This window comes from Phyllobates terribilis, unplaced genomic scaffold (assembly GCF_046119375.1).
Source record: "Phyllobates terribilis strain yellow unplaced genomic scaffold, ASM4611937v1 Scaffold_12__6_contigs__length_324123572, whole genome shotgun sequence".
Lineage (NCBI taxonomy): Eukaryota > Metazoa > Chordata > Amphibia > Anura > Dendrobatidae > Phyllobates > Phyllobates terribilis.
In genome coordinates this window covers 242865233-242937321 of record NW_027362772.1, presented here as the reverse complement: position 1 = coordinate 242937321, position 72089 = coordinate 242865233, and the positions used below count along the sequence as shown (strand labels likewise).

The following is a 72089-nucleotide window of genomic DNA, read 5'->3' as shown; positions in this document are numbered from 1 at the left end:
AGACTGTCACACAAGGTGTGGGAAAGACTAAGTGCAACACAAAGGGAAGAGGGTAAGGGAGCCCAGACACTAGGGGAAGGGGGAGTGGAGACCTCCTAGGCTTATCTGATATCACCCTGTCTCCCTTATCGTCCTATATTGGTTCCTCACCAATCGCCGTACAGGAACCTAAACCCTGTATTTCCCTAGAGCTTGGCCCTGGATAGGGAAGTGGGGATGAGAACTAGTCAGTGCTCACTAACAACTTAAGACAACAAGGGAGACAAACACGGGGGAAAGTAACTTAGCTTGAGCTGACTTCAGAGAGATTACACCACACTTCGTCCTAGCACTAGAGAGGAAGCAAACAGACTGCAATAGCTCCAAACCTTCACAAGGGAACATGTTAATATCATCGGCACCTCCCTGTAGCAAGCAGAAAGTATTTAAACACCCAGGCTTGGGTGTTAATTAGAAAGAGGGAGGTAGCTGCTGGGTCCTAGAGTGAGACAGATCAAAGAAGGTGTCTGTAATGCCAAACGAAGAGATCTTCTGCAACCAACTGCAGGGTGACTGTCTGTCACATCTGACCCCTAACGTATTGGACAGCTGTGTGCGTGTGTCTCTCTCTACTGAATTATGGGGGAACCAGTCTCAGGTCACATTGCATTTCAGGATTCAGTTGTATTTTTCTACACATGCCTTAGATACATCAGAGTGTTGTACTACAGGTGTATGAAACGCCCCCTGGGCCGTGCGGTACTCGGTAGCCAGGCCGGTCGATGCTGGGGGATGTCACAGTGGCAGTGACCCGCTCCGTGACCCAGGGCTGTCAATAAAAAGGGTTTTTATAGTTAATGTTCGTGACGCCACCTGTGGTATGTGGCTATATGGAGCCGCCGCTGCGGTGCAGGTCCTCTGGAGCTGTTGGTGATGCAGCAGAGTTGGTTCAACTCTCCACAGGTAGAGCTAAGCTCCAGGGCAGTGCAGTGATGGTTAATGAGGTAGATGCAGGCTCGGACTGGCCTGGCGGGGTGCCGGGAAATCTCCCGGTGGGCCCCGGGCCCCCTGCAGGGAAGACAGAGGAGAATTAAAAAAAAAAAATTTAAAGGAAAAAAAAAGTGGTCGCAGGCCCTTTAAGGGCGCGCGCACGCACTCTTACCACCACGATGCCCAGGACAGTAGCGCCCAGTGACGTCACAGCGCGCCCTGCACTGCAGTCTCCCGCCTTAGGAGCGCGTCTGTACTGTACAGTGTAAGGCAGCGCTAGTCATCATACTGGGGGACACTCACTTCACCGGGTCAACTAAAGCACACCATGCAACACCTTTCCGGTATTTCACAATCCAGCAGTTTATTACACTTCATAACTGCTTATAGCCGAGTCCATCTCAGTGACTCGCCGACATATTACAGATATAATGTCCAAGAGCCCTTCCAGTGACAGATATGTCCACTTGGCTCCAGATACAGCCTTCAGCAAGGTAACAATATAAATGTCCACATCAATCAGTGTTTTTACCTTTGCCGGGATTTAGCTGCTTCAGGTTTGTTCTGCCACAGCTGTGGCTTTACGGCTTCCCAGATGGGGGTCCCCAGCCCTCGTACTTTCAAAGGCTACTGGTATGTTTACACACCTCACATCCAGCCTCTGCCTTCCAGGACTCTTGTATTCCAAGCCTCTTGCCCTCCAAGGCTACTGGCATCGCTTACACATAAGGATCCAGCCTCTGCCTTTCAGGCTTCACCAGGCTAACGGTGTCCCACACATGGGAACAGGCCTCACGCCTTTCACACCTGTTTCAAAACTACCAGGGTTTATATATCTTCCAGTGCACACAGGACCTTTGCTGATGTCACAGTCATGTGATCAGACCTTCTGTGTGCACAGGACCTGTGCTGATGTCACAGTCATGTGATCAGTCACCTGAGGGGGAGGTATATGGTCAGCCAAAACACACCCTGGACCATTACAGTAATGCCGCAAGCCGCTGCATTACATATCCCCCCCCTCTGTTCAAACTTGTGGGGTTGAACACATAATATACACAATCACATTATAACCCAAAGTTCACACCGAGACCATGTACTTGACAATTGCGCTGCTCAGCCCCTGGAATATTAGTCATCAACATTAGCCCATTCCTTAGGGACCTACCATCTGTCATTGTCACTGACTTCGTCAAGTCACCTTTCCGGGTCATAACCTTGTCAGACCTCCCCCGCTCCCAGCGGTCAGTCGTAACCGTGTCAGACCTCCCCCGCTCCCAGCGGTCAGTCATAACCTTGTCAGACCTCCCCCGCTCCCAGCGGTCCATACAGCAGTGTGACTCACACGCCCTGGTATCTAAGGTCCGGTTCGACTCCGTACTGTCCCGTACTCTATTGGGTCGTTTGTATGGGCCACTCAGACCTGAGTTACTGGAGGTCTTACTACCTCTAAACCCACGCCCACTATCCTCAGGACATCTTGGAAAGTCTCTAACTTCTACTGTAGCCATTCTATTATTTGAAGGGCCCTTTCTCTGTCTGGTCTCACAATTTCTAGATGGCTGCCATCTTCTGCTGCTCAGACGATGCTGTCTTTCCACTCGCAGTCTAGCGAGATTCAACTGTTCTACCTCTCGCAGGTAGGTCACTCGGTACTCCATCAGCATGCGTATATATGCAAGACTTTCTTCCGTTCCTACAGCGGAGAATGACACCATGCCGTCTTCATCTGGTATCCAGTCCTGACGATCACGTGGACTGCTTACTTTCATCACACCAGACTTCTTTACCATCATCTGCATGGCTCGGCCATTTCTCCCAATAAGCTTTCTTACCAGAGCCTGAGGCACCCGGATGACCTCTTCATGCAGACTTTGAGCTTTTTTCATAAGCTCCAGTTGTCTAACGGCTTGTTCCGTCTTCAACCGGAGAAACCGCTTCGTGCGAATACATCGCCAGTGCATGTCACTTAGGATAGCCACCCTCTTCACTGTGACTTCCGTTGTGGACAGGACCAGCAGCTGTTTAGCTTCTGAGGTCGAGTACACCTTACAGGCTCCAACGGCCTTCTTAAACTCTTCATGCATGGACTCACTGGTGCATTCTTTTCTCAAATCCTCGGGTACATCTATGAGGCACTTGTACCGAGACGTTTCGGTCTCACCAATGGTCTCCAAACGATCATCTGGCTCAGGTTTCAGGGGCAACTGACTTTCAGCTTCTTCACCCTGTATGCTTCCCCTGAGCTGACTCACAGCTACAAATTCACGAATTTTCGTCTTGACCACTTCCATTTCATATTTATCTTCTGTTAACACTCTCTTAGCTCTCCTCAGGTCCACCTTCTCATGGTATAAGGGAGTGAGTGCAACTTGTTTGCCCTTTTCCTTCTCCAAGGAGGCCTCGTTCACTGAGTGATACTTTGCTAGGCGACCTTTGAGCTTGAAAACTTCTTCCTCTAGCTCAGCTACTCGCCTCTCAGCAGCCGATCTCTGAAGCTCTTCCTGCTTCAACCGCTCCTTTAACAGTAGAGTTCTCTCAGACCTCTCTGTCTCCAATGCGCCCACTCGGCTCTCAACAGCCAGTCTCTCAAGCTTCTCTTGCTTCAAATGGGCTTGTAGCGACTCCTTGAGCTCCTTGATCTCGGCTCCTACATCCACCGAATCATCCGAGCTCGCATTATTCGAGTAGGTATTTGTTTCATACCTCCCATCTCCAGTGGCCAACTCCTGGCCCGAGTCTGTAGCTTCTCCGATAGACTCCTCCATCTTTGTCCACTCAGCTTCCATCTTGCTGATTCTTTCCTTAAGGCACGTCTCTACCGTTTGGAGATTATCACAGAACGTCTGCAGCTCCTTCACCTGAGCTTCCAATCCTAGGGTCTTTCTGCGGAGATCATCATTTTCATCACGGGTGTCCTGCAGAGTGGTCTCAACCACTTGGTGCATGTGCTCTGCATCCGCCTTATCATCCTCTAGTTTTTCTTTAACCCTGAGGAGATCCTCATAGTCTCTTTTAATTTGTTGCAGTTCCCCACTGTGTTCACCATGTTCCTTCTTGGATTCACACAGCTCCCGGTTGAACTGTTCGCGCAGTCGTTCTAGGTTTTGTTCACGCCCAGAAACTTCATCCTGCAACGCCTCCTTCTCAAGCTTCAACTGCAAAACCTCCTCCTTGGTTTTGCGGCGGTCCTCCGTAATTTCCTGGAACATTTGCTTCCATTGGTTAATTTCCTCGTTGCTTCCCTCCAGGTCTCGCTGTAAGTTCCTCACAACCTGGTATATTTTCTGCCGTTCAGACTCCAGGCTCCGCTGGTCTGAGGACACATTCTCCAGGTTTTCCCATAGTTGCTGCACATCACTCTGACACTGCTGCCTGATAGGCTCCAGCTCTTGGTCATGACTGGCCACCTCCTCTTTCAGGGCTGTCAGGTCCTGATCCTTCTGTCTCAGTACTGTACCGGAGGTTGCTACTGGCAACGTCACCTCCTCTTCTGCCTCTAAAGGAGGATCCACACTTGAAACAAAGGCACACAGTACTACATTTTCTTTATTTTCACTTGCAGCAAAGACTACAGGAGCAACATTTTTGTGGCCCTTGCGCTGTCGACGACGAGAGGGAGACTCTCTCCCCTCGTCTAGCCCCTCCTGACTGAACTCTCTTTCTACTTTCATAGTGTTACCATCAGTTGTGGGGTCTGTGTCACTCCCCATGGTGTCGTGGACCAACAAGTCACCTCCCACCTTGACGTCAACCCCTTCTACTGGAGCTACCCCGTTATCAACGGTCAAATTGTCATTTTTAGGCAGTACCAACCCACAACCAGTAACAAATTTTGATTTTCTATACTCCACGCTCTCATGAAAATCCGCCCCTTTTGTAGACTCCGCCCCCTTTTGAACAACCACACTGGTAGGGGAATTTTTACAAAAAAAATCAGCAATAGTCTTAGGACCCAGTTCACAACATCTCTTACCACCTCCCGGGCACTCTGGGACAATACTGGCGCCCTCGGAGAGTTCACAGAATGGTTCACTGCTGCCATTCTATACGGTGCCCACAGCTCCTGCCATTTCTGCACCATGTCCTGTAGACGTTTCTCAAATACCTGCTGCGGTTTTAACCGGCACTTTAATCGCTCAATAGCTTCATTTTCTTTTGCTCCGTTCACAGCCATCGCGGAACACTATTCACACTAGGCACTTCACATCGCTCTCCCCGGAAAATTTTTGTGGCCCCGCCGAGTCACAGCAAACCAGGTTTGAGTGCGAGGACAATTTTCGTAACCCCACCGAGTTACAGCAAGATGCTTTAATCTTCGTGACCCCGCCGAGCCACAGCAAACCAGGTTTGAGTGCGAGGACAATTTTCGTAACCCCGCAGAGTTACATCAAGATGCTTTAATCTTCATGACCCCGCCAAGCCACAGTAAGATGCTTGTATCCACACTCGTCGTCCTGTGTCGCTGCCCCTAGCAACCGGGCTGCAGTTGCCCCTAGCATCCGGGCTGCAGTTGCCCGCATTCTCCAACCACATGTAAGGCAGCGCTAGTCATCATACTGGGGGACACTCGCTTCACTGGGTCAACTAAAGCACACCATGCAACACCTTTCCGGTATTTCACAATCCAGCAGTTTATTATACTTCATAACTGCTTATAGCCGAGTCCATCTCAGTTGCTCGCCGACATATTACAGATATAATGTCCAAGAGCCCTTCCAGTGACAGATATGTCCACTTGGCTCCAGATGCAACCTTCAGCAAGGTAACAATATAAATGTCCACATCAATCAGTGGTTTTAGCTTTGCCGGGATTTAGCTGCTTCAGGTTTGTTCTGCCACAACTGTGGCTTTACGGCTTCCCAGATGGGGGTCTCCAGCCCTCGTACCTTCAAAGGCTACTGGTATGTTTACACACCTCACATCCAGCCTCTGCCTTCCAGGACTCTTGTATTCCAAGCCTCTTGCCCTCCAAGGCTACTGGCATCGCTTACACTTAAGGATCCAGCCTCTGCCTTTCAGGCTTCACTAGGCTTCACCAGGCCTCACACTCTAACGGTGTCCCACATACGGGAACAGGCCTCACGGCTTTCACACCTGTTTCAAAACTACCAGGGTTTATATATCTTCCAGTGCACACAGGACCTTTGCTGATGTCACAGTCATGTGATCAGTCACCTGAGGGGGAGGTATATGGTCAGCCAATACACACCCTGGACCATTACAGTAATGCCGCAAGCCACTGCATTACAACAGGTAGTGTAATATTTGTGTGTGTTTGTATGAATTTGATGAATTTGTGTGTATATGCTGCCTGCATGTGTGTGTATATGCCTGTGTGTGTGTATATATGCCTGTGTGTGTGTATATGCCTGTGTGTGTATATGCCTGTGTGTGCGTGTGGCGCCCCTGAGGGTTCAGTCGCCACAGAAGTACTGCACCTCACCCAGAGGTGTGGTATCTCCTTCTCTCAGGTAAGGAGGGAGTGCTGCCCGGAACCCCAACACCCGCATTCAACACTACACTGCTCCAGGCCGGCTGGAAGGGCAAGATGCATTGTGTTTTCCTGCTGAGCCCTGTCCCTGGCTGGAGTGGGGGGAACCAAAGGTAGGGGGAACCAGTAGTGGGTGTGGGTGGAGGAAGTAGAGTAGGGGAGCACCATAGTAAGAGGTATATTAAGGGAAGCCATCTTAGGGTGGTAGAGCAGTCAGTGAAGAAGTGAGTGAGCAGTAAGAAGGGGAGCAGAGTCTCTTCAGGAGCTCTGCTCCACAAGTGGGGCCTAGTGATAGAGGCCCAGAAGGAAAGCAGAGGAGAAAGGCTCCGTTCTACAGAAGGGATCCCAGGGGGCACGGTGAGTGCAGGACGGCACCCATACGCCCCGAATCTGCCAGGTGTCAGAGGGATCAGGCCGCAAGAAGGGGTTACTCCAGGTCTCGGCTGGAAAAACCGGAGGCTTCTGACTTTTATGGTGCAGTTGCCACAGCCTTATCGTAGTCACCGTGAGGGTCAAGTAGGTCCGGGAACTCCAGGTTGCCCAGAGGGACTTCCTGTGTGTGGGGAAGCGCAGGGCAGGAGGGAGAAGACCCAGCGTGAGAAGTCGGTCTAGTAAGGAACATAAGGAAAGCGGGGTTCCGTCAAGCGCTCCTGATCAATCTGAGGTAGAGCTGAACCCCCGGTCTGGTGAACGCAGCGCGACGTGGGAGGCTGACACCCGTACAGTGTACCTGTGGAACTTACATAAGAACTGTGAGTAAAAACTCGGATGACTGCACTGCACTGCCTCCGTCAATTATTTCAGCTACGCCATCTCTCCCTCTGCACTACAAGTCCCAGCATCACTACCCACCATCAAACTCTACACTGCCCTGAGGCCCGCTCCACCTGTGGGGAGCTGTTCCATCTTAGCTACCCTATCAACTGCCTCAGAGGTCTGCAGCAGCGCTGGTACAAATGACCAGAAACCACAGGTGGCGTCACGATCGAACTATAAACCCCATAAAAACTGGCCCTCCTTTTAGTTGACCACCCTGGGCCACGGACCGGGCCGGCCATTGTGACATATCCTTTTCCCCCAGCATCTATCGGCCCGGACTCCGAGTACCCCATTGCCCTGGGGGCGCGACGTGCGTGTGTGTGTGTCTGTGTGTGTATATGCCTGTGTGTGTATATGCCTGTGTGTGTGTGTATATGCCTGTGTGTGTGTATATGCCTGTGTGTGTGTATATGCCTGTGTGTGTATATGCCTGTGTGTGTATATATGCCTGTGTGTGTATATGCCTGCGTGTGTGTGTATATGCCTGCGTGTGTGTGTATATGCCTTTGTGTGTGTGTATATGCCTGCCTGCATGTGTGTACAGTGTGTGTGTGTATATACCTGCATGTGTGTGTAGTGTGTATATGCCTGCATGTGTGTGTATATATACCTGCATATGTGTGCGTAGTGTGTGTATATGCCTGCATGTGTGTGTGTGTGTGTGGTGTGTTTATGCCTGCATGCATGTGTGTGTGTATATGCCTGCATGCGTGTGTGTGTAGTCTGTATATGCCTGCATGTGTTTGAGTGCATGCATGTCTACGTGTGTATATGTGTCTTCACTTGTGTGCGTGCTTCCCTGCATGTCTGCATTTTTGTGTGTGATTGTCTGAGTGTGTCTGTGCATGACTGCATGTGCGCTTCTGTGTGTGCTTGCCTGCGTATGGTCGTGTCCCCATTTCTGTGAGTGTGTATCTGTGTGTGTATATTAGGGCTCTTTCACATGTCCTGATATTTACAGGACTGGAGATATCCGTGTTCACCTGTGTGTCATCAGTGTGACACATACCGGCGCTTGGGAATCAGTGTACAGTTAGCGCTGTTCCCAAGAGCCGGGTGCTGAGCGCTGCCCTCATCATAGATCCCTGCCGGTGCTGTGATCAGCAGCAGCAGAGTCAATGATGAGAGTAGTAGTCTACTCCCGCCGTGTCCAACTGTAAAAATAGGAATAAAATAAAAAAATCCTTATACTCACCTCTCCTAAGTGTCACCCGCTGTAATCCGTGCGAGCGCTCACGCCGAGGGGAATGACTCCTGCAGCGAGCGGGCCCCGGAGCTGCGCTCAGTGATTGACAGGGCACCGCTTGTCAACTTTTGATCAGGAAAACAGCTGCGCAAAAAAACTCAGGTTTTGCTGCATTTTTTCTGCGTTTTTTTTTTACGAACCTTTACTTTCTATGGGTGAAAAAAGGCTGCAAAAACGCAGGTGCATTTTCTGCTGCAAAAAAAAGATGAAAGAAGTGACATGCTCTATTTTCCAAAAATGCAAGTGACTCACCCCCTGGGCCGTGGGGCACCCGGAACCGGGCTTTAGTGCGATGATGGGGGTAGTAGTGGCAACCCGATCCCGTGGCTCAGGGTGGTCAGACCAAATGCTTTGGCAGTCTATTTGTAGAGTCATGAATGTCCGACTACGCCACTCGTGGATTGCGGTAAGGGTTGACCGCCGCTGCTAGGCAGACCGCTGGGGCTGATGTTGGTGTGCAGCACAGGGGTAGGATAACTCCCCACGGGAAGAGTGAAGCCGCAGGGCAGCGTATGTGAATGCTGGGGGTGATAGTGCAGGCCGCAGTAATAAGAGTGCAGAGTCCTCTTCAAACAGTCCAGGGTCTTTATTGTTGGTATTACTAATGACCCAACAGGAGTACCGGGCAGGAATGGGCCTGGGTGTCTGAGAGCATTCGGGCGAGCCCCACTGGCCAGGGTGAGTGTGAAGGCCTACCGTTCTCTCTCTGCCCTTGCTGACTATCCCCCTTTTCGTGGTGTGATAGCCCACGTCCCTGAGCGAGCCGTGTACTTCGCCTGTATGGCTTGCGACTCGGGCCTTAGGTACCTTTTGCCTCTCCGTGCTGTACTGGTCCCTCTGTGTGGCGGAGCCTCCAGGCTTCTTAGGCCAAGGGACCTGAAATCCCTTGCGGGTTGGTTCTCTGCTGCCGGGCTTGCAACCCTGACAGCCTCAGACCCCAATGTCCGGTAGTGATTCTCTCAGCCAGGACCGGCTCTCGTCGCCTCTGTCCCTGTCTCGCAGCTTCTCCTCTGCCTCACGGACTCCTTGGCTACAGCTGAACTGTCCCTCATTCTCTGGGACTAGTCTCAGTCCTGAGCTAGGTCATCCAGTTCTCTCTAACCCTGCCCTCAGTTCCAGCTTTTATAGGGGCAGCCTGCTCCCCCTACTGGCCTGGGACAGGAGGTGCTGTATGCTAATTGTCCCTGACCAGGGAACCTCCCTCCTGCTCTCAGACACAGCCTTTAATATTTGTGGCACCCAGGCCTGGGGTGACACACAAGCAAGGCAGAAACTACGCAGCAAACAAAAAGCAACATGTGTGAACAGAGAATTCTGGTTTCTCATAGACTTTGCTGGTACTGCAAAACACTGCTGAAAACGTGTGTGAACATAGCGTTATTCTTTCTTTCTTGCATGATCCATGTTAAAAGCTCATTCAAACGTCCGTTTTTTTCACATATGAGAAAGACAGTCATAGATTTTATCATTGATTTTCGTCAGAGTTTCATCAGACTTTGGACCGAGTTTCATCAGTTTTTCTCACGTGAAAAACCAAAAAAAGTTTCTCCACCATCTCCTATCAGTCCGTGAAAACACTCGGATAGTGTCTGATTGCTGTTCGATTTTTTTCATGGACACATAGACTTGCATTGCAGATCTCGATCCGACACTTGGATCAGTACTATTATATTTATTTATTTATATAGCGCCATTGATTCCATGGCGCTGTACATAAGAAGGGGTTACATACAAAATACAGATATCACTTACAGTAAGTAAACTAACAATGACAGACTGGTACAGAAGGAAGAGGACCCTGGACTTGCGGGCTTACATTCGACAGGAACGGGGAAGGAGACAGTAGGTTGGGGGGTTTGCGGCAGTTCTGGTGGTGGTGAGGTGGCAGCGTGGTCATTCTAGGTTGTAAGCTTGTTTGAAGAGATGGGTTTTCAGGTTTCATCAGAAGGATCCGAATGTGGTGGCTAGTGATGAGCGAGTGTATTCATTACTATTTGCTATTCGCACTGATAGTACGGTATTTGGGTTACTCATTATATTGCGAGTATTTGTATACTCGGCTCGCTATATTCGGATGTCCCACCCTGCAGTTTTGGCGCCTCCTTTGCAGCCACTAAACATGCTGGGCTTCTTAACCAATCACAGTAATCTTGGTTGTGGCATTACTGTGATTGGCTGGCCGCCCAGCGTCATAGCGTCTATTTAAGCCCTGCCGCCGCCATTTTGTTCACATTGCGTCCGAAGCCTAACCCTAACCCTACAAGTGACTCGCCCCCTGGGCCGTGGGGCACCCGGAACCGGGTTTTAGTGCGATGATGGGGGTAGTAGTGGCGACCCGGTCCCGTGGCTCAGGGTGGTCAGACCAGTGCGGTAGAAATCTTCTATATGTCTTGCAATGTCCGACTACGCCACCCGTGGATTGCGGTCAGAGCGAACCGCCACTGCAGAACAGACCGCTGAGGCTGGTGTTGTGGGTGCAGCAGGGAATAGTACGACTCCCCACGGGAGGAGTGTAGCCTCAGGGCAGCGAGGGGTAGATGGTGGGGGTGATGGTGCAGGGAGTCCCAGTACCGTTAGTGCTGGCGAAGTAAGAAGCACAAAGACAACATGTTGCAGTCCAGGGTCTTTTACTCTCAGTTCGTATACTCCAAGCCACCTCTGTACAGGTAGTGACTGCCCAAGCCGTGCTGCGTCCACCAGGTGAGGGGCTCGGTCAACTCCCAGGCAATTCAGGAGCATGGTACAGGACCCCCTTCTGTCCTTTCTCTGGCTCGTGCCCCACCAGTGACCAAACTTCTGTCCAGCTGCCGCGGATTTATGCGGGCAAACGTGGGCCCTGTTTCCCGCTATCCTATATGGTGCCTTCCTAGCAGGTTTAGCGAGGGGTCGCACCAATATATGATCACGACCTACGGTTCTTGGCTGAGGATTATTTGCCTCCACCAACTTGGGACCCAGTACCCTTTCCTTGCCTGACCCGTCACCCATAATCTCCTGGGTCCTTAGGGTCCCTTCTTCCTTCGTGTTCCTGGGTCTTTCTCTTCGGTTCCTTTCTCTTTCTGTTCTGTTCCTTTTCCTTCTCTCCCTCTCGCCCGGCCCGTGTCCCTAGGCCTGGCTCTGGAGCAGAGCTCCTGCAGAGCCTCTGCTCCCTGTCTTCTCCTCACAGACTGAACTTCTTCTTCTCCTTCTTCTCTCAGAACTAAGATGGTGCCCACCTTATATACCTCCTCCTCCGTGTCTGAGCCCATGTGACCTGCATCCAATGAGCTCCTTCCTATGCCCAGAAACCAACCCCTATCTGCTCCCACATCACTAGGTTCCCCCCTCCCCACTCCAGCCAGGGACATAGTCAGTCGTGAATGAATACTAATGGGAGCACTGTAGAGCTGTCCCCCGGAAATGAGGAGTGTATATGTGTGCAGCTAACTGAGCCCTGGTCCATACTCCATCCTTACCCGGGAGTGGAATACCACGCCTCTGGTTGAGGTGCAGTACCCCTGTAGCGGCCGAACCCTCGGGGCGCTACACAAGCATAGGGAGAGATCGCTGAGCTGCTAGGGAGAATGTTTAGGCCTCTTGATAAAACAAAAGCCCTTTTCAGGGCTACCTGCAGTGTGTACTAGTTCAGTGTAGAGTAGGGAGGGAGAGATACTCGAGCAGGGACAATTTAAAGGAGCCGCTCACTAGCTCCATAATACCACCAAAAAATAGCTCTTTTCAGACACACAACAAAGTCAGAGTACAGGGAGGGAGAGATTGTGTATTAGGTAGGGAGAGGTTAAAGTGTTCTTCCAGTGTCCATCTTAAAACAGCTCTTGTCAGAGGCAAAGCAATATTTTTCCAGCACACAGAGTAGTAGCATTTTGTTCTGCCTTTTTTGAAAAGCACCAGTCTATTTTCCCCGCTGTTTTAGGGGTCAGAGCCTGGCTTCTGCTGTCCACATTAGTCCACTTAAAAAGGCGGTTAGTGCACTACACAAAGCAGTAGTCCAAACATTTCTTACTGCCTGCTGCCAAGCACGCACCAACCCATTTTCCCCGTTGTTTTTCGGGTAACAGCCCGACTTCTGACCACATTAGTCCACTTAAAATGCGTTTAGTGCACTACGCAAAGCAGTAGTCCAAACATTTCCTACTGCCTGCTACAAAGCACGCACCAGCCCATTTTCCCCGCTGTTTTGGGGGCGACAGCCTGCATTCTGTCCACATTAGTCCACTTAAAAAGGTGCTTAGTGCACTACGCAAGGCAGTAGTCCAAACATTTCCTACTGCCTGCTGCAAAGCACACAACAGCCCATTTTCCCCGATGTTTTTGGGGTGACAGCATGCCTTCTGTCCATATTAGTCCACTTAAAAAGGCATTTAGTGCGCTACACAAAGCAGTAGTCCAAACATTTCCTACTGCCTGCTACCAACCATGCACCAGGCCATTTTCCCCGCTGTTTTTTGGGTGACAGCCTGCCTTCTGTCAACATTAGTCCTCTTAAAAAGGCGTTTAGTGCCCTACGCAAAGCAGTAGTCCAAATATTTCCTACTGCCTGCTACCAAGCATGCACCAGGCCATTTTACCCACTATTTTGGCTGTGACAGCTAGCTTAGCTTGTGCCATCAACATCTGAAAATCTGTCAACAAAACCCAAAATGTCAAAAAAGCCTGTTGTTAAGGGACGTGGTCGTGGTGTTGTCAATGGTGCACGAGAAGGCACTCAGTCTGTGTGAGGTCATAAGAAGCTTGATGCATCCACTATGTTCCTGAAAAAATTTCCCGGTCTGGAATGTAAACGTGTGTGGAAGCCAGAAGAGCGAGAGCAGATTCTGTCTTGGATAGCAGACAAGGCCTCTACGCATTTGCCAAGCAGCAACAAATATTCCACGACCACACAGTCTACTGTCGATACACAGAAGGCTGGCCCATCCAATCCTGAAGCTGGTTCTCCTTCCTGCCGCCATTATCAGTCAGAAGAGACATATGACCCCAAGCTTGGCCACTCCTAGGATCTGTTTGGTACGTATCCTTTGGTTGGCTCTGGCCTATCACCGTGCAGCATTAAAGAGGGACAAGAGGAGGTGGCGTGTGTTGATGCTCAAGTATTTGAGGATCTACGGCCAGAAGAAAGCCACTTGGAGGAACGTCATTTACTGTCTCCAGAGGTGGAGGCTGATGATGACGAGACACAGTTGCCATCAGGTCAGCCTACAATGTCAACAGGGAAGGAGGATGACATGGAAGACGAGGTGGCCGATGATGAGTCCACTGATCCGAACTGGACCGTTGGCATGCATAGCCATGACAGCAACACAGAGGAAGATGGATATGTAGCACCAACTCAGGCACTAAGGGGTCATGGTTTGCCCAGAGTGAGAACTGGGTCAACTGTTCCCAAGAGCACCCCCGCTGTGCACCAAGTTAGTCAGCTGCTGTGTGGAATTTTTTTTCTGAAAGTCCTTCAGAGAAAAACATTGTAGTCTGTAGCATCTGCCATACCAAGTTGAGCAGAGGCCTGGGCAAACCACCACCACCAGCACCACCAGTATGCGAAACCACATGGCAGCCAAGCACCCCAGTAGGTGGGCGGAACACCAAGGTACCAAATCTGCGTCTGCGGGTCAAACCAATATCATGTTGCCTGGGCTATATCCTTCAGAATCTGCTGTTCAGGAAGCAGGCGCTCATACCTGCTGCCCACAAGCTGCGGTTGCTCACACACAACAAACATCAACCACATCCACTTCCTTGTCCCAACGAATCGTTCAATTGTCCGTGCCAGAGAACTTGGAGAGAAAGCGTAAATACCCAGCCACGCACCCAGAGGCACAAATACTAAACTTGCAGATTGCCAAATTGCTAGCTGTGGAGATGTTGCCTTTTAGGCTTGTGGGAACACAGTCATTCCGTGATCTCTTGGCCGTGGCTGCCCCACGAAACAGTGTTCCCAGCCACCATTATTTTGCCCGGTGTGCCGTCCCTGCGTAAAACAAGCACATGTTAAACAATCTGAACCGTGCTCTCACCAATGCCGTACCCAGGAAGATCCTCCTAACAACAGACACCGGGACAAGTTTTTGTGGACAGGGACGATACATTTCTGTCACGGCACACTGGGTGAACCTGGTGGAGGGTGGGACAAAGGCGCAAACTGGAACATTACACATCCTACCCAAGCCAAGAATAGTGGGCCCAAAGTCTGTCAGGGTTTCCGCCTCTTCATATTCCACTTCCTCTCTCCCCTTCTCCTGCTCCTTATCCTCTGCTGAATTACCCTTCCCATCACTGCCAAGCTGGGACCTGTGCAGCAGCTCATCAGCAAAGCGGCAACACGCTCTGCTGAAGCTGATCTGTTCAGGTCAGAAAGCACTCACTGCAGCAGAGCTGCGGCAAGCTTTAAAACAACAGACCGATCGGTGGCTCTCCCCGCGGCACCTCCAACCCGGTCGGGTCGTCTGCGATAATGGGCGTAACCTGGTGGCGGCTTTAAAGGTCGGTAAGCTGGTACATGTGCCATGCATGGCTCACGTGCTGAACCTAGTTGTTCAGAAATTTCTGAAAACTTATCATGACTTGCCGTACCTACTTGAGAAGGTGCGCCATATTAGCACCCATTTCCGCCACTTTTGCTGCTCTTACAGGGCTGCAAAAGCACTTGAACTTGCCAAGTCAACGACTCATGTGCGACCTGCCCACGCGGTGTAACTCAACCTATAATATGTTGGCGAGGATTAGTGAACAGCAGAGGGCAGTAGCTGAATACCAGTTTCAACATGCCCTTCAGACTGAGAGTCAGCCACCACATATAACAACTGTCGAGTGGGTGTGGATCGCTGACATTTATGAGGTTCTTGAGAACTTTGAGTACTGCACCAACCTTGTGAGCGGTGATCAGGTTTTTATCAGCGTAACCATCCCGCTACTGTGTCTCTTGAAACAATCACTGTATAATCTCAAAGAGGAACCTTTGAGTGCCCAGCATGTTGGTATGGAGCCAGATTTCCCAATGGATGATACTACCCAGCCCAGCCAATATTCTGAGGCAACATTGGGTGATGAGGATGAAGATGAGGAGGAAGAGGACTTGTTTTTCTGTGCTACCGAGGGGACTCGTAATGCTACAGAGGGGACACCCAACCCAAGCTTCATGTCTGTCCAGCCTGGATGGGCTGGAGAGGAGGAGGTGGAGGAAGAGGCGAGTCAGTGTGAGGAGAGGATGGGTACTGTTTCTACTGTTGGGGACACAGAAAATTTGCCTTTTTGCATCTTGGCCCACATGGCACAGTTCATGTGTAAGTGTCTGTACAAGACCCTCGCGTGATACACATTTTATCCAACAACTTATACTGGAGGTTAGCCACCTTTCTCGATCCACGGTACAAGGAGAAATTTCCTTCTCTCCTTTTGGAGTCACCAACCATGACTCAGCCCATAGGGCTAATTTTTACAAACCCTACGTAGATTGTGCAGTGGACAAACCAGGACAGTATTCCTACTCCAGCCTAACTACTATTTGTGATTGGAGGCCCTTGGGATGGTGGCTTCCTGCGTCAACCATGACTCAGCCCATAGAGCTAATTTTTACAAACTCTATGAACATTGTGCAGTGGACAAGCCAGGACAGTATTGTTACACGCATGCCGTCTAATTTCAGATAGGGGCGTGACCGGTTACATGAATTCTTTGGAATCCTGGGGCAGCCGTTACTCAGGGTGACCATAGGCTGCAGCTTCTCTCAGGCACACGATAGATTCAGTTGCTGACCAGACACATCTGACAAGAGTCCTCAGAAACGGTAGAACAGTAACATTTAACGAGGCACGGCCAGTGCAATGCAAATGTCTTTTTGAGCAACAGGCTCCAGTAATAACAGTACAGTCTCCTTTGCAGCACAGCAGTACACAGTCTATTATCCGATATCACAATACAGCACAGTTTTAATGCATACATAACCACAGGCTTTTCCTTCACAGGGACTCAATAGTACATAGCATTTTTTTATCCTGCATGGAGATGGAGGGGGGAAGGGTGTGATGAGGGAGATGATCTCTATGACAGGCTTCCTTCCAGTCCTTATCATCCTGGCCGATAATACTTCACACTGTTAGCTCGGGGAGTCTAACTGACTTTAGATCAGCTACCCTCCTGACCTGAATTCTGTTCCCTTGCCTTCTGTGACATACAGATCATAAGCAACCTTTCTCTTCGGCTCCAGCCACACAGTAAACAACTACCCCACATTCCCCCTGGGGCTCAGCTAAAACACTCCCCTTCTCCTGTGACTGTGTTAACCCCTCTAGTTGCTGGATGCTTCTGGAGCACAACACTTCCTGTCTCCTATGCTTGTGTTACTTCTAATAGTTGCTGAATGCTTTTAAAGCAACAGCACTACTTCTGCATGTCACACTCTGCAACAGCACTACTTCTGCATGTCACAGTATTCCTACTCCAGCCTAACTACTATTTGTGATTGGAGGCCCTTGGGATGGTTGCTTCCTGCATCAACCATAATTTAGCCCATTGGGCTAATTTTTGCAAACCCTATGCACATTGTGCAGTGGACAAATCTGGAATGTACAGTGATCCTACCAAACTAATATTTGTCATTGGAGGCCCTTGTCACAGGTTGTGCCACATTGTGACTGAGATAGGGGATAAATATTCAATAGAAATGTACTGTCAGTCACCCTGTTTGGCAAAAAAACATGCCTGGCTTGTGCCACATTGTGACTGAGATACGGGATACATATTCAATAGAAATTTACACTGACTGTTGATAACCGACTGATGGCCCTCTGAAAACGTGAATTGAGGGCCACAACTACTACCGTACTCCATCATAGATAATGTTTGTCAAGGGTGACCCTTGTCATGGAATCTTCCTGCACCTATGACACAGCCCCCAAGAGTAATTTTTGGAAATGTGGTGCACATTCTGCACTGGACCAAGTAGTATAGTATCAAGATGTCTTATATAATCTGGGGAATATTGACAATCAAAATCTCTGAGCCATTTGGAGACGCTTCTCCAACCCATCCTGACAGGGGGGCACCATATATCCTTTGTCCATTGACTTGCACAAGTGATATATTTGAGCTTGTCATCCAGTTGACTAGTGCATCTTTATTTTTCCGGTTCACAGACTTCAGCCAAACCTGAGGATCGCAGGCCGAACTCACTGCTACCTTCTAGTACTCCATGTCTCTTGGCCTTTTTCTCTGTAGTCTCGGCCCTTAAATGAGTTAAATAATAGAATAAGGGCCCTACAATATGAATAAGTGAGGTCACTCTCAAATGTACACAAGAGGTGACTAGCCCAAGGGATGGGGATAACTCGGTACCCGGGCCTTTGCTTGGCCTTAGGGATGTCGCGGTGGTCGGCTCCCGGGCCCGTACCCTGGGGTCACTCTTTAAAAAGGTTGGTAGATTAAATGAAAGTTTGTGACGCCACCTGTGGTATCTAGTGAGATTCACCAGCGCTGCGGCAGTCCGCTGAGGCCGATGATAAGGCAGCTCGGTGGTATAGCTCCCCACAGGTGGAGCTAGGCCTCAGGGCAGCGTATGTAGAGGGGAGTGCAGGATGAAGAGGCCAGCCGAGCCTACGGAAAGACAGGCAAACACACACAGTTCTCTTCAGTACCTTTTACTGATGGAATTCAGGCACATCCCGGAGCACTGTAGGGTGAAGGGTGCATTGCCGGATTCTCCCCCAGGGAGCGGGGATAGGGCCTCCTGATTCTTGTCTTTGTGTGGTAAGTTTCTGACCTGCCTGGAGCTAGGCCTAACTTTGTCTCTGTCCTACACTGGCTGACGTTGTGGTAGGGCCTTCTCTTGGAGTGCACGCTCCCAGCTTGCGGGGCCTATGTGTCTCCTGGGTCTGTTACGTATCAGCACTTTAGTGATCCTGGGACCTGTAGTCCTCCAGGGATTCCGGTTGTACTTTACTGGGACATAGAGATCCCGGTAACTTCAGACCCGGTGTCCGGTATTCGTTTCGGGGTGAGCCGGTATAGCTCCTCTGCCCCCACTGCTACTAACTCTCGACTCGCCTTCGGCCACACTCAGGCCCTCTCTAGGCTACTCACTAACGGCAGCTTGCCGCACTTCACCGCTCTTAACGGCGTCGGCACGCCTTGGGCTCTAACTGACTAAAGCCACTTGGGTCAGGACTGGGCCTCAGGATTGCTGGAGGCTTAGCTTACCTCACACAGCAACCTGGGTTCTGCTCTGTACACTTGCTCTTTGTGCACTCCAGCCTAGACTCTCTCTACCTAGCTCCACCTCCCCTCTTTATATCCCTAACGGGCTCCCTCTGGTGGTCTGAGGTGGGAGGTGAAGGTGTGTGTGTGCTTAGAGAGCCCTCTGGTGGATGAATCCTTTAATACACCCTCCTAGGATCTGTGGTACCAAGCACAGCTGGGCGCCACAGAGGCACCTCCAAAATTTCTAGAGGCGGGCACTTCAAATTGTATGTTACAGGGTCACACGAGGGCTCTCACAAAACTCACCTTTCCTGCCTACTGCAGGCCCTCTGAACATTTGAATTTAGGGCCGCAGTATCACATGGTGGTGGAGGAGGAGGGTCAAGCCCAACGCTACAATGGGCACATTCCCACTATTTGAGTGTCAATGATGGAGGGACCGCCCAAATGTCTAAGTAACAGCTGTCCCTCCAAAACTCTTATTACAGAGCCACCTGAGGCCTCTCAGATCAAAGATCAACATACCTACTGGTGCGTTCTAGCTGTGCTTGTAAAGTGATGGGGAATAGCGAACTAAAAATGATGTATGACAGAGGGACCTACAAAATGTATAAGTCAAGGCCCTCCCAATTGTAAAAGGCGAAAAAAAGCCATAACAGCATGTGTGAACAAACGCTAAAAGGGATATTTTTTGGCTTCTCTGGTTTATTTAGCCTTATATACAAGTGATTATGCAGGAAAAACAGTTTCTTAACATTTTTGGCCTGTTAAATGAAATCTAGGTTTGGTAGTTGTTCTTATGTGTCTGTAATAGTGGCGTAATACTGCGACAAACTTATTCCCAGAAATGTGGCGCCCTGCTGCGCATTGGTGCCACAGAACCCAGAAGGGTGCATGGATGGACTTCTCCACAAGTGGCCCTCATTACATTCACGCACCTCCACCTTCCACCACATACCATCAGAGGGAGCCCTGATAGGGATATAAAAAGGGAAGGTGGAGCCAGGCAGCTCAGTTGAGTTTGGAGTTCAGAGTCTAGAGTTAGACAGAGGGTGTCTGAGAGCGTGCCGACGCTCGGAGAGCGGTGAAGACGCAGCACGTCAGCAGCCGAGTAGTGAGAGCCCCGAGTGTGGCTGACGGCGAGGAGGAAAGGAGAGGGGAACCAAGGGGGCAGAGGAGCATAGTAAGCTCACCCCGTTATACAAACCGGACACCAGGTCCGAGCCTACACGGACCCTTTACACCCAGTAGGGATAACCGGAATCCCAGGAGGACTACAAGTCCCTGGCAAACCTGAAGCTAGACACATACAGGACCAGGAACCATGAAGGCCCCGACGTCCAGGGAAAGTGGTTACCAACCGGAGGTCCTACTTCTGAGCAGCAGGTGAAGTAAAAGCAGGACACATAATCTAGGCTCAGTTGCAGGCTGGCCAGGAGCATACACAGAGACAGACACGGATCAGGAGGCCCTATACCCGCTCACTGGGGCGAAGTCCAAAAGTGTGCCCTTCACCTGGAGTACCTTGGACCGTACCCAACAATTGCACCAGTAAAGGTAACAAAGCAAATCCCCTGTCTCTGTCCGTTACTTCGGCTGCGTCATCGCTCCCCCTGCACCACAACGCCCAGCGCAACCTGCATCGCTCCCACTGCCATGAGGCCTGCTCCACCTGTGGGGAGCCATTCCATCTCAAGCAGCCCTAACACCTGCCTCAGTGGACTGTCGCACCGCTAGTGATCCTCACCAGGCACCACAGGTGGCATCACGACAAATCCCCTACAAATAACCCCTTTTTGCACTGACCGCCCTGGGTCACGGACCGGGCCAGCCACCGTGATATCCCCCGCAAGCAGCCATAAGGCCTGGCAACCGAGTAACCCAAGGCCCTGGGGGCGCGTCAGGTAGTTGTTCTTATGAGTCTGTAATAGTGGCGTAATACTGTGACAAACTTATTCCCAGAAACCATATGTGAGTCAGAAATGCATGCAGACACATTCTCCAGGCTCTTCCCATTCTGTTCCATCACGTTCCCATCCATTTCAGCCTTTTCCTCAGGCCCCCAGAGCCCTTTGTAGGGTCCAGCAGAAAATTACTCGCATTTCCCATTGACTTACATTGTACTCGCTATTCGGAACGAATACGCAATCATTACAAAGTACTCGTTACGAGTATAGCGATTACGAATATTACGCTACTTGCTCATCACTGATCATGAGCAATCTCTGGAGGTCTATGCCCAGTATGGGGAGGCCAACACTAAATACATGATAGCTGGGGCCCTTGTGCAGATTTTGGATTGGGGCCCCGAAGCCAGGGAATGGTTTTGCTGCCAAACACCTTAACCTTTTATCTGCTTTCAGCACTTTGCCCTATTTTCTCAGACGCAGTCATACTTGGGCTTCATCTATTCTTTTCTACTATTAGTAGGCCAGAATTGTCTAATTCTCCATGGCAACCAATCAGATCTTCATTTCTTTTTTAAAAAAAAACATCTGTGGAATAGGTTGCTATGGACAATTAGGCCTGTTTTGTTATTGGACACTTTTGCTACCATAGATACGAGTCTTTTGAGAAAGACTGGTTGCTATGGATACGTAGTAGCTACAGCCTGGTATATGAAGTTGTCATGTGCGCGGCCTTAGCAACCAGTCTGTCTCAGATGTCTTGAATCTCCTCCACACATTTATTTATCCTTTGCTATATTAACAACCCCTTTAAGAGAACATAATGCAAATAAGGCCACGTTCACACATTCAGTACTTAAAGAGGTTTTTTCACCTCAGTATTGGTAAGCCAAAATTAGGAGTAGAACAATGAGAGGAAAAATATAATAGAAACACGTCACCACTTCTGCATTTTTCACCCATTCCTGATTTTGGCTTACAAATACTGAGGAAAAAAACTCACCAAATCCTAAAAGTGTGAACTTGCCCTAAATATGTATAAACTCTTGAAAATTAAAATCCATACAAAAAATGTTAATCATCTAAATAAAAATGATTTAAATAGATGTACATTAGAGTGCGGTAAAATAGTAATTGCCTCTTTCCAATTATTATTGTACATGTCGTATATATTGTATATTTTTCTTTCCATTTTTAATGCATTTAAAGAGGACCTCCTATCACTTACCATAATTTTTCTTTACTTGTTATAAATGCCGCTGTTCTCCTGAATCTGGCTGTTCTTCTTTGGTTCCTACGCCTCTCCATTCCTGAGATATGGCCCCGTCTTCCCTGTGTATAAATCTGGTCTTGATAACCAAGTGGGTGTGGTTGTCAAGAAGACTCCCACAAAGAAGAGTTGAGGACTACACCCACTTAGCTAGCAAGACTAGACTATTGTACAGGAACAGAGGGTCATATCTCAGGAATGGAGATGTGCAGGAACAAATGAAAAATATCCCCAGATACGGGAAAACAGCGTCATCTACACCAGATAGACAATGACATAATGATGTCAAGTGACAGGTCCTCGTTAAGAAACAAAGTTACCCAACACCAAGATGAGCTATAGCCCCTATCAATATGCAATTACTGCTATTCTGGCAACCCTCTTGCACATATATTATTTTGCTTGGCGGACTCCCTGTCTGGCCGGACATTTCCTCTGTAACTGGTGCAGTAGATATATAATATTACATGGCCTCCATAATACACCAATGGCTCTTACAGATTGCTTCACAAGTTGACCTCAAGCTCTATGCTCCACCCATGAGGTCCATCACCCCAACAGAGCTTCAGTGCACATGCCCGACCGCCGCTCCATGCATGCTCCTCCACGCTGCAGCAAAATCCAGATCTGTCGTGCGGGTTCCTGACAGACATATATTTATCACCTAACCTAGATGATCAATGTTTTTGGAATAATTGGCTGTTCCAACCATTGGAGAAATATTAAAGAGAACCTCTGGATATTATAACACTAACTAATAACATGCTTGTAAAGAGTATTTAATGCTGATGAAATTCTTTCCTTGCTTGTAGAATTTTTGTTTTATAGAAATCCAGCGCTTAAATGTTATGCTAATAAGTGGAGTGGGGTGGGCAACGTACTTACAGCTTTTCTAACTCTCTCCCTATTCCCCACCCACCACCAGCCTCCTGCCTACATGTGCAGTAAGGTCCCGATGACGTTGCAAGAGTTGGACTATCGATCTGCACATGAGCTGCCCCTTCTTAGGGGACGACTCTTTGCAATAATGGTGCTTGTGCAAAATCTCTGGAAGGAGAGGCAGGTCACTGAAGCATGTCAATCAGAGACATGAGACCTGTGCATTGAAACTACAATACAAAGCCAAATAAGTGACACATCCCTGGAATCAGGCTCTCGTGCCCTATATTATGGTACTCTCAGATTAAATAGCAAAAACCTGCTGTCACGGCTGTGTCAGGTTTGACAGACAGTCATTCTGGATCTGACTGTAGAAGGTCGCTGAGCTTGGCCTTGTAGACACTTTCTTGATCCTTTTATCATCCCTCCCTCTCTAGGACCCAGCAGTAATCCTCACCTTCTTCTGCTAATTAATACACCCTTTCTGGATCTTTAAATGCACTCAGTTTCTCCAGAGAGTTGCTGGTGATAGAGTAAATTCCTCTGTTCAGGTTTGAATTCTAGTAGTTGGCTAGATTCTCCTTGGTTTTCCTTTGTGGATTGTAGTCGTCATTTCTCTGGTGTCTTCTCAAAGCTAAGTGTATCTCCTTGTATGTGTCCGTTGTTTGTCTTTAGTTGCAGCTCACCCCTCCCCCTTCTTATCTAGGGCCTTGCTCTAGGGTCAGCCAGGGCTAAGGTATCCTGCTCGGAGATAGGCGGGAAACATGTTTAGGGACAATAGGGGAGTCAGGGAGTTGTTAGATCTGTTTAGGGGTCTCCACTCCACCTTTCCCTAGTTGCTGGGCTTTCCCCTTTTCCCATGATCATATGCTGGGTTCTTCCCATACCTGGCATGACACCTGCTGACAGATTTCCTTTAAGCATACTACATACAGTGCGTTTTTTTGTGTCATTTGACTTCACTTTTGGTGCATTTATTTGATTACTGACATATTTTACAAAATGCAGCATTGTCTAGGTGTGCTACTTTTTTCCATGTTTTTTTTATAGGCTTCTACATAGGATTGGAAAAAAATGGATTTTACAACTGTCTGCCTAAAGAAATCCTGCCAATAACACATAAAAAATATGCATGAAAATCTCACCGTTTCTTACAAAGCAAACAAAACTTTAAAAAAATTTATGAAGAAAACCATAGTAAGATAAATAATTTAGCAAAATAATACAATTTTGAAATACACCTCATGACAAAAACCCAAAATAAAGAACATGTAAGATATTGTGTTATTTTATACACAAACAATTCATCACTCATACAAGGTCTCAAAGGTTTTTAATGTAAGTGATAATATTATCCATAGCCAACTTTCCAGACACCACATCAGAATGATTAAATAGGATGACAACTCCGTGGAAGCCATCTTCAACATGATACCATGTGACCGGGACTCCATTGTCCTCCAGTCTTTTCTTGTATAGTATCCCATCATCGCGGAGAACATCAAACTCACATGTTAGTATGTAGGCCTGTGGTAGTTGTCGGATAACAGCATCATCGGAGAGCAATGGAGAACATGGAAGGTCAAGAGTTATCTTAACTTTCTCATAAACATCTTTATTAAAGGGCGCCATGATGTGAGGTTTGTAGCCTTTGACCTTAAATTCTTCAGAACTCAACCACTTACTTAATTTTTGTCTTATCTCAGGAGGAACATGGCTGCCTTTCATCAGTTCTTTTGACAAAGATGAATCACCACCTATGTATTTCATTGTGCAGTATAAAGCAAAGTTTTGGAGCAACAAAGGGACCATCTTGTTTTGTTGGTACGAGGGTGAATTGAAGTCCACCATCTGGAGCACTGGGTACAACATCACCTGGGCAAGGGGCTTTGGAAGATCTGATCTACCCACAAGAGCTTGGCAAACGCCAGCTGTAAGATTGCCCCCGGCACTGTCTCCACATATTATAACAGAAGAAGGATCGACTCCATGATCTTGCGCCGTCTTCAGAAAGTGAACTGTGGCCAAGACACAGTCATCAAAAGCAGCCGGACATCTGTGTTTTGGGGCCAGGCGGTACCTAAAATGAATGATTTCAAAAAGATCATTGGGTCTTTGATATGGGAAACAACAGTCAATATCTGGATAATAGGGACCACCATTTGCATTGATTAAAATCTTTACTTAGTTCCCCCAGTTTGGATATACTTTATGGTATTAATTAAAGTAATTCCCAGTGGTCTATTGGCAATGACACATTACCAAGCTACATCCTCCAGATTGAGAGATAGTGTTGTAGATACTCTCTGCCCTAAGCAATAGATGTGGGTGAAGAATCGGGTCCTTCTCTTAAAAAATGTTTTAATATGGTAAATGGGCAGGGGCTGTCCAAAGCAGACAACACTTTTGATAACATTATTTAGGAACTATAAAAGTAAATACAGAGATGATTAATTTTTGCAACCAATCATGTTGCAGACTTTGGGTCCTATTCATCATGCAGATTTTTTTGCTTGAAATGTCCTGGCCACTTTTAGAAAAGAAGACCGAGCTCAAGTTGGGCAGGCCATTGCTAAGAGCACCTGACAAATTTTGTCATAATTTCCACCACAAAAGTGTTGTAAATTTCTACAGAAATGTACTTCAGAGTGGCCTTTCTGGCGATGACGTACGGCACTTGAAAAATGGACCAAATTCATTAAAGAGTGATCCAAAACCAAAGTTGAATTTAATCCTGAATTTCTATATTTGTAATCTAATAATCTGATCACTTTTCTAACATACTTTAATTAAAAATTCCCTACTGTTCCTTCTCTACTATCTTCCTGCTTTTTTTTCCCCATTCTGATTATGTTTTGTTTGAGAATCCCCAGTGCATTCTGGGATACTCAAACAGGATGTCATCAGGTGGCCAGTGCTGCAGTCACTTCCTCTTATTCACCAGTATACTGTATATAAAGCAAATGGTCAGTTATAGACAACCTTTGATTAACCACATTAAAGGGCTGTTCAACCTTCCCCTTCTCAATCACTACCCCCTTATAAAATAGCAGCTATATTCACCTCCAGTGCAGGCGCTGTTCCAGCGGTGTCCGCACTGGCTTTCCTGGGACTCACATGACATAGTTATGTCACGCAATCCCTGAAGCCAATCAGCGACATCTTCACTCTCCTTTCCTTAGGACAAATCAGACATCCGGAGGAAGTGAGAGAGCAGCCACAGCTCTGATTTACTCCGTATGTCTGATTTTTCCAAAGGAGGGAAGAGAGAAGCGGTCGCTGATTGTTATGTCACAGAAGCCCTGCAGCCAATGTCACGTGAGACCAGCCAGTGCCAACACCGCTGGAACATAATGATATCTATTTGTATATACTATTGAGTAATTACCAGTTATATTCAATCTGTTATAGTAAACATTAACCAAACATTAATTATTGATTACTATACATTTTGCAAATCAAAAAATATATTGAATTCGAAGAAAACATAAACAATATAGAAAATGTCCACAGTTCCAATGAGATCACCTCTTTCAATATCAAATCACATTGTAATACCTTGAACATCATATTGTTTATGTAATAATCACCAACTAGAGGTTCTTATGTTGAGGTAACTTCTATATTATGTCTGAAGAAATCATATAGAGAGGAGAAAGAAAAAGAGAGAGAAAAGACATAGGGATGGGGAGGGGGGTGGTTCCTTATGCCCATGTAGCTGATTATGAGCACAATCACATAAATCTGTTGAAACTATTAAAACGGTATGAAAATCATGTGAATCCTGAAACAGAATCCATCCGCTCCAAACCCTTCTGAATTTATCGTTGGTTCCATTACATTCTGCAGAAAGTTCTTCCATTCTACATAAATTCACCATTTCATTGTACCAATCCAATATGTTAGGTCGGTTTTTTAGTTTCCAAAACCGCGGGATTACAGTCCGTGCCGCTGTAAAACAAATTCGACAAAAGGTCTTTCTTTTGAGTACCTATTGAAGAAGGAAGAATTGACAGGAGTGCTATGTGGTGAGACCTTGTTACTCTGTTACCTGTGATACTTTGGTAATTATCAAATACCTTCTCCCAAAATGGTTTAATTCTTGAACAGTCCCACCAGATATGAATCATGGAACCCATTTCACATTCATATCTCCAATACATTTCTGACATTGTAGGGAATATTGCATGTAATTTAGAAGGGTAGTGATACTGTAGCATTACAGCCACGCTCCTGGCCCGGCGTCTTCTGGCCTCCCTGCTGCTGGTTCACACAGCTTCCCGGGTACTGTGCTTAGAGCGCTTGCTCCCTCCCTCTTAAAGGGGCAGTGCGCGCCGTCCTAAAAAGTCCCCGGCCAATGGCCGGAAGACTTTCCCTATTTAAAGCACCTCCTCCAATATGGAGGCGCCCGTGCAAGGTTGTTGCTCTGTGATTCTTACTGTTGCTTCAGCCCTCAGGTCCCTCTGCAAGTCAGTCCTGTCCGCCAGTCTGTTCTCCAGTTCAGTCTGCCAGTCTGACTACTATCCAGCCAAACAGTCTGTCTACAGTCCAGTACGCCAGCCTGTCTATGGGCTCTACCCGCCTGCTTAACTGGAAGCACCTACCTGTTACCTGCCGTGCCCACCAGCCTGCTTACCTGGAAGCACCTGCCTGTTACCTGCCGTGCCTGCCAGCCTGTCTACCTGGAGCACCTGCCTGTTACCTGCTGTGCCCGCCAGCCTGCTTACCCGGAGCACCCGTCTGGCTATCAGCCGAATCAGCCTGCCTGTCTACCCGGACCACCCGTCAGCCTGCCTACCGTGCTCATCCACTGTACCGGTCAGTTCCTGCCATCTGACCGGTGGGAGTCACCTGCTCTCAAACAAGGTCGGACCCAGAGTGGCACCTGGTCCCCCTGCTCAGTCCCTCCCTGGTTCACGGAGTCGATTGAGCCACGGTGCGACCTTGGTCAGGCCGAGTAGGTATTTAGTCACGCCCCTCTGGTCCCTCCTTTCACCTGAGCACAGAGGTTCCACCACCCGGATCCGTAAAAGATACCATTGTGTAAGTATTTTATAGTTCTTCTCTTGTGAACTCCCAGCATTAGTGAGCTTATGTGTGAAGAGAAACCCTTTTGCCCATTCAAGAGGGGACAAATTAATAATAAGTCCCTCTCCCATGCTCGCTGATATGCCAGCTTCTCCGTTCCCTCCTCTCTACTCAATCCCTCATAGATCACAAAAATAGCATGAGTCTGTCCATTTTCCTGAAGGAACATGTTCTCAAAGAAGGTGTAGTTTGAGAGCGAATTTCCATTCGGGTTATGTGCTACTAGGAAGGATTGTATTTGCAAGTATTCAAACCATTTGATTTTCACATTTGGAGACTTTGCTTGTAAAGATACAAAGGAAGGTATCATACCATTTTCCAATATTTGAAACAATCGGGTGTCCTCCACTACCCTCCAACCGAGGAAGGACCAGCGTAGATATCCAGGTAGAAAGGAAGGGTTATAAAATATTGATGTGAGTGGACTAATAGTTTTATCTGGAAACACTTTTTTCCTCAGGACATGCCATGTTCTAAGTGTTTCCCTAGTTAATTTGCACTTGACCAAGGTCACTGAGTCTTCTTGACACCATGATAGATGTCGTAGAGGGACTTCTAAGCCTTCCTGTTCCACTCCCACCCATCGTTTAGTGTCTGCATAAAAGTGCCAATCTAGGATCCTCAGAATGGCAGAGGCCTGAAAATATCTCTTGAAATTTGGAAGGCTTACACCACTCAATGATTTATGACGAGAGAGTGACTGTGTAATGCACACGCCCGGGCTGAGCGGCGTGTGCGTGTGATTCCACTGGACCGTGCCGGAGAGTGAATGCCTGGAGGGGCGTAACTAGGTATTCACCCGATCCGACCAGGGTCGCACGACGGCATACGACGCCAGTGCACCCAGGAGGAACCGAGCAGAGGGACCAGGTGCTACTCCAGGACAGACCCCGGACACGGCTGTTGACCCACACAGGGGAATACAGGAACAGACTGGTTAGGCTGGCACACAGACTGGTGGGAATAGGCAGGCACGACTGGTATGCGGGCAGGCGGGTATGCAGGCAGGGGGGTACAGGCAAGCACGGCTAGAGTGCAGACAGGAAGGCACTAGCAGGTAGGAACACAGGCGGGATAGGACCCAGTACACACTGGGACTCTGGAACAGAACCGCAGATGTGGCAGACAAACACAGCAGAGTGAGGCCGCCCAGAGAGGTGAGCGAGAGCAGGGCAGGACAAGACCGCCTGGAGCGGTGAGTAAGAGCAGAGCAGGACGAGACCGCCTGGAGCGGTGAGCAAGAGCAGAGCAGGACGAGACCGCCTGGAGCGGTGAGCAAGAGCAGAGCAGGACGAGACCGCCTGGAGCGGTGAGCAAGAGCAGAGCAGGACGAGACCGCCTGGAGCGGTGAGCAAGAGCAGAGCAGGACGAGACCGCCTGGAGCGGTGAGCAAGAGCAGAGCAGGACGAGACCGCCTGGAGCGGTGAGCAAGAGCAGAGCAGGACGAGACCGCCTGGAGCGGTGAGCAAGAGCAGAGCAGGACGAGACCGCCTGGAGCGGTGAGCAAGAGCAGAGCAGGACGAGACCGCCTGGAGCGGTGAGCAAGAGCAGAGCAGGATGAGACCGCCTGGAGCGGTGAGCAAGAGCAGAGCAGGACGAGACTGCCAGGAGCGGTGAGCAAGAGCAGAGCAGGACGAGACCGCCAGGAGCGGTGAGCAAAGGAGTCAGAGCGGAGCGAGACTGAGCAGGGGGGACAGGGCTCTGTTCACACAGAACAGACAGGAAGGGAAAGGCAGAGCCAGATACCCACAAGGTACTTGCAGTGAAGTAGCGAGTGGACCACAAACACACAAACGGGAGTACAGAGACAACAAGCAGGAGTTAGGTACAAGTTCAGACTCTGCGGAAAAAGGAAAGGAACGGACATAGAGGCAAAACAGGTAAAGGATAGGAGAGAGTTCAGACTGGAACTGAGTGTACGGAAGAGACCGACACTGCAGCGGGATACAGGAGCGGGTCTGGGAATACGGCCCCCAGAGAGGCAGGACGAACAGGCAAGGAGCGTGTTCAGACAGGACAGACAAGATACAGGAGCGGGTCTAGGTAATCGGCCCCTAGAAGGCGGGAGGAACAGGCTAGGAGCGAGTTCAGACAGGACAGACAAGATACAGGAGCGGGTCTAGGTAATCGGCCCCTAGAAGGCGGGAGGAACAGGCTAGGAGCGTGTTCAGACAGGCCTGGAAATACAGCCTCCAGGAAAGGCAGACAAGAGAACACAGAAGGGGACCTGGCACCTTCAGAGTGCAAGCACACACTGAATGAAACACAATGCTCAGGCAGGGATTGATTGGAGCAGCTGGTTTATATACCAGGTGACAGACAGCAATAGGCTGAGGACGCACAAGGGGTGTGACCCACAGCAGGTACAAAAAGCAGGAAGTGATCGGGCGCCGCCCTTAAGCAGCAGAAACAGACACAAACAGACAGCATGGAGGGAAGCCAGAGAGACATTCTGGACTGGAGATCAAGTGCGCGCTCTTGCACAGTGGGAGATGGACCACCATGCAAGGGCGCCGCCAGGTATGTTACAGTACCCCCCCCTTACTCCCCCTCTTCTTCAGGCCTGCCAGAATCTTCCGCAGGGAATTCGAGGGCCAATCCTTCACTTTAAGGAGATCACTCCCACTGTCCACAGGAAAAACTGGTCTCATCTGGTTAGCTAGGATGCTACCTCCTATCCAGTCATCCTCAGCAACAGACGAAACGGGTGGAGTACCAGGAACAGCACACAAGGAAGTCTCTCTCCACATATTTTCAGGTGGCACCCCAGAGGGTACAGGAGACAACTGGAAGTCCTCCACCGGGTTGGAGGGGAGCAGAGACTTGGGGGTAAACTCTGCTTCGAGGTACATCTTGTCAAGCTCACAGGAAGAAATAGACGGGTTATCAGGTACAGGATGAGGAAAAATCACTGTCTCTTTGTTATCTGGTGGTACCCCGGAGGATTCAGGAAACAACTGGAGGTCCTCCGCCGGGTCAGAAGAGTGCAGAGGCTCGGAGAAAACATCTGCTTCAGAGTACACTAGGTCGGACTCACTGGACGAAGCAGGCGAGGTATTGGGTACCGAGTATAGGAAAGTCTCTGTCCATTCACCACCAGGTGGCACCCCGAAGGGTTCTGGAGACAACTGGAGGTCCTCCGCCCGGTCGGAGGGGTGTAGAGACTCGGGAGTAACCTCTGCTTCGGAGTACACTAGGTTGGACTTACTGGACGAAGCGAGCGAGGTATCAGGTACAGAGTATAGGAGAGTCTCTGTCCTTTCGCTACCAGGTAGCACCCCGAAGGGTTCTGGAGACAACTGGAGGTCCTCCGCCTGGTCAGAGGGGTGTAGAGACTCATGGGTAACCTCTGCTTCAGAGTACACTAGGTTGGACTCACTGGACGAAGCGAGCGAGGTATCAGGTACAGAGTATAGGAGAGTCTCTGTCCTTTCGCTACCAGGTAGCACCCCGAAGGGTTCCGGAGACAACTGGAGGTCCTCCGCATGGTCGGAGGGGTGTAGAGACTCATGGGTAACCCCTGCTTCAGAGTACACTAGGTTGGACTCACTGGACGAAGCGAGCGAGGTATCAGGTACAGAGTATAGGAGAGTCTCTGTCCTTTCGCTACCAGGTAGCACCCCGAAGGGTTCTGGAGACAACTGGAGGTCCTCCGCCTGGTCGGAGGGGTGTAGAGACTCATGGGTAACCTCTGCTTCAGAGTACACTAGGTTGGACTCACTGGACGAAGCGAGCGAGGTATCAGGTACAGAGTATAGGAGAGTCTCTGTCCTTTCGCTACCAGGTAGCACCCCGAAGGGTTCTGGAGACAACTGGAGGTCCTCCGCCTGGTTGGAGGGGTGTAGAGACTCATGGGTAACCCCTGCTTCAGAGTACACTAGGTTGGACTCACTGGACGAAGCGAGCGAGGTATCAGATACAGAGTATAGGAGAGTCTCTGTCCTTTCGCTACCAGGTAGCACCCCGAAGGGTTCTGGAGACAACTGGAGGTCCTCCGCCTGGTCGGAAGGGTGTAGAGACTCGGGGGTAACTACCACTTTGGGGTACCCATTGTCAGGCTCACAGGACGGAGCGGACAAAGTATCGAGTACCAGGTGTAGAGAAGTCTCTCTCCATTTGTCATCGAGTGGTATCCCGGAGGATTCAGGAGGCAACTGGGGGTCCTCCGCCAGGTAGTAGAGGTGCACAGACTCTGAGGTAATCACAGCTTCGGAGCATCCTTGGACATACACACCGGTTAAAGTGGGTGAAGCATCTGATGCCGGGTGCAGGAAGTTCTCCTGTGTGGAGTCTGGATGGGCAGTAGTCTCTTCGGGCAGGAGAACTGGTGCACTACCCACGCACATTACCCGTTGGGGCTTCTCTGGGATACAGGGAGATGAAGCTTCAGTAGGGACTTCAAGGTTGGGGTCAGGAGGTCTCAGGGAGGACAGACCCTGGCGTGACGGCTTGCCTCTACGTCTAGCACGTCTGGACTGCCTCTTGAGGTTGGGAGAAGTATTCCGGAGAGCGTAGTCACCCTGTGAGGATTCTGGGTGGGCAGTAGTCTCATTGGGCTGGAGGACTATTGCGCTACCCACACACATTACCCATCGGGGCTGCTCCGGGATATTGGGAAGTGAAGCTTCAGCAGGAGCCTCCGGGTTAGGATCATCGAAGACCATTAGAAAGGCCACCAGGAAGGCCATTATGTCCAGGACAATAGGATCCTGTGTTTCCCATAGGGGGTTGATCCATTCCAAGGCATCACCCGCTAGGTTAGACATAATGAATGCCACCTTAACCCGATCGGTGGGAAAACATAGAGGGTAGAACTTGAAGTGTAGCATGCATTGCTCCACAAATGCACGACTTTGTCTTGGATCCCCATAGTAACGTGGCGGATCCGCAGGAACGAGAGCAGATAGATCCATCTGGACGGGTGCGTAATAGCCAGGAACTCAGCTAGAGAAAAAAAAATTGTATTTATTTATTTTTAATGCATGTATTCGCTGGAAAACGTCTCAGAGAGCGAAGGCCGTGGGGCTCAACGGGAACCATGGCCTGAGCATGCTGTAATGCACACGCCCGGGCTGAGCGGCGTGTGCGTGTGATTCCACTGGACCGTGCCGGAGAGTGAATGCCTGGAGGGGCGTAACTAGGTATTCACCCGATCCAACCAGGGTCGCAAGACGGCATACGACGCCAGTGCACCCAGGAGGAACCGAGCAGAGGGACCAGGTGCTACTCCAGGACAGACCCCGGACACGGCTGTTGACCCACACAGGGGAATACAGGAACAGACTGGTTAGGCTGGCACACAGACTGGTGGGAATAGGCAGGCACGACTGGTATGCGGGCAGGCGGGTATGCAGGCAGGGGGGTACAAGCAAGCACGGCTAGAGTGCAGACAGGAAGGCACTAGCAGGTAGGAACACAGGCGGGATAGGACCCAGTACACACTGGGACTCTGGAACAGAACCGCAGATGTGGCAGACAAACACAGCAGAGTGAGGCCGCCCAGAGAGGTGAGCGAGAGCAGGGCAGGACAAGACCGCCTGGAGCGGTGAGTAAGAGCAGAGCAGGATGAGACCGCCTGGAGCGGTGAGCAAGAGCAGAGCAGGACGAGACCGCCTGGAGCGGTGAGCAAGAGCAGAGCAGGACGAGACCGCCTGGAGCGGTGAGCAAGAGCAGAGCAGGACGAGACCGCCTGGAGCGGTGAGCAAGAGCAGAGCAGCACGAGACCGCCTGGAGCGGTGAGCAAGAGCAGAGCAGGACGAGACCGCCTGGAGCGGTGAGCAAGAGCAGAGCAGGACGAGACCACCTGGAGCGGTGAGCAAGAGCAGAGCAGGACGAGACCGCCTGGAGCGGTGAGCAAGAGCAGAGCAGGACGAGACCGCCTGGAGCGGTGAGCAAGAGCAGAGCAGGACGAGACCGCCTGGAGCGGTGAGCAAGAGCAGAGCAGGACGAGACCGCCTGGAGCGGTGAGCAAGAGCAGAGCAGGACGAGACCGCCAGGAGCGGTGAGCAAGAGCAGAGCAGGACGAGACCGCCAGGAGCGGTGAGCAAAGGAGTCAGAGCGGAGCGAGACTGAGCAGGGGGGACAGGGCTCTGTTCACACGAAACAGACAGGAAGGGAAAGGCAGAGCCAGATACCCACAAGGTACTTGCAGTGAAGTAGCGAGTGGACCACAAACACACAAACGGGAGTACAGAGACAACAAGCAGGAGTTAGGTACAAGTTCAGACTCTGCGGAAAAAGGAAAGGAACGGACATAGAGGCAAAACAGGTAAAGGATAGGAGAGAGTTCAGACTGGAACTGAGTGTACGGAAGAGACCGACACTGCAGCGGGATACAGGAGCGGGTCTGGGAATACGGCCCCCAGAGAGGCAGGACGAACAGGCAAGGAGCGTGTTCAGACAGGACAGACAAGATACAGGAGCGGGTCTAGGTAATCGGCCCCTAGAAGGCGGGAGGAACAGGCTAGGAGCGAGTTCAGACAGGACAGACAAGATACAGGAGCGGGTCTAGGTAATCGGCCCCTAGAAGGCGGGAGGAACAGGCTAGGAGCGTGTTCAGACAGGCCTGGAAATACAGCCTCCAGGAAAGGCAGACAAGAGAACACAGAAGGGGACCTGGCACCTTCAGAGTGCAAGCACACACTGAATGAAACACAATGCTCAGGCAGGGATTGATTGGAGCAGCTGGTTTATATACCAGGTGACAGACAGCAATAGGCTGAGGACGCACAAGGGGTGTGACCCACAGCAGGTACAAAAAGCAGGAAGTGATCGGGCGCCGCCCTTAAGCAGCAAAAACAGACACAAACAGACAGCATGGAGGGAAGCCAGAGAGACATTCTGGACTGGAGATCAAGTGCGCGCTCTTGCACAGTGGGAGATGGACCACCATGCAAGGGCGACGCCAGGTATGTTACAGTCTGTATGTTTATGCGAGGTTTAATCTTACCCCAAATGAATTTAATTATAGCTGACCTTAGTTTAAGAAATAAACTAGGGGAGGAGAGATCGGGACTGTTTAAAAAATGTACAAGAAACGAGGCAAAATGTCCATTTTGATGGCGTTCATACTTCCAAACCAAGGTAGCTTCAATTTACCATATTTCAATAGATTTCCATATGTTCTATTCAGTAAAGCTTGATGGTTAAGCTCAAATAATTTATTAGGATTCGAGGGAATATGGACCCCTAAATATTTCAATGATTCTTTCTGCCATTTAAATGGAAATTTAGTCAGAACTTGTGAGACTTCAGTCTGTGGGAGAGATACAGTATGTTCAAGGTCTCTGATTTAGAGTAATTGACTTTAAAATTACTGACTGATCCAAACCTATCAAATTCTTTTAGAATCATTGGAAATGTTATTTGTGCTTGGGATATGTGGCGCCCCTGAGGGTTCGGTCGCCACAGAGGTACTGCATCTCACCCAGAGGTGTGGTATCTCACTCTCAGGTAAGGAAGGAGTACAGCTCAGGACCCTAACACCTGCATTCACTACACCACATTTCCGGGGGACAGGACGAGATTGCTCCTACGGGAGAGCACAGTCCCTGGTCCCTGGCTGGAGTGGGGGGAACCACCTAGAGAGGGGGAACCATGTAGTGGATGGGGTTGAGGACGTAGATCCTGGGAGCACTTGTAGAAGGAGGTATAAAAGAAAGGAACCATCTTAGAAGTTGAGACTAGTGAGAGGAGAAGTGACAGGAGCAGAGGCTCTGTAGGAGCTCTGCTCCAGAGGCGGGCCTAGCAACTAGGGCCCAAGTCTGAGAGGAGAAAGAGGAGAAGTGAAGAGGAGAGGGAGCAGGAGAAAGGCTCCAGGAATAGAAGAGAAGGGATCCTAGGGGTACGGGCAGTGCTGGAGGCCACCCGTATGCCCGAATCTACAAGACAGTGGAAGGATCAAGCCGCAGAGGGGACCGGCCCCTTAACTATCACGGATACTTCAAGTCCATCTAGCAACCGTAGGTGGCTGCACTTTCAGGGTGCAGACATCCATCACCACAGTTAATACTCGCCGAGAAGGTGGCCACAGAGGGTCCAGGGGACTGCAGGTCGCCCGACAAGACCCGAGGCTACCGAATTGGGACACTGACTGTGAGGCGCAGGCCAGGAGGGAGAGAGCCAGCGCAGGAAGTCGACTGAGGAAGGTACACAGAGAGGGGTCCTGTGAAGTGCTCTGGAAATACCTGAGGGTGGACTGAACCCCACTCTGAGTAAGCGCAGGACGACGTGGGAAGTTATGATCTGCAGTGATAACTTGGAAAGCAACAACTGTGAGTAAAGACCCTGGGACTGCATTATCTTGTCTCTGTGTTCCTTGCTGCAACAGCACTCACTGCACTGGGACGCGCTGCACAACCACCATCATCCACATATACACTGCCCTGAAGCTAACTCTTCCTGTGGGGAGTTATATCACCCTTGCTGCCAAGACCACCAGCTTCAGAGGACTGTTCCGCAGCGGCGGACTCTATTAGCCGCATTCCACAGGTGGCGTAGTCGGACATTTACACCTATACATACCCCTTGGATTGACCGCCCTGGGCCACGGACTGGGTCACCGCCACAGTGACTACAACCCCCAGCATCTACCGGCCTGGCACCGGGTACCCCACGGCCCAGGGGGCGCGTCAGATATATAGAGAAGTAAATCATCTGCATACAGAGCTGATTTATAAGACTTAGATCCCACTTTGTATTCGTGAATATTGGGATTATTTCTGAGAGCAATGGCCAGATGCTCCATTACCACTACATATAGCAATGGAGATAGGGGGCACCCTTGTCTAGTTCTATTGTTAATTGCAAATGGAGCAGAAAGAGAATTATTTACTCTCACTCTTGCTGTTGGGCTATTATATAGCGTCATAATTTTCTGTAGGTAGCAAGGGCCCAAGCCTATCTGTTTCAAGGCTTCCTCCATGAACCCCCAGTGAACTCTATCGAAAGCCTTCTCTGTGTCTATAGATAGAAGACCTAGTTGAGTGGACCTAGTTTTTGCTTTAGAAATAATGAGTAGTGTCTTAATGGTATTGTGCCTAGCTTCTCGTCCTTTGACAAAGCCTACTTAATCATTATTAACTAAAGAGGGGAGTAAAGGAGTTAACCTATCAGCCAAGATTTTTGAAAATAATTTAATATCTATATTTAATAAAGAGATTGGTCTAAAATTAGCAATTATTTACCTGGCTTGGGGAGAACACTAATATGTGCCGCTAGACATTGAGGGACAAATCCAGTATTTCCATCAATTGCATTAAAGGTTTTAGCCATTATTGGAGAGAGTTGCCCTCTAAACGGTTTGTAAAATGCCGGCGTAAAGCCATCTGGGCCAGGGCATTTACCTGACGGGGAGGCTCGTATCGCAGAATCAATTTCTTCTATGGATATCACCTCTTCCAGAGTTTGCACCAAAGGGATTGAGGTTTGATCAGAAGCATGTGTTTGGATAAAAGTCAATAGCCTATTTTAACTCTGATTCACACAGACCATCTTTGATAAGGTTATCATTCAATCTCCAAGTCCAAGAGCATTGAGCTAGGGATGGAAGAGATAGTGTCAGAAAAACTGGAGCGTGGTACGACCACAAAGTATCTCCGATTGTGGTCTCGGGTTGCCAGGACAAAGCGTGATGCCTCAAAAGAAAGAGGTCTATGCGACTATATGAATTATGAATATGCGAAAAATAATTGTAATCCTTACCCTGAGTGTTCATTAGCCAAACATCGGTCAGTTGGAGGGCATGGAGGGCCCTTTTCAAAGATCGAAGCTGTCTCACTTGAACTGTTCCCCTACCTAAAGAGGTATTGACTTTTGGGTTCATGGTAAAACTGAAGTCTCCTCCTGCAATAAACGGTACTTTCTGAGAAATTAGACAATGCGGTTAAGAACGCGCGACATGCAATTGTGGCGCACCAGCGGGTTCAGTCGCCACAGAGTTGCTGCATTTCACCCAGAGGTGTGGTATCCAACTCTCAGGTAAGGATGGAGTACTGCTCGGGACCCTAACACCTGCATCCACCACTACACTACTCCAGACCAGCAGGAGGGGCAAGATGCATGTGTACAATGCTGAGCCCTGTCCCTGGTTGGAAGTGGGGGGGGGGGCAAGAGAGGGGGAACCAAGTAGTGGGTGTGGGTGGAGGAAGCAGCACAGGGAGCACTTCAGCAGGAGTATAAAAAGGGGAGCCATCTTGAGAGAGGGAGTCAGAGTCCAGTCAGAGAGTTCAGTGAGGAGAGAGTGTTGGAGCAGGAGCTCTGTAGGAGCTCTGCTCAGAGAAGAGGGCCTAGACAGAGAGGACCAGGAGGACAGGCTGAAGAGGAAGGGAGCAGAGGAAGTGATGATCCCAGGGGCACGGCGAGTGCAGAAGCCACCCGTGCGCCCGAATCTACAGGAACGTGGAGGGATCAGGCCGCAAAGGGGACCAGCCACTAACTAGTGGAGAACTACAAGGCTCAGCTAGCCCTTTTACAGCCTGTGCCGTATTTGTACGCACAAGGCTGTAACCCCCGGTTCAGTCAGGGCTCCGGAGCTGAGCCCTCACTGAACCGGGCACATGTCAGCTGATTATTACAGCTGACATGTGCCCGCAACAGCCGCGGGTGGAATCGCGATCCACTCGCGGCTGTTAACATGTTAAATGCCTCTGTCAATCTCTGACAGCGGCATTTAACATCGCCGCGCCGGAAGCGCGTCACTTACCCCGCCCATCGGTGACCCCGTCACGTGATCACGGGTCACTGATGCATGGGCATGACAACCCTGGGTCTGCAGCAAGTTGTCATGAGCTGATCGCTATGAGCGCCACCTAGTGGTCGGCGCTCATAGCACAGGACCATTTCTGCTGCATAGAGGTAATCTGCTGATCATTTCTATGTAGCAGAGGCGATCAGACAAGTGCTGCTTCTAGTCTCCTATGGAGACTATAGAAGCAAGCAAAAAGTGGGAAAAAAATGTTTTTAAAAATATTTAAAACATTAAAAAAAATATAAAAGTTTAAATCACCCCCCTTTCGCCCCATTCAAAATAAAATAATAATAAAAAAAAAAACACATACACATATTTGGTATCGCCGCGTTCAGAATCGCCTGATCTATCAATATAAAAAAAGAATTAATCCGATCGGTAAACGGCGTAATGAGAAAAAAATTCTAAACGCCAGAATTACGTTTTTTGATCACCGCAACATTGCAATAAAATGCAATAATAGGCGATCAAAACATCGGATCTACCCCAAAATGGTATCAATAAAAACTTAAGCTTGGTATGCAAAAAATACGTCCTCACCCAGCCCCATATCCCAAAAAATGGAGACGCTGCGGGTTTTGGAAAATGGCGCCATTTTTTTTTTTTTTTTAGCAAAGTTTGGATTTTTTTTTCACCACTTAAATAAAAAAGAACCTATATATGTTTGGTGTCTACGAACTCATAATGACCTGGAGAATAATAATGGCAGGTCAGTTTTAGCATTCAATGAACATGATAAAAAAAATAAAAAAAAACATTGTGGTATTGCACTTTTTTTGCAATTTCACCGCACTTGGAATTTTTTTCCCGTTTTCCCATACATGATATGGTAAAACTAGTAATGGCGTTGAAAAGTACAACTCGTCCCGCAAAAAATAAGCCCTCACATGGCCATATTGACCAAAAAATAAAAATGCTATGGCTCTGGGAACAAGGGGAGCAAAAAACGAAAATGCAAAAACTGAAAATCCCAGGGTTGCGAAAGGGCTAGAAACCGGAGGCTACTGTACTTTCAGGGTGCAGCTGCTCACAACCGCAACTACATCGCTAAAAAGGTAGCCACATAGGATTCAAGGGACTGCAGGTTGCCCGCCAAAATCCGAGGTTACCGGCTTGGGACACTGGTTGCGAGGTGCAGGGCAGGAGAGTGAGAGCCAGCGAAGGAAGACGACCGAGGAAGGCACACAGATTGGGGTCCCAATACGTACTCTTGAAACACTTGGGAATTTGCTGAACCCCTGCCTTGGTAAACACAGGACGGTGTGGGAGGTTACCCTGGCGCTGGTAACCTGGAGTTCAACAACTGTGAGTAAACCTGGAAGACTGCACCCCACTGTGTCCTAGAGTTATTATCTGTGCCATCCCCTGCACTACACTGCAGAGCAGCATCAACCTCATTAATCATCCCTACACTGCCCTGGAGCTAAGCTCTGCCTGTGGAGAGCTGAACCAACTCTGCTGCGTCATCATCGGCTCCAGAGGATCTGCACCGGCTCCATATAGCCGCATACCACAGGTGGCGTCACGAACATTATATATAAAGACTATATTCCCCTTTTCACTTTATTCCCCTTTTATTGACCGCCCTGGGTCACGGACCGGGTCACTGCCACTGTGACATCCCCAGCACCGACCGGCCCGGCACCGAGTACCCCACGGCCCAGGGGACACGTCACAATAATCTGACCCTTATTAGGCAGATACCAATTAGCAATTGTGTATATTGAATCTACAATTTTTATCTTGAGAAATACGTATCTGCCTTGTGTATCAATAAGTGTGTCCAATAGGGAGAATGCTAATGATTTAAGGATTGCGATGGAAACCCCTTTGGATTTTGCTTCAGGATTTGCACTATGAAACCAGTTGTTATAATATCTATCTTTTATCTTAGGAACCTGATCAGATTTAAAATGTGTCTCTTGTAACATGAGGATATGAACCCTTTGTTTGTGCATAGAGTACAGAATCTGAGAATGTTTCTGAGGAACATTGAGGCCTCGAGCATTTAAAGAACAGAATTTGACTGTGTTCATTTTGAGAACCAGGAATTAGGTCTGAGGGAGGATTAGTGAAAGAGAGAAAGGAAAAAAAAGGGGGGGGAAACTTATGAGCAAGACAGTTTGTTTATCTGAATAATGATGATAACTCCTTCATCTCAGAAAAAAATATAGGAAAGGAGGGAAACAACACAAGAAATCAGTTGGGCGCCTTCCCCAACCACAAAGAAAGACCTCAAAGAGGAGGACTACTAGGCAAAAATAGAAAATTCCACACCCGTCCAGCGGAATGTAGATACCCTTAGTGGAAACACGCTTTCTATGGAGAGTAGCACTCTACAGGCTTGGTCCGCAGACCCATAATGACTTAGTATACATTTCTCATAATAGTACATTTATTATCTACCAAAACTTGAATGTCCAACTCGTATATAACAATATCTATACATGTGTGCTTATATCAACTTTGTATGAGATTCCCCGACTGCTAAGCATTAATCAGTATCAAAGAGAACAATGAGTGAGAATAGTGAAGCCAGTCAGTTCGGAGGTGATGCTCCTCTTTCTTCCATATTGCGACCTCAATTTCTCATGCCAAAATTGTGTGTCTTCCTTTTTTGAGGGGAGGTGAGTCATTCCTTCCAAGGCCTCTAGGAAGACCAGGCCACTCTGATTGAACCACTTGGACCGATGGAATTCCCAATGAAATAGTGAATGTTGATAAATCTTCCAGACTTCGCAAAACATGTAGAGTTCCAGATTGAAGTCTAAAACGAAAGCCCCAAGAATAAAGGATTTTTTGTTGTCGAGCAGGGGCTTCAGGGCACGTCTCTTCTGAAGTGTGTACCAGGACAGATCATGCATAATCTGAATAACTCGTTCATTGAAGATGATAGGTTCCAATGTGAGGGCTTTAGCAAGAATGTTCTCCTTCACTTTATATCGGTGCATCCGGCATATGACATCTCTAGGTCTGTTTACATCAGTAGACTTGGGTCCCAGGGATCTGTGAGCCCTGTCAAATTCTATGTCTGAGTCACGTGGTAAATTTCATATAGAATTAAAGATACAGCGTAAAGATTCCTCCAGTTTATTCTCTTCCACGAATTCTGGGAGGCCTCTAATTCTGATATTATTGCGCCTCTCTCTATTTTCTATATCGTCCACCAAATCAGACAGGTATTCCAATTGCTGAGAGTGAGCTGGAGCCGTCTGTTCTTGTGTTTGTAATCTCTGATAGATGGCCTCTGTATGGCTTTCATCATTAGCCACCCTTTCAGACAGCTGCTGAAGTTCCCCTCTGATAGCAGCAGTCTCAGCCCTTTAGGATGCTTCCAGCCTAGAGATATAGTTCTCCATATCATCTTTTGTGCTATTAATTACTGGGTTCTGGCTCACCCAAATGTTTTCTGTGCATCTGTATGTCTTTTTAATCTCGATCATGATCATTTTTAATGGTTTTGAACAAAATGTGATCCAAGTTATCATTATTTTATTCCTGAACATGTTTATTTTCTTTTTAATTTTTGGAGAATATAAAAACTATTACCAACAAAAAAATGGAACAGTTGCCCAAATTAACCAATCAGATTGCAGCTTTCATTTCCGACAGAAATCGGATAAATTTCTTTGGTCAAATCACTTTCATCCTACAAAAATTAGTCAGATTTCACTTTCACTACTTCATTCGTTTAATTAGAACACAAGTAAACATTAGATAAACAATGCCATCTTACCCAACAGAGACAACCACAGCACCAGATTTCTTTGATAGGTATTGACAGAAAGCGTCATGGCTCTCTAAAACCAAATAAACAAGACATGAGTTATAGGAATCCATTCTGCCATCACTGTTAAGTAATTATCCAACATCATGACAAATGATCTGTTGTTCATAGTAACTAGTGATGAGCGAGCATGCTCGATACTCAAGATTTACGAGCATGCTCGGGCGAACACCGAGTATCTTCAGCGTGCTCAGTGTTATGTTTGAATCACTCCCGTGTGCATGATTTGCGACTGTTTGACAGCTTTAATACATGTGAGGAATGCCAAAGAAACAGGCTCAAGCATAACACCGAGCACGCTGAAGATACTCAGTGTTCGACCGAGCATGCTCGCAGAACAGGTTAACAGAACATACTCGCTCATCACTAATAGTAACCAATCATATTTACAAATAGAGAGGACACTAGATTCTGCTAGCTATAAGACCATGTTCACACATTCAGTATTTGGTAAGTATTTTACATCAGTATTTGTAAGCCAAAACTAGGAGTGGGTGACGTGTTTATATTATACTTTTCCTCTGATTGTTCCACTCCTGGTTTTGGCTTACAAATACTGATATAAAATACTGACCAAATACTGAAAATGTGAACGTGGCCTTAGACAGAAAAATGGGTGTATGTGCAACTGGTGGTCCCCTGCTTCTCTCCGCTGGGTGCCCAGATTTTGCTGCACATCATCTCCCTTCTACCGTAAGTGAACCCTGCCACAATAATAAGACGTTTATGATAAAAATTGATAGACAAATATACAAGTAAAACTGGATTCACAACTAAAATGTAATGTCTGTAAGGAAGTTGGTTGATGTTGGTTCATGGTGAGATCCTTTAAGTATAATGTAGGATACAGTGATCCTTGGTGTAAATTGTTTTCCCATTCACGATTGGTGTAAGGAATGCAGATGTACTCAGCAGACAGTTTATGATAACTTTACTCAAAAAGGCAACAAGCTTGATAGTTATAGTCTAGTAAGGGGCAACAAGCTTGATGATTATAGTATAGTAAGGGGCAGCATGCTTCGTGGTTACAAATGATGTCACAAAAGGCAACTTGAATAGAGGCTAGAATAAATAACAAAGGTATGTTTGCATCTTAGACACTATATATAGGCTGCTTGCAATCTCCTCAGCAGTTTCTAGTTTACTAAGGCACAGTCTTTGTGTCACTCCCAATATGTCACAGCACACTCTCTCATGGTGCTTAGTGCAGTCGCGCTCCCAGTCGCCTTTCTCTAAACCAATGCGCTGCTATTGCGTTCTGGCTTGTATCAGTCTCCTCTCCATTTCCGAGATGGCAAACCTCATAACTAAGGTCTATTGACAATGACTCAAAGACTCCTTCTGGATGAATAAGACTCTCTGCTCCACTCTACGGTGGCAATCCTCGCTATCGCTCAGCAGTGATGGTGCTCTGTCTTGCAGTTAGGGTGGCCTCCCTCATGTGGGTCAAATTACTTGGATGGCAGAACAAGCTGGAACTTCATGCTTTGCAACTTTGCAGCCCTGGGGTAGAGCTCCATATGTAAGGAGTGCTACTCTCACTTACTTCTACCTAGCTATGACCCTGTCACTTCTCACAACTCTCCTTCCTTCTAAAAATTCAGAGTTGACATTTAAAAATAATATAAAACCAAAGCATATTTCAACTACTTATACAAGAAGAGTGAGGTCTTACAATCTGTGATGAAAAAGAGGTGTGACAATACAGCTTATAACCTTAATCAGCCAGACAATTAGATTTGTTAAGCCAAGAGAAATACACTATTATCTTTGTGTTGACTTATAAATGACCATCAGAGAGCCCATGGATACATTTGGGGAGACCATGTTGGGGCGATGAAGTCACCTGGCCCCAGAGATATGGTGTTTGGGGTTGCCATGTGGGACCCTCCGGTCTCCTGGAACCCATGGAGACATTCAAAGAAGCCAGATTGGGACCAGCCAGTCATCTGGCCCCATGGAAACTCTAGGAAAGGCCAGGGTGAGACCCTTGGGTCTCCTGGCCTTGTACCTCGATGGACTGCTAGCTTCCTAAGCTTGCCGCTACCTTCTCTCTGTGGGCGCCCGCCAGAAGTGCGGGGCCGCTGGTTGAGGTAGTTGGCCCTGAAAGCCCCAAAGTCGCAGCTGCTCCATTCACAGGTGGGTCAGCGGAAGAGTGAGGACTGTGTAATGTTGTACCATCTTGGGTATTAGCTGAGACTGTTATATGTGTTTATTGCCTGTTTTTTGGTTCAATAAAGTATGGCCACACTGTTTTGCCCTCACCCTGTGTTGTCTGAGTAGTATTACGCCCACGGAAGACCCAGTGTCTTTACAAGGGGTAAAAAGTATTTCACTTGTATAGTCCAGCCATCATTTAGACTTCCTAGTCTATGTTTACACTACCTTTTGTTTGTCTTACCTTGTGTCAGAAATATGCATCACAATTCTGGATCATTTTTGGTGCAGAGAGTTAATCGTTGGGACATACCCTTTCTCCAGCAAAACAAGACCCTTAACGAGTCAGTGTCCTTTGCTAGATAAGAAGATAAGAAAGCGTGACATTAATATGTCCCATGACCATCAGAGTCAATCAGTTGCTGATGATCGGTTGCAGCTTTCACTATTCTGTCCTAGGCATACATGGATAAAAGAGAGCTATAATACAAACAGCTCTGGTGCAAGCAACGACAGCGGGTGGCACACATCTAGTCAGAATGTGGCAGGAAGTGTACAAATCACATACATGCGGTCATGTGACTGCCTGCTCCCGGTACTGGAGAATCCTGACTAGAGATGAGCGAATGTTTCAATATTCGATTCAGATTACGATCGCCGAATTTGCAATATTCGCCAATTTCTTGAGACGAATGTTCGTCGAATGTTACCAAACGCCATAGGATTCAATGGGGGGCAAAAAAAATGCATACACAACACCTTCAAATGGGCCCAAAAGCTGCCAAAACACATCAAATTAGGGGTAGACACCTGGAAAGTGCTATCAATTGACCCAGAGTACAAGTACTATAATTATTATTACTATTACAGCTACATTTATTCCTTGGCGCTTTACATGTCAAAAGGGGTCACCGACTGGTACAAGAGGAAAGAGGACCCTGCCCGCGAGGGCGCACAAACAATCTACAAGGGATGGGTGAGCATACAGTGGGTCAGGGTACAGCTAGTCGTGCAGCGGTATGCTGGAGCGAGGGTTACCGCAGATTGTACGCTTGTCACAAGAAGTGGGTCTTCAGCTTCCTTTTCAACGTTTGGACGGTTGCCGAGAATCTGATGTGTTGGGGTACAGAGTTACACAGTAGCGGAGATGCACAGGACAAATCTTGTATGCGATCGTGACAAGGAGAGATAAGAGGGAAGTAGAGAAGGAGATCTTGGAAGGATGGAAAGTTGCATGCAGGTAACTAGTACAGGGAGACTAGGTCACACATATATGGAGGAGACAGGTTTTCGATGGAAGAATCCAAACCCTCGTCACCCCAGACGTTAACCCCTGGGGGTGGGCATGGATGGGTTGGAGAAAGGAATAAATACACACCAGAACATGAAGAACTAAACTAATATACAACAGGGGTTGGAGAACTAAACTACTAAACAGCTAACGTTGGAGAATGAAACAAATACACACCAGAACATGGAGAACTAAACAAATAGAAAACAGGGGTTGGAGAACTAAACTAATAAGACAACAGGGGTTGGAGAACTAACCTACTAAACAGCTAGGGTTGGAGAACTAAACCACTACACACCAGGGGATGGAGAACTACAGTAAACCACTAGACACCAAGGTGACACTAGACAGCAAGTGTTGAAATCCCCAAGGCTTGCGGGACAAACCTTTGTATCTAACACTTCCTCCAGTGCTTCTGCATCCTCCACCTCCTCTAAGGCCTCCACCTGCGCCCTCAACCTCTGCCTTACTGAGACACACGTTCCAACAGTGCAGACAGAATCCCCCCCACATCCGTACTGCACAGCCAGGTCTTACCACAATCAGGCAGTGTTAAAATTATTATGCCTTGGAGATCGCAGTCATACAGCTGAAAAGTTGAGGACAGCTCTCCAGGCCGAGTTTGAGCAATGGCTGTCTCCACTGAACCAGGAGCAAGGGAAGGCCGTGTGCGATAATGGTGCAAACCCAGTGGCGGCCCTACACCGGGGCAACCTCAGACACGTGCTTTGCATGGCTCGTGTCCTCAACCTGATGGTACAGCAATTTCTCCGCTACTATCCTGGACTGGATGCGCTGCTGCTGAAACCACGGTCTCTGTGTGCTCACTTAAAAGTATAAAAATGAGCAGGATCTTTAGTATAAAAGCCAGACTACTAGACAAAGACCAAACTCCTTCATAATGATATAGGCCACCATCTCCTTAGCTTGCTGGTACTTTTCTGTGGGAATGAGCTTGTCTCCAACCAGCCAGGAATATCCAGTGAATGGCACGGTGTGGTATTAGCACTCAGTACCAGAAGCAAAGCCATCTACAATTTCCGTACCTCAGGAATTTTATTTGGTAGACTGGCTGAGAAAACATTAGTTTCTCACAAAGGAGCTGAATACACTGAGTGGAAGTAGGTGCAAGTTTCTCCAGCATGACCTGTTTGTTATTGTTAGATATCAGAGGGAGGACATAACTGGGCTTTTCCAAGGTGCCATATTGCATCTTAAGTCTTATAGACCCTGCACTTGAGGCCTTACATTCTACAGGATGGTGGGGAAGGAGACAGTAGGTTGTGGAGTTGAGGTGAGTGGGCAGCGAGGCAATGGCAGGCTGTAGGCTGTCTTGAAGAGATGGGTTTTCAGGTTGTGTCTGAAGGATCCGAATGTGGTGGCTAATGGGACGTCTTGAGGCACAGAATTCCAGAGGATGGGGGATATTTGGTAGAAGTATTGGAGGTGATTGGGTGAGGAACAAATAAGTGTGGAAAGAAGGAGGTCTTGGGAGGACCAAAGATTACGGAAGGGAATATATTGGGAGATTAGTTCAGAGATGTACGGAGAAGAAAGGTTATGGATGGCTTTGTATGTTAGTGTTAGTAGTTTAGTTGAACAGTTAGCAGTTAGTTTGAACTGGATACGCTGGGCAATTGGGAGCCAGTGAAGGGATCTTATAGATTGCAATCTTATGGATTGCTGGAGCCAGTCCACAGTAAAAATAACAGCCATAGAGTGTCTGGGAACCTTCCAACAGACTTTTCTTAGCCAGGGCTGTTTGTCGGAAGGGTTGGACTGGCCTACCAGAGAACCGGAGACTCCTCCGCGGACCTTGCCGGGCGACGTCTTCTCTGTCCCCTGGGTCCTCTATGGCCACCTTTCTGGTGATTAGATGTGGCTTTTGGCTGCAGTACCTGAAATACTGCAGCCTCCGGTTTCCTAGTTGAGGCTTAAAGAACTCTGCTAGTTTAGGAACCGGTCCCCTCTGTGCAACCTGACCCCTCCACCTCCTGGTAGATTCAGGCATACGGGTGGCCTCCAGAACTACCCGTACCCCTGGGGTCCCTTCCACGTTCCTGGAGCCTTTCTCCTGCTCCTCTCTCTCTCTTCAGTCTTGGCCTCTCTGGCTAGGCCCTCCTCCTGAGCAGAGCTCCTACAGAGCTCCTGCTCCTCTCACTGTCCTCCTCTGACTGAACTCTCACATCCAAGATGGCTTCCCTCTTTATACTATTCCTAACCAGTGCTCCCCTGATTTACTTCCTCCACCCACACCCACTACATGGTTCCCCCTACTTTGGTTCCCCCCCCCACTCCAGCCAGGGACAGGGCTCAGCAGGAAAGCGACACATCTTGCCCCTCCTGCTGGTCTGGAGTAGTGTAGTGTTGGATGCAGGTGTTAGGGTCCCGGGCAGTACTCCTTCCTTACCTGAGCATGAGATACCACACCTCTGGGTGAGATGCAGTACCTCTGTAGCGACTGAACCCGCAGGGGTGCCACAGTTGGGCGGGCCCACTTGAGAACCGGAGACTCCTCCGGTGGGCCGTGGCTTCTCCTTCAGGAGAGTTCATAGTGCCGAGGTCGTGATGATGATAGAAGCCACCATCTCCTTAGGTTGCTGCTGGTACTTTTCTATGGGAATTGGCTTGGCTCCCACCAGCCTGGAATATTTCCAGTGAACTATGGCACAGTGCCATGGTATTAGCAGTGCCCCCAGTACCAGTAACAAAGCCATCCACAATTTCCTTCTCAGGAATTTTATTTGGTAGACTGAGTGGCTGCCCAAATACATTAGTTTCTCACAAAGGAGCTGAAGATACTGAGTGGCAGTAGGTGCAAGTTTCTCCAGCATGTTAGGTATCAGAGGGAGAACAGATAGGGCAGCACAGTGGCTCAGTGGTTAGCACTGAATCCTTGCAGCACTGGGGTCAAAGGTTCAAATCCCACTTAAGACAACATCTGCAAGGATTTTGGATGTTCTCCCCGTGTTTGCGTGGGTTTCCCCCTCAGTAAAAAAGCAGCAACAGAGTGTCCAGGAACCTTCCCACACACTTTTCTTAGCCAGGGCTGCTTCTCGGCAGGGTTGGACGGGCTCACCAGAGAACCAGAAAATCCTCCAGTGGGCCCTGGCTTCTCCATCAGGAGAGTTCATAGCGCAAACCTTTCAGGTTATGATGATGATGAGGCCATCCATCTCCTTAGTTTTCTGTTACTTGGAATGCAAACTCAAATATGCAGCCAGCCAAAACAGGCTGCAATACTAAACTGCCACATTTCCGGACAGCTGCTTGCACTTGAAATGTTGCCTTTTAGCTTCATGGAGGCGGAAGCTTTTCACAACTTCATGCCGCCGGCGGCCAGGTCTCCATACTCGATCCCCAGCCGCTACTATTTCTCCCGGTGTCGTCCCCACCTTCCACAAGCATGGGTACCAGAACATTACCCGTGCCCTTCCCAGTGCACTTACTGGGAAGGACCACCTAATCACAAACCCGTGGACAAGTGAATGTGGCCAGGGACGGTACAGAGCCAGTCCACAGTGAAAAAAACAGCCATAGAGTGTCCGGGAATCTTCCCACACACTTTTCTTAGCCAGGGATGCTTCTCGGCAGGGTTGGACGGGCCCACCAGAGAATCGGAGAATCCTCCGGTGGGCCCTGGCTTCTCCTTCAGGAGAGTTCATAGCGCAAACTTTGCAGCTACTATGGGGCTCTTTAGTGGGGGAGAAAGGTGGTCCCTCAGAATCAAATCCTCTGGTGGGCCCAATGTTCTTAAGTCTGACACTGCTGCTTGGTAAGAGTTGTATTTCACCACAACCAAATTCTTTAGCTCGGTGAAAGGACAGGCATAGAGGGAAACCGTGTCTACTCCAGCTGTCATTTCTCCCAGTAAGTCCTCTAATGCAGCTTGTTGCATAAGCAATGGCAGCCCGTCCAACATCAGCTCACACTTCTCGGTGGTGCTTAGTCACAGACAAAGATCTTTCTTTACGCCTTGAATTTAATCACTACAGACTTGGACAATGGCCTGATCTGCAATGCATTTTGAGAAATAATGTGCATAAGCAAAACCACGGTTTAGGCCACTGAAGGTCATTAAGCGAAAGTCATACAGCTTTCCCACAGACTGAAAGAGGGGTATCAAGACTTCCAAGACTTCCCTGTCCTCCCCAAGAGGATCTGTCCATATTGTCCTCCGCATTCTCCTCCTCCTCATTATCACCCAATCCGCATTGAGATGAGATGAAGCTGGGCTGCATAGTTCTTTGCTCCACCTGCAATGCCTCCTCTTTAACTGTGAGCACCAAGCGTTTCAGTAGATAGAGAAGCGGAATGGTGAAGCTAATTATGGCGTCATTGCTGCTCACCGTCTTGGTGGAGTCCTCAAAGTTTTGGAGGACGGCACAGATGTCAGACATCCATGCCCACTCATCAGTTCTTATGTGCGGAGGCTGACCTGAATGTCGATGGGTGTGTTGAAGCTGGTACTCAACAAGTGCCTTCTGTTGCTCACAAATCCTTCCCAACATCTGCAACGTTGATTTCTGACATGTGGTGACATCGCACAACAGTCTGTGAGCTGGAAGCTGCATATGATGCTGAAGCACTGCCAGGGTGGCGGAAGCTATAGCTAACTTTCTGAAATGGGCACACACCCGTTGTATTTTCACAAGCAGCTCTGGCAGATCTGGGTAGGTTTTGAGAATCCGCATTACTAATGTGTACACCTGTATGGAGAACAATATCAGCACCGAAAAATTAAAAGATGAAATATAGCCTGCTTTATATACCATGGTACTAAGAAAACCAATTTCTATTATATCTTGTGTACCCCTGTGACAAAAATATCTGCACCAAAGAATTAATTTCATTAGAGTAGAACTAGCATAATGGTGATTGACAACTCTTCCACTACAGCCAAACTCAATAGATGGAGACCCAATCAGGATTCTACACATTTCCAAAAATTAGTGGCAGACACCAGCAAAGTGGCATCAATTTCCCTACAGAAGAAATTGTAGAATTTGGAACGACACCTCTTCCACTACCACCAACAAAATAGATGGAGACCCAATCAGGATTCCCCACATATCCAAAAATTAGTGGCAGACACCTGCAAAGTGGCATCAATTTCACTACAATAGAAATTGTAGAATTTGGAATGACACCTCTTCCACTACAGCCAACCCAGTAGATGGAGACCCTATTAGGATTCCCCACATTTACAAAAATTAGTGGCAGACACCAGCAAAGTGGCATCAATTTCACCAGAGTAAAGGTAGTTTCATGGAGACCAAAACCTTTTCCACTACAGCCAACCCAATTGATGGAGACCCAATCAGGATTCTCCACGTTTCCAAAAATTAGTGGCAGACACCATCAAAGTGGCATAAATTTCACCAGAGTAGAAGTAGTTTAATGGAGACAGAAATCTCTTCCACTACAGCCAACCCAATAGATGAAGACCCAATCAGGAGTGTTCACATTTTAATTAATGAGGGCCTAAAACCACCAAAGTGGCATCAATTTCACTAGAGTAGTATAATGGGGACCAACAAGTCTTCCACTACTGCCAACCCAACAGATGGAGACACAATCAGAACTGTTCACATTTAGAAAAAATAGGGCCTAAGATCACCATTTCCATAGTCAAAAGATGGTGGAGTTCAAACTTTTAGCTTTGTCATGTGTAGGATGAAACAATCTTTTAAGTGACCACAAGTGTGGGACCGAGGGCCGGCTGCAGTGGTACAGTGAAACGGACAAACTGCTGGATCGTGAGTGAGGGGCAGGCGGAGATGTTACAGTGGATTGAGAAACGTGTGGTGTGCTCAGTGAAACAAGCACACCAGGCATGTCCGCTTCAATTAGAGCTGACGGGCTCTCACTCAGCCTGACTGGAGCAGGTATACAACCGGAGGTTCTGTGGTGGGAGACCTACGTGACAATACTAGGCATGGTAACAGAGGAGGAGGAAGAAGCAGCGGATGCATTTGATGGGGTGGCTGATGGTTGTTTATTGAAAAACGAATTTGAGTTTATCATGTTTGTATACCCCTGTGTTGAGAACAATATCTGCATCAAAAAAAATTATTTCACTAGAGTATAACTATTATAATGGAGACCAAAACCTCTTCCACTACAGTCAACCCAGCAAATGGAGACCCAACCAGGAGTGTTCACATTAAAAAAATTAGGGCCTGACACCACCGAAGTGGCATCAATTTCACTAGAGTAGAAGTAATATAATGGGGACCAACACCGCTTCCACTACAGCCAACCCAATAGATGAAGATCTTAATGCATGATCTGTCCATTTTTTTTCGGATGTGCACTCCTCCCATTTGGCACAGGCGATTTTAATTAGCAGGATACTGCAAAGAGGGTCTAGCCTATTTTTGCTCTCACTTGAGAGCTTGAGGAAGGTGAGTCACAATGCTCCTTTCATGTGGTGCAGGTGGTCCAGGTGGCCTGGAGTCATGGGTACTCGGTCTTGCAGCATGGGTGCTGTGAGGCACCGCCCTGCTGGTGCATTGTCGCTGTGACGGTGGTTAGAGCACGGCTCCGCTCCCGCTCAGGCAGGAAATGTTAGGACCCACTAAGAGGTTTGCCATGACGTGGCAGTGGGCTTCATACAGTATGATCAGAATGTTAAACTAAGAACCTCATGTTCAGTTTTACATATTTTTGCTGAGAGGCATTTGATCAACGTATGTTTTTGGAGGTGCTGTCCATTCTCTTTTGCAGCTTAATCCAATAGATTGAGACCCAATCAGGATTCCCCACATTTCCAAAAAATTAGTGGCAGACACCAGCAAAGTGGCATCAATTTCACTACAGTAGAAATTGTAGAATTAGGAATGACACCTCTTCTGCTACAGCCAACCCAGTAGATGGAGTCCCAATCAGCATTCTCCACATTTCCAAAAATTAGTGGCAGACACCAGCAAAGTGGCATCAATTTCACTACAGTAGAAATTGTAGAATTAGGAATGACACCTCTTCTGCTACAGCCAACCCAGTAGATGCGGAGTCCCAATCAGCATTCTCCACATTTCCAAAAATTAGTGGCAGACACCAGCAAAAAGGCATCAATTTCAGCAGAGTAGAAATAGTTTAATGGAGACAGAAACCTCTTTCACTACAGCCAACCCAATAGATGGAGACACAATCAGGAGTTTTCACATTTAAATAAATGAGGGCCTAAAACCACCAAAGTGGCATCAATTTCACTAGAGTTTAAGTAGTATAATGGGGACCGACACCGCTTCCACTACAGCCAACCCAATAGATGGAGACCCAATCAGGATTCTCCACATTTCAAAAAATGAGGGCCTAAAACCACCAAAGTGGCATCAATTTCAGTACAGTACAAATTGTAGAATTAGGAACGACACCTCTTCCCCTACATCCAACCCAGTAGATGGATACCCTATCAGGATTCCCCACATTTCCAAAAATTATTGGCAGACACCAGCAAAGTGGCATCAATTTCACCAGAGTAGAAGTAGTTTAATGGAGATAGAAACCTCTTCCACTACAGCCAAACCCAATAGATGGATACCCAATCAGGATTCTCCACAGTTCCAAAAATTAGTTGCAGACACCAGCAAAGTGGCATTAATTTCACTACAGTAGAAATTGTAGAATTTAGGAACCAAAACCTCTTCCACTACAGCCAACCCAGCAGATGGAGACTCAGTCAGGAGTGTACCATCCTCTCCAGTCATTCACCACGTGTCAGACTTGTACTCTGTTATGCAGGTACACGAGCTGGTCTAAAAAATGTGTGAAAGGACTCGCAGAAATTGCTTCTGCCACTTACACTACTGCTGCTGCTAATATTTTGGCATTGACAAATTGACTCGCCGAAGGTTGGAAGTCTAGAGCTGCGATGGACTCTGTGCCTCACTGCTGGCTTGGGGAAAACCATTGTTAAGGTTGTGTAAAAGCGGGTTTCAATACTCCAACATTCGTGGGTCCCTTTCCAGGGCAGGAAGCTCCTGGCAAAATTTACTCTTATAATGTGGATCTAACAGAGTGGCAACCCCGTTGTCAGCACTATTTTTAATCATAACTATACGGCTATCATGTTGAAGATAGTGCAGCAAGAACGCACTCATATGTTGGCCTCTTTTCTGAGGTTCAAGCCCATGCTGTGTTGGTGGCTGGGTAATTCTGATGCTTGTGTCTTCTGTCCCCTCCCGCAAAAACACGAACAGAGAGGGGATGATTATCCTCTTCATGTTCTGACTGTTACTCGCCCATCACCTCTTCCTCTTCCATTTGTTCCTCACCTTTATTAACACCTTCACTAAAGTTTTTCTGGCATCGTCAACCCCTTCGATCGCAGTGAACCACCCTCCCCTGGCACCCTGAGATGTCTCCGAGTGTATGACGTTAGTAACAGAAGAAAGTATTTTTTTAGTGTCTATGAGGCCTATATAACATAGGAGATATGCTACGAACAATTTCAAACTCAGATGTTCCCTACTGTATCACATTAGTAACAGAAGAAAGTATTTTTTTATTGTAGATGAGGCCTGTATAACATAGGAGATATGCTACGAACTATTTCAAACTGAGATGTCCCCTACTGTATCACATTAGTAATACTGTATCACATTAGTAACAGAAGAAAGTATTTTTTGACTGTGGATGAGGCCTGTATAACATAGAATATATGCTCCAAGATATTTCAAACTCAGATTTAGCCTGCTGTATCTCGTTAGTCACAGTAAAAAATAGTTTTTTTACTCTGCATAAGCTCTGCATACAGCTGAATTTCACCACCACTAAAATAGTATGTGGCTTTTAGCAAAGTGTATCACGTTTGTGACACCAAAAAATTTTTTGTTGACTCTGCCTAGCAACAGAAAAAATATTTTTTTTTACTCTGAAAACAGCTGAAGTTCACCGCCACTAACGTAGTAGCTGACATATAGCAGAGTGTATGATATTTGCCACTCAAAAATATCTTTGGTGGACTCTGCCTAGCAAGACAAAATATCAATTTTTTTACTTTGAAAACAGCTGAGGTTCACCGCCACTAAGATAGTAGGTGGCTTTTAGCAGACTGTATCACGTTTGCCACACAAAAAAATCTTTGGTGGACTGTGACTAGCAACAGAAAAAAAGATATTTGTTTTACTGTGCATAAGGCTGAAGTTCATCCACCAAAAAATTACAAACTGGGCTACCACAACTTGCACTATCACATTAGCAAATGAAAAAAAAAATTTTTTGTGCTCTGCACTCAGAAGCTCTGCATTGACAAGCTCTGCAGATAGCTGAATTTCAACCCCACAAAATCAAAAAGTGGCCTACAAGGGCTTGCTTGCTTTATCACATTAGCAAGTGCAAAAATAGATTGAAGGTATACCCCTGCATGGAGCACAGACAGTACAACCGGTGCACAACACTGTTCTATGCCATAGGCCCTGCTCTTTCTGTCAGAATTTCAGTAATTGCACAAAAACAAAAAAAGTGCTGCAAAGTCGATTGAACAGGTACACAGCACATGACTTATCTACACTATCTGACTTCCACAGAAGCGCCCATCTATCTAGCGAATATCTCTCATTACACAGGAGCTGAGTGCAGGAGCAGCGTCTAATACAAGTGACATGCATAAAATGGCGCTGAGGGAACATGGCCAGTTTTTATATGGAGAGGACATGTGATTTCAGCAGCCAATTGCAGAAGCCCTTGTGTCTGAGACACTGTAGATGCTTCCTGCGCAATGATTGGCTAGCCGCGCTTTCCTGACTTAATTTTACCGCCTACAGAAAAAAAAAAAACAACACAGCACGCTGATGAACTGATCTGTTCTGAGCTATATCCAGCCCCCCACTCATCTACCATGTATCCCCGCTCATCATACACAAGCACTATGCTAGCAAAACTGTTAAAAACGCTGTATGTGCCCCGCAATCACGTAACCATGGAAATTCGCTGAACGTTATCGATTTTCCAGAATTTAACAAATTTTGCTCGCCTTTCTGATCACAAATCCGAATTCGTGTCGAAGTTAAGTTTAGAAATCGGATGTCGAACATATTGGCTTATTACTAATCCTGACCTTGTGCAGTGCGCACACTGTGAGGATTCACAAGTCTGCAGTCACATATAGAGATGAGTGGTGTTTGAACTAGAACTGTTCGCCAATCTCAAATTCGAGCTGATTTGGGCGGTGTTCGAGTTGTTCGACGAACCCGAACGATTTGCAAAAAATTCGGCTGTTCGAGGTTATGTTCGATAACTGTTCGTGCACCAAAAGCGTGTCCTGCATGTCTGGCGCTATTTAAAGCACCAATCATGCAGGGATTGTCTGCCACTCACTGTAATGCCACAGCCATGGTGGTTGTGGCATTACAGTGATTGCCCAAATCGATGGGAACAGTGCTCACAGTGAAACATGAAAAGCCGGCAATTCAGCAGCGGCATACACCGGTACCCGACAATTTAGAACAGAAAGAATAGAGCTTCACACATAGATTAGATAGATAGAAACATGTCAGTCACATATATATGAAGTACAGTGACAGTGTTGCTTACTGTACTTGTCATTTAGTGTAAAGGATTTATTAAAAAAAATAATAGTGTTTTCATGCACGGTCTCTTTAAAAAAGCCGGCCGGCTTTTCAGCAGCGGTACCCGACAATTTATAACAGAAAGAATAGAGAATCACACATAGATTAGATAGATAGAAACATGTCAGTCACATATATATGAAGTACAGTGACAGTGTTGCTTACTGTACTTGTCATTTAGTGTTAAAATAAAGGATTTATTTAAAAAAAAATTGGCGTGGGGTTCCCCATAATTTTAGGCTCTAGCAGAGGTTAAGCAGACGGCTGGGGCAGATGTTTGAAGCCTGGGAAGGGGGTAATACCCACGGAGCTTCCAAGGCTACTAATATCAGCCCCCAGCTGAATACCTAGCCTTTACTAGCTATTAAAATGGGGGACCCCTCAAAAAAATGACGTGGGGTCCCCCCTATTTTAATAGCTAGCAAAGGCTAGGCAGACAGCTGGGGGCTGATATTAATAGCCCAGGAAGGGTGCCATGAATATTGGCCCCCTCCCAGGCTAGAAACACCAGCCGTCAGCCGCACCAGAAATGGCACATCCGTAGGATGCGCCAATTCTGGCACTTAGCCTCGCTCTTCCCACTGCCCTGTAGCGGTGGCAGTGGGGTAATAGGGCTGGGGTTGATGTCAGCTTATAATGCCAGCTGACATCAAGCCCAGGTTAGTAATGGAGAGGCGTCTATAAGACACCCCATTACTAACCCCATAGTCAAAGTTAAAAAAAAACACAAACACCCAGAATAAAGTCCTTTAATTGAAATAAAGACACAATTCTTTATTGTTCTAAATTAAACCATACTTACCGTCACGCCAATTCCAGCTGAAGCCAACGATCTCCTGCAATAAAAGTAAAATAATAAACCAACATCATCCTTACCTTTCCATGGTTCCCATGACGGCTTCAGCTCTGCTACATTCACATAACAGGCTGGATCGCAGCAGAACGCTGCCATGCCGCACACACTGAGAAGCGCAGGCATGCTTGCGCTCCTCAGTGTCTCGCTGTGACGGCATAAAGATGAGCCGAGTTCATGTCCAATGAACTCGGCTCACCTCAGGCACGTCACTGACAGCGTGGGAAAATTCTCCTGCACTCAGCGCTTCAGCGTGAGTATTCTCCCACGCTGTCAGTGACGTACATGAGGTGAGCTGAGATCATTGGACATGAACTCATCTCATGCACGTCACTGACAGCGTGGGAAAATTCTCACGCTGAAGCGCTGAGTGCAGGAGAATTTTCCCACGCTGTCAGTGACGTGCATGAAGAGAGCTGAGTTCATTGGACATGAGCTCACCTCATGCACGTCACTGACAGCGTGGGAGAATACTCACGCTGAAGCGCTGAGTGCAGGAGAATTTTCCCACGCTGTCAGTGACGTACATGAGGTGAGCTGAGTTCATTGGACATGAACTCGGCTCATCTGGATGCCGTCACTGCCAGACACTGAGGAGCGCAAGCAAGCCTGCGCTTCTCAGTGTCTGCGGGATGACAGGCTGGATGGCAGCTTTCTGCTGCGGTCCAGCCTGTCATCTCGATGTAGCGGAGCTGAAGCTGTCGTGGGAACCATAGAAAGGTAAGGATGATGTTGCTTTATTATTTTACTTTTATTGCAGAAGACATTGGCTTCAGCTGGAATGGGCGTGATGGTAAGTATGGTTTAATTTAGAACAATAAAGAATTGTGTGTTTATTTCAATTAAAGGACTTTTTTCTGGGTGTTGTGTTTTTTTTAAATACTTTACTAGAAATTCATGGTGGTCATGTCTAATATTGGCGTGACCCCATGAATTTCGGGCTTAGGGCCAGCTGATAATGCCAAGCTGGCCCTAACCCCTTTATTACCCAGTGAGCCACCCCACCAGGGCCCTGGATGAGTTGGGTACAGCGCCAGAAGATGGCGCTTCTATGAACGCGCCATTTTCCGGGGTGGCTGCGGACTGCAATTTGCAGCGGGGGGGGGGGGGGCAGAAAGCTTGGGCCTCCCTGCGCTGCGGATTCCAGCCCCCAGCTGCCTAGTTGTACCTGGCTGGACACAAAAATAGGGCAAAGCCCCACGTATTTTTTTTTTTAAATTATTTCATGAAATTCATGATATAATTAAGAAAAAAAGGGCTTCCCTATATTGTTGTGTTCGGCCAGGTACAAATAGGCAGCTGGTGGTTGGGGGCAGCCCGTTCCTGCCTGCTGTACCTGGCTGGACACAAATATAGTGCAAAGCCCCACGTCAATTTTTTTTTAATTATTTCATGAATTTCCTGAAATATTTTTTTTTAAATTATGTGGGGCTTCGCCCTATTTTTGTGTCCAGCCAGGTACAACTAGGCAGCTGGGGGCTGGAATCTGCAGCGCAGGGAGGCCCAAGCTTTCTGGGCCCCCCCCGCTGCAAATTGCAGTCCACAGCCACCCCGGAAAATGGCGCGTTCATAGAAGCGCCATCTTCTGGCGCTGTACCCAACTCATCCAGGGCCCTGGTGCGGTGGCTCACTGGGTATTAAAGGGGTTAGGGCCAGCTTGGTATTATCAGCTGGCCCTAAGCCCGAAATTCAAGGGGTCACGCCAATATTAGACATGACCGCCATGAATTTCTAGTAAAGAATTAAAAAAAAAACACAACACCCAGAATAAAGTCCTCTAATTGAAATAAACACACAATTCTTTATTGTTCTAAATTAAACCATACTTACCATCACGCCCATTCCAGCTGAAGCCAACGATCTCCTGCAATAAAAGAAAAATAATAAAGCAACATCATCCTTACCTTTCCATGGTTCCCACGACAGCTTCAGCTCTGCTACATCGAGATGACAGGCTGGACCGCAGCAGAAAGCTGCCATCCAGCCTGTCATCCCGCAGACACTGAGAAGCGCAGGCATGCTTGCGCTCCTCAGTGTCTCGCTGTGACGGCATCCAGATGAGCCGAGTTCATGTCCAATGAACTCGGCTCACCTCATGCACGTCACTGACAGCATGGGAAAATTCTCCTGCACTCAGCGCTTCAGCGTGAGAATTCTCCCACGCTGTCAGTGACGTACATGAGGTGAGCTGAGTTCATTGTGTGGCACCCCAGGGGTCTGGTTTCCCACAGTAATGTAATGTTATGTCTGAGAGCAGGTGGAAGGTTCTTTGGTCAGGGATCCTGTGCATGCCACACCTCCTGCCCAGTCTTGGGAGGGGAAGACCTTCCCCTATATAAACCCGGGGCTGAAGCAGGGTTAGTTAGTCAAGGAGAGTAGAGACAAGAAACAGTCACAGGAAGAAACAGCAGAAGCTCAGTGGGAGCAATACTACTACAAGTCAGGGGCTGGCAGCTGCAGAGCTCGCCCTGACTGAGAAGCTTTCTTACCGGACCCGGCGTCCGAGGCTGTGGGGACTAACTCTTACCCAGCAGCAGAAGCCGACCGGCAGGGGATTTCAGGTCCTCAGGCCCAGAAACCCGAAGGCACGGTCACACGCGTGGGACCAGCACCGCCATCGTGGAGCGGAAGCCATTAGAAGGCCCCGAGTCACCGGCCATACGGGTGAGCACCACACGGTACACTCAGGGACGTGGGCTACTTATATCCGCTTCTAGCAAGGTAGCCAGAAGAGTACAGTCAGTTTGGGAGGCCTACAACTCCGCCTGGCCAGGGGAGATCCCATCTGCTCAAGGACTGACCAGGCCCCGTTCACTAGCAAGTACTCCAGGAGGGTCTATCGTTGTTACCAGTAAAGACCCTGAATTACACCGCACCGTCTCTGAGTGGTTCCTGCTACCCCCATCATCCACATCTGCTGCCCTGAGGCCATACCCCTCCCGTTGGGGGTTATACCATCTACGCTGCACCATCCATCCACCGGCCTCAGCGGACTGTCTTGCAGCGGCAGCTCCATAGCTGCATTCAACGGGTGGCGTAGTCGTCCTACATCTACCGCTGTTACATCGCCGCTCAGTTTGACTCCCTGGGCACGGACCGGGTCACCGCCACGAGACTACAACCCTCAAGAGATCCGGCTCCGGGTAAGCTCCCGCGTGCGCAACGCAGCGCGACACAGGCTCAGGGGCGCGTCAACTTTGGCGTAGTCGGCAGGATTTCGTGCCCGCAACCACCGGGTACTGCGTGCCTGAAAAAGAGACTTTTCAAACTTACCTGTGGTGAAGATTCCCGCCATCCGGCGCCATCTTCAGCCTTCTTCCCGCCATCGGTGAAGTTTCCCGCCATCCGGCGCCATCTTCTGCCTTCTTCCCGCCATCCGTGGAGTTTTCCCGCCATTGGACGCCATCTTGAGGACGCCGCGCGGGAAGAAGAGGGGCGTGGACTCCGAAAGCGCGCGAGAACTGAAGCCCCGCCTCACGTCCGGACGTTGCGTAAGGTCCTGGAAGGAGCCCAGCAGACGCCGACGTCACAGGAGCGCGACGGAAGGTCCTCAACCCTGACGATCCACTGCGGAGCTGCGGCCTACGGAACAGGATCATCGCAAGGTAGGCCACGGTCCACTAGGGGGGAGGAAGATGTCGGATACGGAGGAGAGCTTCACTGCCTCAACCCCCGCCAGCGCTACCGCTGCTGCAGTTATGCCCTTCACCATGCCCTATATCCCGGGAGCAGCTTGGCTACCCCAGTACTCAGGGGAGTCACATACCCTGCATGACTTTAGAGAAAAGCTGGATAGCCTCTTCCAGGTGTACCCCCTCACAGAAGAGCAAAAAGTGAGCATCCTGGTGGCCCAACTAACCGGGGCAGCCAAAAGGGAAGTAAAATCCTGGCCACCTGGGAGGAAGACTGTCGCAGGGATACTAACCCGGCTGAAGGGCACCTTTGATACCCGCACCTCAGCCGAGATTAAGCTTAGATTCTACGGGTGCAAGCAGCGAGGGCATGAGAGTATAAGGGACTATGCACTAAACCTACAAGAGGCCCTGAGGGCCATTAAGCAGACCGACCCTGATGGAGTGGGAAACGAGGACAGGCTGTTGACCGAACAGTTTATAGAGGGACTGTATTGTAATACCCACCGAACCCAGTTGCGGGCAATGGCCTTACAGGATCCCCATCTGGGCTTTGCACAGTTCAAGGACAGAGCCATCCGGGTGCTCCGAGAACCGCCACCGGGTGACGTTGTGACCCACAAGCGCCCTGCTATCACTTACCACCAGGAGGCGGCGCCCTTGTCGGCAGGGCCTGTGGGAGCTGATGCGCAGGCTTTGGACAATGACCCGGCTCCAGACCTACACCATCAGGTCCAAGAGCTAGCTAAGAGCGTTGCTGCGCTAACCCGAACTGTGCAGTCTTTACAGGCTTCCACCCCAGGGAAGATCCAGCTGGCATCCGGACCGGAGGACATCCCGTGGCGTCGACCAAGGAGGACCCCACCGGCCAGAGGAAGACCCAGTGACCGATACAGCGAGGACGGACGACCCATCTGCCGCCGCTGCAATCAACCTGGACATATGGCAAGGTACTGTTCTTTAAACGGGCACAACCTGGGGTAGAGGGCCAACCCCCAGGAAAAAGATCACCAGGCCCATCGAACTGGCGCGACAGATATGTGGGAGGACGTCCAGTCTTGCCTGTGGTACTGGATGGCATTCCCATGAGTGCCCTACTGGACACCGGGTCACAGGTCACCACCATCCCGTACGTGCTCTTTAAGCAGTACTGGAATGACTCGGATATTACCCGCTACCCTGACGACGACTTGAGTATCATCGCCAGCAATGGCCAGCCCGTGCCACAGATCGGATTTAAAGAGGTGACCATCAAAATCGGTAGAGTCGAACTGGCAGCACAGGGACTGATCATTGTAGATATTGACAAACATGAGAGTCACCCAAAAATAACTCTAGGAACTAATGTAATTGAAAATTGTCTTGCAGAGGTGATTTTCCTTTTACAGCAGGTTGCCAAGAACGCCAGCTCCGGCGAGCAGTGGGTGCTCCAGAAAGAGATCCGGGCACTGATGCGACGGCAACAGGTGGAACTCTCCGGCGGTGAGATTGGTAGCGTAAGAATGTGTGACCCTTTTCCTATTGCCATGCCCCCAAAAAGTGAAATTATGATTTGGTGCCGGGCAGCTATTGGTCTGAGAGGTAGAGATTACCAGGCAATGGTAGAACCAGTTTACTCGGACAGTAGGCCCACCATTTTGACAGCACGGGGGGTGGTTGATGTACGCCATGGGAGGGTGCCCGTTCGCATAATAAATATTTCGGGGAGAGGGAAGTGTACCTGCCCCGGTATGCCACGCTAGCCAAATTATATACCATTAACCAAAATTCTATACAATCTGTGGAACCCTTGCCTCCATCTCACCCGGAGGAAGGTAACGGCTCTAAGAAAAACATGGAGGACTGGTGTCAGCAACTACATCTGGGTACTGACTCCACTCCCGCACACCAGAAACAAGGAGTCTATCGGGTGGTTCAGGAGTACGAGAGAGTGTTCAGTAAACACCCGTTAGACTTCGGGCGAGTCAAGGGGGTAGAACACCACATCCCCACGGGAGACCATCCTCCTATAAAAGAGAGGTATCGACCCGTACCCCCTGCCCACTACCAACACGCCAAGGGGATGCTTAGAGACATGAAGGAGGCTGGGGTGATCAGGGATAGCTGTAGCCCCTGGGCAGCTCCACTAGTCTTAGTCCGAAAGAAAGACAACACCATGAGGATGTGTGTAGATTACCGGAAAATCAATCGTATCACACACAAGGATGCGTACCCCTTACCAAGGATAGAGGAGTCATTGGCTGCTTTAAGATCTGCTAACTTCTTCTCTACCTTGGATCTCACTAGCGGGTACTGGCAGGTTCCTGTAGCAGAGGCGGACCGGGAGAAGACCGCATTCACCACCCCGATGGGAGTTAGCGAGTTCACCTGCATGCCGTTCGGACTCTGCAACGCACCGGGAACCTTCCAACGACTAATGGAGTGTTGTCTGGGCCACAGAAACTTCGAGACGGTCCTGTTGTACCTGGACGATGTCATCGTATATTCCAAGACGTATGAGGACCACCTGAAACACCTGGCGGAAGTGTTCGAAGCTCTGGCAAGTTACGGCCTAAAGGTGAAACCCTCCAAGTGTCACCTCCTGAAACCAAAGGTGCAGTACCTGGGACACGTGGTGAGCGCTGACGGAGTGGCTCCCGACCCTGATAAGATCACCGCAATTAAGGAATGGCCAAGCCCCTCCAGCGTAAAAGAAGTGCGGCAGTTCCTCGGGTTGGTAGGCTACTACCGAAGGTTTATTCCCGGTTTCACCAAAAAGGCAGCACCTATGCAGGACCTCCTGATAGGCCAGTCCCGGAAGGCCAAGAACCAGAAGCCGCCCTTCAAATGGGAGGAGCTGGAAGAAGAGTCCTTGCGCCAGCTGAAGATGGCCCTCACGGGGGACGAAATCCTGGCGTACCCGGATTATAGCCAGCCCTTTATCCTCTACACCGACGCCAGTAACATCGGGCTAGGAGCCGTACTGTCCCAGATCCAGCAGGGGAAGGAACGAGTAATCGCCTACGCCAGCCGAAAACTGCGACCCACCGAAAGGAACCCCGAGAATTACAGCTCATTTAAGTTAGAGTTCCTGGCCGTAGTATGGGCAGTCACCGAGCGCTTTAAGCATTACCTCGCTTCTGCCCGGTTCACCGTGTACACGGATAACAACCCGTTGACACACCTGGACACGGCAAGACTCGGTGCCCTGGAGCAGAGGTGGATGGCCCGTCTGTCCAACTACGAGTTCACAATCAAATACCGGGCAGGACGCTCCAATACCAATGCGGACGCCCTGTCCAGGATGCCCAACCTGCCGGGCGGAGGAGAAGATCCGGAGGGACTGGAAGAAGTTGAACTCCCTGCGTTCCACCGTCATGGGACTATCCAGTATTCCCACCGGGTAAGGAGTAAGCAGGCTGCTACGTTGAACCCCTTACCCCACTACAACTGGGCGGAAACGCAAGACAGCGACCCTGCCGTCCGACTGGTGAAGGAGATGCTGACTCGGCCGGAGGCTCGCCTTGAACCAGACGCTCCGGAGGAAGCCAAACAACTATGGGCAGAGAAGAGTCGACTGTTCCTTTACAAAGGGAAGTTGTGCCGCAGAATGGTTAACTCCCGGACGCATGAATTACTCTGGCAAGTAGTGGTGCCACGAAGAGACGCAGCCATGGTGATGGAGGCATACCACGACGGAGCTGGACACTTCGGGTGGAAGAAGCTGGAGTTCCTGCTGCGCGAGCGGTTCCACTGGGTAGGCATGAGGGGAACCATCGAGAAGTGGTGCAGAGACTGTGGCCCGTGCAACCTGAGAAGGAAGGACCGTGCCAGCCAGAAGACTCCCCTGCAGTCCATCGTCACCCGGCAACCGTTGGAACTGGTAGCCTTGGATCATGTAAAACTGACCCCAAGCAGAAGTGGCTACGTCTACGCGTTAACCATCGTGGATCATTACTCCCGGTTTCTGGTTGTCGTCCCCGTCAAGGACTTAACGGCTCAAACAGCAGCTAGAGCCTTCCAGCAGCACTTTTGCCGTCCACACGGGTACCCGGACCAAGTGCTGACAGACCAGGGACCTGCCTTTGAAGCGGAGGTCTTCCAGGAATTCTGCAATCTGTATGGCTGCCAGAAGATAAGGACTCGGGGTAGGACAGACCCCTACCTGGTTACGTCTCCCTGTTTTGGTGAAATGGACACCTTGCTTTCTTCAAAGACTGCACCCGGTTACGGACATGCCGTGACCACCTTTATGTGTTTCTTATTGTATTGTTATTGTTATATCTTGCTATGTTTTTCTAAAATGTCTTTAGTCCCGGAGTACTAAATTTTACTAGGGGGGAATGTGGCACCCCAGGGGTCTGGTTTCCCACAGTAATGTAATGTTATGTCTGAGAGCAGGTGGGAGGTTCTTTGGTCAGGGATCCTGTGCATGCCACACCTCCTGCCCAGTCTTGGGAGGGGAAGACCTTCCCCTATATAAACCCGGGGCTGAAGCAGGGTTAGTTAGTCAAGGAGAGTAGAGACAAGAAACAGTCACAGGAAGAAACAGCAGAAGCTCAGTGGGAGCAATACTACTACAAGTCAGGGGCTGGCAGCTGCAGAGCTCGCCCTGACTGAGAAGCTTTCTTACCGGACCCGGCGTCCGAGGCTGTGGGGACTAACTCTTACCCAGCAGCAGAAGCCGACCGGCAGGGGATTTCAGGTCCTCAGGCCCAGAAACCCGAAGGCACGGTCACACGCGTGGGACCAGCACCGCCATCGTGGAGCGGAAGCCATTAGAAGGCCCCGAGTCACCGGCCATACGGGTGAGCACCACACGGTACACTCAGGGACGTGGGCTACTTATATCCGCTTCTAGCAAGGTAGCCAGAAGAGTACAGTCAGTTTGGGAGGCCTACAACTCCGCCTGGCCAGCGGAGATCCCATCTGCTCAAGGACTGACCAGGCCCCGTTCACTAGCAAGTACTCCGGGAGGGTCTATCGTTGTTACCAGTAAAGACCCTGAATTACACCGCACCGTCTCTGAGTGGTTCCTGCTACCCCCATCATCCACATCTGCTGCCCTGAGGCCATACCCCTCCCGTTGGGGGTTATACCATCTACGCTGCACCATCCATCCACCGGCCTCAGCGGACTGTCTTGCAGCGGCAGCTCCATAGCTGCATTCAACGGGTGGCGTAGTCGTCCTACATCTACCGCTGTTACATCGCCGCTCAGTTTGACTCCCTGGGCACGGACCGGGTCACCGCCACGAGACTACAACCCTCAAGAGATTCGGCTCCGGGTAAGCTCCCGCGTGCGCAACGCAGCGCGACACAGGCCCAGGGGCGCGTCAATTGGACATGAGCTCACCTCATGCACGTCACTGACAGCGTGGGAAAATTCTCACGCTGAATCGCTGAGTGCAGGAGAATTTTCCCACGCTGTCAGTGACGTGCATGAGTTGAGCTGAGTTCATTGGACATGAACTCACCTCATGCACGTCACTGACAGTATGGGAAAATTCTCACGCTGAAGCGCTGAGTGCAGGAGAATTTTCCCATGCTGTCAGTGACGTACATGAGGTGAGCTGAGTTCATTCGACATGAGCTCACCTCATGCACGTCACTGACAGCGTGGGAAAATTCTCACGCTGAAGCGCTGAGTGCAGGAGAATTTTCCCACGCTGTCAGTGACGTGCATGAGGTGAGCTGAGTTCATTGGACATGACCTCGGCTCATCTCGATGCCGTCACAGCCTTGACACTGAGGAGCGCAAGCATGCCTGCGCTTCTCAGTGTCTGCGGGATGACAGGCTGGATGGCAGCTTTCTGCTGCGGTCCAGCCTGTCATCTCGATGTAGCAGAGCTGGAGCTGTCCTGGGAACCATGGAAACGTAAGGATGATGTTGCTTTATTATTTTTCTTTTATTGCAGGAGATCGTTGGCTTCAGCTGGAATGGGCGTGATGGTAAGTATGGTTTAATTTAGAACAATAAAGAATTGTGTATTTATTTCAATTAAAGGACTTTATTCTGGGTGTTTGTGTTTTCTTTTAACTTTGACTATGGGGTTAGTAATGGGGGTGTCTTATAGATGCCTCTCCATTACTAACCTGGGCTTGATGTCAGCTGGCACTATAAGCCGACATCAACCCCAGCCCTTTTACCCCACTGCCACCGCTACAGGGCAATGGGAAGAGCGAGGCTAAGTGCCAGAATCGGCGCATCCTATGGATGCGCCATTTCTGGGGCGGCTGAAGGCTGGTGTTTCTAGCCTGGGAGTGAGCCAATATTCATGGCACCCTTCCTGGGCTATTAATATCAGCCCCCAGCTGTCTTCCTAGCCTTTGCTAGCTATTAAAATAGGGGGGACCCCACGTCATTTTTTTTGGGGGGGTCCCCCATTTTAATAGCTAGTAAAGGCTAGGTATTCAGCTGGGGGCTGATATTAGTAGCCTGGGAAGCTCCATGGGTATTACCCCCTTCCCAGGCTTCAAACATCTGCCCCAGCCGTCTGCTTAACCTCCGCTAGAGACTAAAATTACGGGGAACCCCACGCCAATTTTTTTTTAATAAATCCTTTATTTTAACACTAAATGACAAGTACTGTATCCAACACTGTCACTGTACTTCTTATATATGTGACTGACATGTTTCTATCTATCTAATCTATGTGTGATGCTCTATCTTTCTGCTCTAAATTGTCGGGAACCGCTGCTGAATTGCCGGCCGGCTTTTTTAAAGAGATGGTGCATGAAAACACTAATATTTTTTTTAATAAATCCTTTACACTAAATGACAAGTACAGTAACCAACACTGTCACTGTACTTCTTATATATGTGACTGACATGTTTCTATCTATCTAATCTATGTGTGATGCTCTATTCCTTCTTGTCTAAATTGTCGGATACCGGTGTATGCCGCTGCTGAATTGCCGGCAGGCTTTTTTAAAGAGAGCGTCTTCTGAGCAGTTTGTCAGCTTTTGGACACCTTTGAAGGTGTTTTCTATGTGTTTCTGTGTGTTTTTGTTTGCCTGCCATTGGTTTTAACGGTGTTCTAAGGTGTTCGACGAACAGTTCGACGAACAGTTCCTCGAACATCCCGGTGTTCGACGAACCGAACCGAACCGGAACACTACGGGGGTGGCTCAACACTAGTCACATAGTCACTGCAGACTTTCATCCCAAACCTGGACAACCCTTTTAACCCTAAGATCAATCTTTAAACCACATATTTTGATTTGCTTACGAATACTTCCTGCCATAAATCCTCCTCCATGAAAGAACACGATTCCTTTTCTACCACCGACTGATGGAGCTCGGGGCTGGTAGACTCTCACCGGCACTCCTACAAATTCTAAGTCTTTCTTGAAAATCTCTGGATCATCCTTCTGTACAGACATTAATATTTTTTGTACAAAACGAAAATTCCCTGAAACGTCCCACGATCCGAATTTATCAAGAGCTTCTGTCTATAGAAAGAAGAAACAAAAATATGAAGATATAACAAGGAATTGTCCATATTGCAGGTCCTCCAACAAAATCAGCTGTTATCATCCAACCAAATACTCAATTTCCCTTCTGCAATGACATGTGGAACATAAAGAATCTTGTTGCACTTTCTAAAATCAATGAGAAGCCATTAAATGGATTTATGTTCATGGTATGTTTATATATTGCAGATTTTCTGTCCAAGCATCTGCAGGGAAGTCCACAGTGGCAGATCCACAGATAATTGTGCAGATGTTGCTGCCGATTTTCCTGGTGACTGCTCTCCTACTAGCTTCTATGCCAGTCTCGGTGCATCCTGGCACCCTATGTTTACGTTTCATTACATGTGACCACTATAGCTTCTCATTGACAGAGATGTGCTGATGTTTCAGAATGGAATAATCACCAGGAGGTAAGTTTTTAAAATTGATTTTAACTTTAATCTTCAGATGAGCATAATACCGATGCAAGTCTCAGCAAGATGGCAGGTCTATGAACATGAAATGACAGCTTCATAAGGATTTCAATGGCATCTGCTTCCTCAGGATGCAGATAAAGATGAATAAACTGGTGAAGCAGAGAGGTGTCAACTCCCTTCTCCACCTTTTAGCATAAGCGTCTACGTTTCGGAACAGCACGGACTAGAGCAGCTCAGTGTGGGAATGGGGCTACATGAGTAGCTTTTTTTTATTTTGTCAGTGCACTCTTCTTTGGGGTCTTCATGCTGTGTTAGGGAGCAATGTGGACTATCATAATGTGTAAGGGGCATTGTGAGGATTTCATATTGTGTTGGGGAAATGGTAGGGGTGTCATAATGTGTGTGGGGGAACACTTGGGGCATCATACTGTGTTGTTGAGAACTGTGGAGGCATCATTTGTGAGAACTTTATGGGGGCATCATGTGTGAGAGCATTACGAGGGCATCATACTGTGTGTGGGGAAACTATGAGGGCATCATGCTTGGGGGGCACTATGGGGACATCATGCTTTTGGGATGGGCATTGTGGGAGCATCATACTGCATGGAGGCCATGAAATGAGTGTCATAGTGGGTGGGAACACTGAGGGCCTTCAGTAGGACACTATTTTGTGTGCCGCTTTACATGTTCCTCTTCCTTATCTTTAAAATGTGGGACTTATGCTCTTGTGCTACTGCGCCTACATGCTGTTGTAACGGGCACCGGAGCGCATGGCCGAGAGACCCTCCAGTAAGCCAGGCATGGGTCGAATCCTCTCTGTAGTCCCTTGGTCGCAAGGTTGGTGGTGGCCGTGCACGATGCCTGGCACTGCGGAGGTCACATTTAAAGGACACACGGCTGTGGGTGTGTGGGGGTTAGACGTCGTTCTCCTGTCCCCTCACGGTGGTGTGCGATGTGGTCGACGTTCCCTATGGTGTTCAGGTGCAAGAGGTAGACAGGGAGATTAGAGGTATAGAGAGTCACAGAGGCAGGTTAACGTTGAACTATTTAACTCTTTACTTCACACACAGCCTTGATGGTGACAGCCATAGATGGTACAGTAGAACAACAGGTCCAGATGGTAACCAGTTCCATTAAAACAGTCAGCATTTGGTAAACGGAGGCAGAGCAATGGGAAAACAGATGAGGAGCTTAACAAGCAAGTCCCTCCAGGTGTCTAATGTCTGGTGTCCAATACTGACGCTATAGAGATTCCTTATAGAGTCTCCATCCAGATTAGGCCATCTTCATTAACCATCATGTTTCATGAAATGCAAATACATCTCGACGTTATCGCCATGGTTTTCCATGAGTAACCACCAATGGCCGAATGTAGCTCCTGTGTCCTGGGCACACCTGCACTGAGCAGTAGACGACTGTGTGCTCTTGAGGACCAGGCAATCACTCTCCCCATTGGCAGACGTCTTGCTCCCTCATGTTTAGTTCTCAAGTTAGCCGTTCCCAATACAGCCTGACAGGAACAGGGGAATGGGTTCCCTCACATGGCGGGGTGCTGTGGTGTTGTTTCTGTGTGATGTTACTTCATCTCTTTCACAATCTAATCTTATTAGAACTACGTATGCTTAGTGGACCTTCTCTAGCTCTACGCACCACTGTTCACGAGGCAACCTGCCATGGTGAGGATGTTAACTATTACTGTACAGACTAGCATGAAAAGTGCTGAATCACTAGAACATTAATACACATGTAACCTTTAGGTTATGCTCACACATCATGATTTTTTTGGCGTCAATTTTCTGCAGCAAAACGTGATCTTCAAGGGCATTTTGTTCAGGATTTTTCTTGCAGTTTTCCTGCTTTTTTGATGCGTTTTTTTCAGCGTTCTTTTCACTGTCCTTCTCTCTCTTTTTATTTATGTACATAAACTTTTTGAAAAAAAAAAACCATTCTATTTTAGCATCAAAAACGCTAATACAAATTTTGATGCGTTTTTTCACCACCCATTGCTTCCTATGGATGAAAAAAGGCTGAAAGAAGTGACATGCTTTATTTTCCAAAAAAAACATTTGAGGCACAAAATCCTGAACGAAAAAAAACCATGATGTGTGAACAGAGAATTCTGGTTTCTCATAGACTTAAGTGCAGTTTTGTCTACTGAATTGTATGGGATAACACAATGAAAACATAAAATGCCATAAAAACTGCAGGGTTTTCAACACCATAAAATCCCAATCGCTTCACTATAAGATCTGATCACAGCGGCAGAAGTATTGCCTGTAAACCGGGGATTCTGAAGTTTGTAGAAAGAAGTAAAACAAATCAGATTCTGGCCATGAACTCACCAAGATGAATACGCCTGTGAAAAACGTATAAAATCTCCGAAGTAATTCAGGATTTGCAATCCCCGGGGGGTACTCCGCTTTTGAGGATTCATACCAAGTTATCCCCAAAAATATCAGAAGACACAAAAGAAGAAAAATGCAGATTACACAAAGCGGAGAAGCAAATGCTCCAAACATCTCTGCGGCTTTTGATGCTTTTGTTCTCAGTCCTTTTACTTCCTGTTTTTCCTCTGGGTGTTGAATCTGAGCAGGCTCTTAAAGGAGAAGTACCACCAGATGTTTATATTAATATAATGACTGATCAGTCCTAGTTACCAAATGATAAAGTGCAAAAACAACTCCTCTGTATGCGCCATTCTCTAAGGACAACTCAACGGGGTCATACAGTATATGCATTTAATCGTATATATGCCGCTTCCAATCGTCCCGGACTCAGCAGGACTGTCCCGATTTGAGAGATGCCCTTTTACCTCTACCATAGATGCGGCTTATTGGCTGCTATGGGGCCATTGTAAACAGGCACAACTGGTTGATCTCATCCCCATTGGTGTTGTGTGGTGTTTGATACAGAACTCCCAAGGGGCACACCATTCCACACTACATATTATAAGGTGCTTAGCACTGCAACAAAGCAAAGAAGGAGGGTGCCATCAATTACTCGGGATCATCCTGTAGCATGTCTTAAGTAAGCCATATCAAACAGAAGAAAAAAGAAAACATGCATGGAAACAGGGGTCACCACATATATAAATATTTTATTGGAATACAAAAACCGCACAGAATTGTTCATATCATACTGTAAGGTTGGAGTATCTATTCACAAGGTGGTTATTGGAAGTGATATTGACTCGCCCCCTGGACCGTGGGGCACTCGGATCCGGGCAGTAGGGGAACGATGGGAGTAATAGTGGCAACCCGGTTCCGTGGCTCAGGGTGGTCAGGCCAGTGGTAGTCCGTTATGCGCTGATGATTATGT

General features: G+C 48.5%; 1 protein-coding gene across 1 annotated transcript; it reads right to left on the bottom strand.

The window, feature by feature from the left end:
- Positions 1 to 24088: 24088 nt before the first annotated feature.
- Positions 24089 to 71362, bottom strand: LOC141172487 (arylacetamide deacetylase-like 3). The gene is made up of 4 exons (XM_073656749.1): positions 71114 to 71362; positions 68112 to 68334; positions 42344 to 42407; positions 24089 to 24852 (listed from the first exon to the last, which is right to left on the bottom strand). Exons 1-4 carry the CDS (start codon positions 71288 to 71290, stop codon positions 24096 to 24098), a joined length of 1221 nt encoding a protein of 406 aa, XP_073512850.1. The 5' UTR covers positions 71291 to 71362; the 3' UTR covers positions 24089 to 24095.
- Positions 71363 to 72089: the final 727 nt, after the last annotated feature.

Coding starts and splice junctions, on each gene's coding strand:
- LOC141172487 (XM_073656749.1), bottom strand. CDS start 71,290: ATGTTTGGAGCATTTGCTTCTCCGCTTTGTGTAATCTGCATTTTTCTT. Junction 42,408..68,111: donor ATTTATGGCAGGAAGTATTC/GTAAGCAAATCA, acceptor ATTTGGTTTTAG/AGAGCCATGACGCTTTCTGT. Junction 24,853..42,343: donor GCTGTGGTTGTCTCTGTTGG/GTAAGATGGCAT, acceptor CATTCATTTTAG/GTACCGCCTGGCCCCAAAAC.